Source organism: Macaca fascicularis, chromosome 3 (assembly GCF_037993035.2).
Source record: "Macaca fascicularis isolate 582-1 chromosome 3, T2T-MFA8v1.1".
In the NCBI taxonomy this organism is placed as follows: Eukaryota; Metazoa; Chordata; class Mammalia; order Primates; family Cercopithecidae; genus Macaca; species Macaca fascicularis.
Window position 1 is genome coordinate 59,816,569 of NC_088377.1, and position 52,725 is coordinate 59,869,293.

The 52,725-nt window shown below is 47.3% G+C and overlaps 1 protein-coding gene and 1 pseudogene across 7 annotated transcripts; both read right to left on the reverse strand.

Moving 5' to 3' along the window:
* Positions 1 to 6,782: 6,782 nt before the first annotated feature.
* On the reverse strand, positions 6,783 to 7,892 carry LOC123572220 (translationally-controlled tumor protein-like; annotated as a pseudogene).
* A 4,739-nt stretch (positions 7,893 to 12,631) lies between these two features.
* On the reverse strand, positions 12,632 to 32,792 carry KCTD7 (potassium channel tetramerization domain containing 7). 7 transcript variants are annotated; one of them, XM_074034861.1, is made up of 5 exons: positions 32,643 to 32,792; positions 28,701 to 28,870; positions 23,783 to 23,921; positions 23,250 to 23,323; positions 12,632 to 13,279 (listed from the first exon to the last, which is right to left on the reverse strand). In XM_074034861.1, the coding sequence occupies exons 1-5, from the start codon at positions 32,784 to 32,786 to the stop codon at positions 13,234 to 13,236; spliced, it is 573 nt and encodes a 190-aa protein (XP_073890962.1). In that variant the 5' UTR covers positions 32,787 to 32,792; the 3' UTR covers positions 12,632 to 13,233. The 7 variants fall into 7 exon arrangements, with proteins under 7 accessions (XP_073890962.1, XP_073890961.1, XP_005549487.2 ...); XM_074034860.1 differs by having other exon boundaries at positions 23,743 to 23,921; XM_005549430.5 differs by having other exon boundaries at positions 22,951 to 23,323; positions 23,743 to 23,921.
* Between the last annotated feature and the right edge of the window lie 19,933 nt (positions 32,793 to 52,725).

Genomic DNA, 52,725 nt, shown 5'->3' on the forward strand with positions numbered 1-52,725 from the left:
GCAGCCAGGGCCTGGCACAGCCTTTTCATGTCCAAAGCTGTGTCTTAAGGCCGGGTTCAATGCAGCTTCCCTTTCACCCCAGGGGAAACTGAGACCCAGCGAGATGAGGATTTGGCTCAGGGCATACACCCGTGCAGGGGAGAGCTGGCCTGGAAGTTCAGCCTGGGCTGCAGTTCTCAGGAGGGCTGGCGGTACCCTGAGAATTCCGCCCCTTCCTGCACAGGACTGCAGAACACTTCCCACCTGTGTCCTTAGCTGTCCTGGGAAGGTCTCAGCAGCAGGTTCTGGGGTGGAACCAGCCTCCTGTAAACCCTAATATGCACAGGTACACACACACATGCACATGTGCATATAGACATATGCACACATGCACACTGATGCGCATATGCACACATCCATATAGACATATACACACATGCACACTGATGCGCATATGCACACATCCATATAGACATATACACACATGCATACAGACATATACAGACATGCACACATATATACCTGTGCACATGTGCATGCACACACATGCACATGCTCCCCCTCAGCGTGCAGCAGAAAGAGTGCAGTTTCCCCAGCCAGCTCGCCCACCGAGCCTTCTGTGGGTGTCTGGCCTCCCACCCCCACCGCAGCAAGGCTCCATGAAATGACGGATGAGAAGCCCTAGGCAGGGAGAGAGGCCACAGCAGGATGGCATGGAGGCCGCCTCCAGACTGGGGCATCACCCGGAAATAAATCAAGAGGGTATAAACACAGGCAAACAATAGGGGAGACGGGCCCTGGTGCTTCATAAAGAGCGTGTGGCCAGGACAGAGCTCAGGGCCCGCTTGGCTCAGGGCAGCCAAAGGGACAGCAGAACGGGGGCTGCTCTGGGCTTGGCTGGGACAGATGTCTCAGGCCACAGCTGGCCTGTCTAGCTCAGAGTTGGCTGCGAGGCCTGGTTTCCATACAATAAACAATACAGGAAGATAAATTGAAAATGTGTCTGGAACTGGTAAGGAGTGGGGAGAGGTGGCGGGGGTCACCGGGAAGCCTGTCTCCTTCCCTGGCCACTGGCCCCTCTGGGAAGAGGGCCCAGAGTTCTGGTGTGGGGGCTCAATCTTGGAGCCCACAGGCCTGCTGGGGGCTGGAGGTGGACAACTACAAGATGTCTTGAACATGTAGAATCAGAGAGGGCCTTCGAGGAGAATTTCCACTTGGAAAATTCCAGGGATGTGTGAGGGCTGTGTGTGGAGTCGAAGTGCTGGAGGGCAGAGAGGGGGGCCTCAGGCCAGGGCAGGCAGGACTCAGGGAGCCCATAGGCCTAGGGACACATTCTTAGGACAGCCATGTCACAAACCACATGGTCTGGGGGCGGCAAGAAAGTAAAATTCCAAACTATTTTTTTGTTTTTGAGACAGACTGTCACTCTGTCGCCCAGGCTGGAGTGCCGTGGCGCGATCTCTGCACACTGCAACCACCACCTCTCAGGTTCAAGCGATTCTCCCACCTCAGCCTCCAGAGTAGTTGCTCTCCTCCTTATTTCACCTCTAGGTCGCCCTGACTCAGTCTCAGAATGTCCCGCCTCCCCAGGCGGCCTCACACACACAATGCTATCTGCACTGCCCCAACTTCTCGGCCTCTACCCCCGGTGCATGCTTGCTCTTGCACCAGCACGCTGGACTTCTCGCCTTGCAGGTACAGGCCCTGAATAGCCCCCATCATCTCTCCTGCCAATGTGTCCTCCCAAGAACCCCTTCAGTTGCCTGGGCCAGAAGCCAGGGAGCTGAAGTTGACTCCCACATCCTCATGCCCTCTTTTGCACCCAAGAAATTCTTCCTCTCCACCTGTTCCCCATGCAGTCCAGCACCCCAGGCAGTCCTAAAGCTGTCGCCTCCTCACAAGCCCCCAGCCTGCCCACCAGGCCATCGCAGCCAGGAGGATCTGTGGGAAACACTGGGTTGCCCCCATCAGATGCCAATAACCCACGCCTCTCTTTGCCTCCCAGGTCTGCTCAGCTGCCCCCAGAGCGTGTGGTTTCGGACATGGCTGTCCCGCCTAAGAATGTGTTTAATCTTTAAGGAATACCTCAAAAGTGTGGAATTTGGGCCAGGTGCAGTGGCTCACGCCTATAATCCCAACACTTTGGGGGACCGAGGCGGCAGATCACCTGATGTCAGGAGTTCGAGACCAGCCAGTCCAACGTGGTGAAAACCCATCTCTACTAAAAACACAAAAATTAGCTGGGCGTAGTGGTGTGCTCCTGTACTCCTGGCTACTCAGGAGGCTGAGGCAGGAGAATCGCTTGAACCCAGGAGGCGGGGGTTGTAATAAGCCGAGATTGCGCCACTGCATTCCAGCCTGAGTGACAAAGCAAGACTCTGTCTCAAAAACAAACCAACAAAAGAAGTATGGAATTTTACTTTCTTGCTCCTTCCCCATCTTCTACAATCTTAAGGACCAAGGCTCAGTCTCCTGTCGTCATAGGCCCACCTGGTCTCTAGTTTCTCCTCCACCATTTTCTCTCCTCCACCCCTGGACTTCCCACCCATACAGCACCTGGTGGGGGCCTTGAATTCGCCATGTTTACCCCACAACCGGGAGCTTCTCATGCTAGTTCTTTCCCAAATGTTCTTGCACTCCCTTCCCTAGTCTGAGCAAGAGATGTGGACTGGCCCCCAAAAGTCAGTCAGTCAAGCCTGGGCAACATAGCAACACTCTATCTCTACAAAAAAAAAAACAAAAAAAAGAGAGAAAAAAAAAATGCTCCGGTGTGGTGGTGTGTACCTGTAATCCCGGCACTTTGGGAGACTGAGGTGGGAAGATCACTTCAGGCCAGGCATTTGAGACCAGCCTGGACAACACAGCAAGACCCTGTTTCTACAAAAAATATTTTAAAAATTAGCCAGGCATGGTGTTGATGCATACTTATAGTGCCAGCTATTTAGGAGGCTGAGGGAGGAGAATCACTTGAGCCCAGGAGTTGGAGGATGCAATGAGCTATGACAGAGCCACTGCACTCCAGCCTGGGAGACAGAGTGAGATCCTGTCTTAAAAAAAAAAAAAAAATGGGCCAGGCGAGGCGTGGTGGCTCACGCCTATAATCCCAGCACTTTGGGAGGCCGAGGCAGGCGGATCTCTACCAAAAATATAAAAATATAAAAATCAGCCAGGTGTGGTGGCGGATGCCTGTAATCCCAGCTACTCGGGAGGCTGAGGCAGGAGAATTGCTTGAACTGGGAGGCGCAGGTTACAGTGAGCCGAGATTGCCGCTGCACTCCAGCCTGGATGACACAGTGAGACCCTGCCACCAAAAAAAAAAAAAAGAGAGAAAAAGAAAAGAAAAAGAAACCAAGTGCTATATGCGAATGAATGAGCTCAGGTAATCTGCATAGACTCTACCCCTTAACTTAAGCCCAGGAGGCTGACGCTGCAGTGAGCTATGACTGCAACCCTGCACTCCAGCCTGGGCGACATATTTATATATATATATATATCATATGATATATATATTATCATTATTTAAAAATAACAATAACCGACCGTTTAAGATGCCCTTATGTGGTAGATTGAGTGGTAGAGCCTATTGTTTGTCCCCTGTTGACAGATGAGGAAGCTGGCTCTCGGCAGAAACAGCAAGTGACTTCCTCAGGGTCTCAGGGCTGTTGAGAGGTGGAGGTTGGAAATGCTTCCAGGTGGTCTGAGACGGAAGCCCTGCTGGGAGGTCCTCCCTCAGGGGACAGTAGGCTGTGGACATGCCTTGCACCCTGTTGCACTCTCCTTGGACGTGAGGAAGTGCTGCTCTTTTCATCTTAGAGATGAGAAAGGGAGGCCTGGAGAGGAGGCAGTGACTTTTGGAGGCCACCCTGAGTCTACGGCACAGCTGAAGCACTGACTTCTGCTTTCAGCTCTTCCCTCCTACTGGTATTTCCTGATTTCTTTGAGATCTGAAGTAAGGCGGACAAGGCTCCTGGGCCTCCATGAGCCAGGTGGCCCTGATGGTGAGCCACCCACAGATCCGCAGGCATTGGCTGCAGGTGCCAAGCCAGTCAGCATAGACCTCCACCATCTGCTATCATTACCATGCAAGGAAAGAGTCCCAGTTCACAGGCAGACATGCTCCACAAGGCAGCCAGGACCTGCAGCCTGGCCACACCCATCATCCAGGGTCAATATGTTGGCCAGGCTGGTCTCAAACTCCTGACCTCAAGTGACCCACCCTCCTCAGCCCCCAAGTCCTAGGTTTTCAGGGGTGAGGCACCGCACCTGGCCCTTTACAGTCCTTTTAATGACATTCTGCTAACTTCAATTTGGCAGTGTTTTCTCTTTTTTTAAATTTGATTTTTAAAAATATTTATTTATTTTTCTAAGATGGGGTCTTGCTCTGTCACCCAGGCTGGAATGCAGTGGTACAATCATGGCTCACTGCAGCTTCAACTTCCCAGATCCTTTCACCTCAGCCTCCCAAGTAGCTGCAACCACAGGCGTGTAACACAATACTCAGCTGATTTTTGTATTTTAGGTAGAGATGGGGTTTCACTATGTTGCCCAGGCTGATCTTGAACTCTTGAGCTCAAGTGATCCACCTGCCTTGGCCTCCCTAAGTGCTGAGATTACCAGCATGAGCCACTGCACCCAGCCAGTGTGGCAGTGTTTTCCCAAGAATTTTTTTTATCAATGTTCATAAGCAATATTGGTCAGTTGTTTTCTTGTGCCTTTGTCTGGTCCTAGCATCAAGGTAAAGGTGGCCTCACAGAATGAGTTAGAAAGTACTTCCTCCTCTTCAAGTTTTTGAAAGCGTTTGCAAAGGACTGGCATTAATCTTCGTTAAATGTCTGGTAGAATTCACTGGTAAAGCCACCCAGTAAGGGGTATTTCTTTGTTGAAAAGATTTTAATTAGTAATTTAATGTTCTTACTAGTTATAGGTTTATCCCTACTTTCTTCTTTTTGAGAAGTCTCACTCTTGTTCCCCAGGCTGGAGTGCAATGGAGTGCACTCTGAAAGTGCTGGGATTACAGGCGGGAGCCACCGTGCCCGGCTGGTTTACTCATATTTTTTATTTATTTGTGATTCAGTCTTGGTAGATTTTGTGTTTCTAGAGATTTGCCGTTTGGTTATTCAATTTGCTGGTGTACCTATGTTTATAGTATTCTCTAATAATCACTTTAATTGCTGTAAAGTCACAGTAATGCCCTCGTTTTCTTCTTCTTCTTTTTTTTTTTTTTTTGAGATGGAGTCTCGCTTTGTCACCCAGGCTGGAGTGCAGTGGCAGGATCTCGGCTCATTGCAAGCTCTTCCTCCCTGGTTCACACCATTCTCCTGCCTCAGCCTCCTGAGTATCTGGGACTACAGGCGCCTGCCACCACACCCGACTAAAAATATTTTTTGTAATTTTAGTAGAGATGGGGTTTGACCATGTTAGCCAGGATGGTCTTGATCTCCTGACCTTGTGATTCGCCCACCTCGGCCTCCCAAAGTGCTGGGATTACAGGTGTGAGCCACCGTGCCCGGCTTAATGCCCTCATTTTCATTTCTGATTTTGGCTACTTGAGTCTTCTTTTTTTTTTTTTTCTTTTTTTTTTTTTTTTTGAGACGGAGTCTCGCTCTGTCACCCAGGCTGGAGTGCAGTGGCCAGATCTCAGCTCACTGCAAGCTCTGCCTCCCGGGTTTACGCCATTCTCCTGCCTCAGCCTCCCGAGTAGCTGGGACTACAGGCGCCTGCCACCTCGCCCGGCTAAGTTTTTGTATTTTTAGTAGAGACGGGGTTTCACTGTGTTAGCCAGGATGGTCTCGATCTCCTGACCTCGTGATCCGCCCGTCTCGGCCTCCCAAAGTGCTGGGATTACAGGCTTGAGCCACTGCGCCCGGCCCTTCTTTTTTTTTTTTTTCTTAGTCAATCCACTAAAAAGTTATCAATTTTGCTGACCTGTAAAAAACCTTTTAATTTTACCTATTCTCTTCTTTTCCTATTATTTATTTATTTTTACTCTAATCTTTGTTTCCTGTATTTATCTCTTCTTTTTCTAGATCCTTTAAACTGTATAGTTAGGTGACTGAATTGAGGTCTTTTATTTTTTATTTTTATTTATTTATTTATTATTTTTTTATTTTATTTTTTTCCACTGAATGAGCCTCTTTTTATTCTCTTGGTAATCTCTTCCAGTTAACTACTTCCGTTATAGGTGATGAAATGGGTAAGGCTCCACACTTCAGATGTTGGCACTGCTATGAGCATGGTCTTTCCCTTTATTGCAACTCACAATCAAAACCTTTTATTCTTTTTTATACTCCAGTCCCAGAAGTAGTCTCCACTGTAGAAGTTAATTGATGAGTAGTAGCCTATAACCAGGCTCTAGCTCCTCTAGGAACACTACAGGATGAATTTAACTATGCGTTAAACTAAAAGGCATTCTCTCAAATATTTGAGTTAAAATGCATTTTATTTTTAGACAACCTACATGACATGTTTTTCTTAAAAACAATGCCTCCAACTCCAAATAAATCACAGTCAAAATAAATGAAGAGCTCAAGATGACATCAGTCCCATTTGTCTTAGGTCCTGGTGTTGTGTGGATGACAAGCAGAAGCCAGTTATGATGACAGGTGATCCAAAGTAATTGCCAAATTTGTTAACATTTTTCCATTTCTAAACCATTCTTTTTTTTTTTTTTTTTTTTTTTGAGGCGGAGTCTTCACTCTGTCGCCCAGGCTGGAGTGCAGTGGCACCATCTCGGCTCACTGCAAGCTCCGCCTCCCGGGTTCGCGCCATTCTCCTGCCTCAGCCTCCCGAGTAGCTGGGACTACAGGCGCCCGCCACCGCGCCCGGCTAATTTTTTTTGTATTTTAGTAGAGACGGGGTTTCACCGTGTTAGCCAGGATGGTCTCGATCTCCTGACCTCGTGATCCGCCCACCTCGGCCTCCCAAAGTGCAGGGATTACAGGCGTGAGCCACCGCGCCCGGCCTCTAAACCATTCTTAAAGAAAATCATACATGGAGTCACACCATCCTCGCGGTAGTCCAATAGAGCAACCATGCCATCAGGATTCATGTTTTCACCAATAAAGAACTGGTAGTTTTTGAAATTAGCAAGGATGTTTGAAATTAGCTTGATTTATTCTGCAGCCCCTGTCATAAAAGGTTTTACTCTGTTTTTCAAGTTTGCCTTTGATTGATTTCATGTAATCTTTTATGCACTTCTTTTTTTTTTTTTTTTTTTTTTTTTTTTTTTTTTTTGAGACGGAGTCTTTGCTCTGTAGCCCGGGCTGGAGTGCAGTGGCCGGATCTCAGCTCACTGCAAGCTCCGCCTCCCGGGTTTGCGCCATTCTCCTGCCTCAGCCTCCGGAGTAGCTGGGACTACAGGCGCCTGCCACCTCGCCCGGCTAGTTTTTTGTATTTTTAGTAGAGACGGGGTTTCACCGTGTTAGCCAGGATGGTCTCGATCTCCTGACCTCGTGATCCGCCCGTCTCGGCCTCCCAAAGTGCTGGGATTACAGGCTTGAGCCACCGCGCCCGGCCTTATGCACTTCTTATAGGTTTCTTTTGTGAAACTTGTTTCCTGCAGGTGATGGTTCATGACAGTATGGACACCAGTGATTACTGTGCTTTCGGTACCTTCGCTCTCTGGGCCTTCAGCGGAGGCATTTCCACCAATGAGCGAGTCATCAATGTTACCTTATGTCCTATTGCCCATCTTCCCCTCCACCTCCAGGCACAGTCCGTCCGCGATCTCCCGGATCTTGTAGATGTCGGAGAACAACTCATCGTGGCTGATGTGGCTGATGAGGTCCCGGTAGATAATCATGATGGCTGATGAGGTCCCGGTAGATAATCATGATGGCGACTGAAGGGAGACGACGGAGCGAGCGCCGTGCAGCCGGAGCGGCGCTCGGGGGGAGGGGGGAGCGGGCGGAAAAGCTATTTATTTTTTTTGAGATGGAATCTCACTCTGTCGCGCAGGCTGGTATGCAGTGGTGCAATCTCGGCTCACTGCAGCCTCAACTTCCTGGTTCCAGTGACCCTCCCACTTCAGCCTCACAAGTAGCTGGAACCACAGGCGTGTAACACCATACCCAGATGATTTTTGTATTTTAGGTAGAGGTGGGGTTTCCCTATGTTGCCCAGACTGGTCTTGAACTCTTGAGCTCGAGTGATCCACCTGCCTTGGCCTCCCAAAGAGCTGGGATTACCCGCCTGAGCCACTGCACCTAGCCAGTTTGGCAGTGTTTTCTTATTTCTTTTTCTTTCTTTTCTTTTTTTTTGAGATGGAGTCTCACTCTGTTGCCCAGGCTGGAGTGCAGTGGTGCAATCTCGGCTCACAGTCACCTCCGCCTCCCGGGTTCAAGCGATTTCCCTGTCTCAGCCTCCCTAGTAGCTGGGATTACAGACACCCACCACGACGCCGGGCTAATTTTCTTTATTTTTAGTAGAAACAGGGTTTCACCATCTTGACCAGACTGGTCTCGAACTCCTGACCTCGTGATCCACCCGCCTTGGCCTCCCAAAGTGCTGGGATCACAGGCGTGAGCCACTGCACCCGGCCGGCAGTGTTTTCTTGAGAATTTTTTAAATCAATGTTCATAAGCAATATTGGTCAGCTGTCTTCTTGTCCTGCCTTTGTCTGGCCCTAGTATCAAGGCAATGCTGTTCTCATAGAGTGAGTTGGAAAGTATTTCCTCCTCCGCCGGGCGCGGCGGCTCACGCCTGTAATCCCAGCACTTTGGGAGGCCAAGGCGGGCGGATCACGAGGTCAGGAGATCGAGACCATCCTGGCTAACACGGTGAAACCCTGTCTCTACTAAAAATACGGCAAATTAGCTGGGCATTGTGGCGGGCGCCTGTAGTCCCAGCTACTCGGGAGGCTGAGGCAGGAGAATGGCATGAACCCAGGAGGTGGAGCTTCCAGTGAGCTGAGATCCTGCCACTGCACACTCCAGCCTGGGAGACAGAGTGAGACTCCGTCCGAAAAAAAAATATATATATATTTCCTCCTCTTCAAGTTTTTGAAAGAGTTTGCAAAGGATTGGCATTAATTTTTCCTTTAAATGTCTGGTAGCATTCACTGGTAAAGTCATACAGTCAAGGGTATTTCTTTGTTGGGAAGATTTTAATTAGTAATTTAATCTTCTTACTAGTTATAGGCTTACCCATATTTTCTTTTTCTTTTACTTTTTTTTTTTTTGAGACGAAGTCCCACTCTTTCCCCCCCACCTCCCCCCCACCCCCCCCACCCCCACCCCCCGCTGGAGTGCAATGGTGCTATCCCAGCTCACTACAACTTCTGCCTCCCGGGTTCAAGTGATTCTCCTGCCTCAGCCTCCTGAGTTGCTGAGATTGTAGGCGCCTGCCACCATGCCCAGCTCATTTTTGTATTTTTAGTAGAGATGGGGCTTCACCATGTTGGCCAGGCTAGTCTTGAACTCCTGACCTTGGGTGATCCGCCCACCTCAGACTCCCAAAGTGCTGGGATTACAGGCGTGAGCCACCACACCTGGCCAGTTTAGCCATATTTTTTATTTCTGTGTGATTCAGTCTTGGTAGGTTTGTGTTTCTAGAGATTTGCCATCTCATTTGGTTATTCAATTTGCTGGTGTACATATGTTTATAGTATTCTCTTATAATCACCTTAATTGCTGTAAAGTCACAATAATGCCCTCATTTTCATGTCTGATTTTGGCTATTTGAGTCTTCTTTTGTTTCTTAGTCAATCTAGCTAAAAATTTGTCAATTTAGCTGATCTGTAAAAAAAATTTTAATTTTACCTATTCTCTTATTTTTCTTTATTTCCACTCTAATCTTTCGTTTCTTGTATTCTGCTAGGTTGGGGTTAGCTCTTCTTTTTCTAGATCCTTTAAAATGTATAGTTAGGTGACTGATTTGAGATCTTTCTTACTTTTATTTTTTATTTTTATTTTTTTTTGAGATGGAGTCTCACTCTGTCACCCAGGCTGGAATGCAGTGGTGCAATCTCGGCTCACTGCAACCTCCCTCTCCCAGATTCAAGCGATTCTACTGCCCCAGTCTCCCAAGTAGCTGGGATTACAGGCCTGCACACCATGCCTGGTTAATTTTTGTATTTTAGTAGTGATGCACTTTTGCCATGTTGGTCAGACTGGTCTTGAACTCCTGACCTCAGGTGATCCTCCTGCTTTGGCATCCCAAAATGCTGGGATGTTGGCATGAGCCACCACTCCTGGCTTTCTTATTTTTAAATGTAGATGATTACAGCTATACACTTCCCTCTGAGTGCTGCTTTAACTGCATCCCATAAGTTCTGGTATGCTGTGTTTTCATTTTCATTCATCTCAAAGTGTTTTCTAATTTCCTGTATGATTTCATCTTCAACCACTGATTAAGAGTGTGTTCACTTTCCATATATTTGTGAGTTTTCAAGTTTTCCTTATTACTGATTTCTAGTTTCATTCATTGTGATTATAAAATATTTAGCACTTTGCATACTTGCAAACTTTTAAAACATTAATATTTGTTTTGCAGCCTAATACACTGTATACTCTGGACAATATCCCACATGCTCTTGACAAGAATGTGTATTTTGCTGTTGTTGGGTGGGTGTCTGTAAATGTCCATTAGATCTAATTGGATTATCATGTTGCTCAAGTGCTCTCTTTCCTGTTGATCTGATCTCTGTATTATTAACATTGAGGTAGTGAGGTCTCCAATGATCATTGTGAAACTCTATTTCTCCTTTCAATTCTATCCTTTTTTGCTTCATAGGTTTTGGTGCTCTGTTGTTAGGTGCATATATGTTTTAAATTATTATATCTTCTTGTTGGATTAATCTTTTTATCAGTGTAGAATTCCCTTGTCTCTCATAACCATTTTTGGCTTAAAACCTATCTTGCCTAACATATGGCCACTCCTGGTCTCATTTGGTTACTTTTTATTTTCTTTTTTTTGAGATGGAGTCTTGCTCTGTCGACCAGGCTGGAGCACAGTGGTGCAATCTCTGCTCACTGCAAGCTTCGCCTCCTGAGTTCATGCCATTCTCCTGCCTCAGCCTCCCAAGTAGCTGGGACTACAGGCGGACGCCACCACGCCCAACTAATTTTTTGTATTTTTAGTAGAGACGGGGTTTCACCGTGTTATCCAGGATGGTCTTGATCTCCTGACCTCCTGATCCACCCGCCTTGGCCTCCCAAAGTGCTGTGATTACAGGCGTGAGCCACCGCACCTGCTGCTTTTTTTTTTTTTGAGATAGAGTTTTGCTCTTCTTGCCTAGGCTGGAGTGCAATGGCGTGATCTCAGCTTACCACAACTTCTGCCTCCCAGGTTCAAGCAATTCTCCTGCCTCAGCCTACCGAGTAGCTGGGATTACAGGCAAGCGCCACCATGCTCAGCTAATTTTGTATTTTTAGTAGAGACAGGGTTCCTCCATGTTGTCAGGCTGGTCTCAAACTCCTGACCTCAGGTGATCCATCTGCCTCAGCATCCCAGGCATTAGCCACCAAGCCCGACCTCATTTGGTTACTTTTTGCATGGAATTTATTTTTTCATTCTTTTGTTTTTAATCTCTTTGTGTCTGTGTATCTAAAGTGAGTCTCTTATAGACAGTATATAGATGGATCATGTTGTATTTTATTTTACTTATTTTTTTACATTTCCCAAGGCTCTGTCATCCACCTTTTCATTAAATCATTCTAACAATCTCTCCTGGGCTTAAGTAATCCTCCCACCTCAACTGCCTGAGTAGCTTGGACTGCAGGCACATGCCACCACTCTATCTGGCTTTCTCTCTCTCCCATGCTGATCGCTGGGCCTTGTGAGACAAATGAAAAGCTGATTTATCTGAGTTACTACAACTCATCACAGCTGGTTTTCTCACCTCATCCAAGTCCTCAGTGCTGCTTGGCAGTTATTCTGTTTGTCCTCATACACAGTGTGCACTACCATGACAGCTAATTTTTGCCTTTTTTTTTTTTTTTTTTTGTATTTTTAGTAGAGACGGGGTTTCACCATGTTGGCCAGAGCTGGTCTCGAACTCCTGACCTCAGGTGATCCGTCCACCTCGGCCTCCCAAAGTGCTAAGATTACAGGCGTGAGCCACCTTGCCCAGCCCTGGTGCTGCATTTTTGCTTTGTCCTCTCTCCCACAATGGCTAGCCAAAAATGTCACCATTTTGCTCCAGCCCCTTTCTTGACCTGCCTGTTTCTTTATAGTTACCTTTATTTGTTGATCCCTCACTTCCCTAATTAAAGGTATAAATTATTCAAGTTACTGTGATTTCTGATTTCTTTCTCCTAATATAAATGACCCTAAATACAATACAGGCCAGATGACCCAAGGAGACAATGACAGTGTAGACTTTTTTTTTTTTTTTTGAGACTGGGTCTCACTCTGTTGCCCAGGCTGGAGTGCAGTGGCCTGATTACAACTCACTGCAGCCTCGACCTCCTGGGCACAGGCAATCCTCCCACCTCAGCCTCCTGAGTAGCTGGGACTATAGGCATGTATCACCACACCCAGCCAAATTTTTTTTTTTTAATTGAAGAGAGGATTTCACCATGTTGCTCAGACTGGTCTGGAACTCCTGTGCTTAAGCAATCTGCCCATCTCAGCCTTCCAAAGTGCTAGGATTACAGGTATGAGCCCCTGCACCCAGCCCAATGTGTAGGCTGGTCTTACATGTCAGATATAAGGTTCCAATAATTCCATGTTATTTATTTTGAATGGGTGACGTGAATGCACATGGGATGGCATTTGGGCAGAGCAGCAGCGCCCGAGTTCATCTTCCTCTCTTGGGTGGGACATCAGGAATAGTCCCCACTGGTGTCCACTTTGGGAAGCTCTGGGTTTCAGCTGACCTCTGCTTCTCATGGGTACCTAACTGCAACTTGCAGTGCCTTTTCTCAGTCAGGCATAAGAGCTGGAACTTCTGTTAATCTCTCAATATTTGCATAGGTAATGAAGTGTCTTCTGAAGTCAAAATATTTGAAAAGGAATGGCCCCTCCTTATTGTGTGGGTCAAAATCTCAGGTTCACCTTGGCTGCTCCAGGCTGCTGTGGATAGATATCCCTGAAGGGGTTCTTTCAAAAGGTGCCTCTAGATCTTGAAACTGTTGATTATATTGCAACTGTCACACCTACGAGGACTGCTGGCCTCAGCCAACCCCTCATCATGGAGCTGTAGAAACAAGGGAGAGGCTGCCCCTGCTCATGGCGCTCTGTATAGCCTTACTGAGGGGTTCAAGTGTGTCTTGGGTAAGGCAGGCTGGGAGAAAAGATATCCAGGGTTTTCAGCTATTGGAATGCTGGATCCTTAGCCAGGGATCTGGTAAACCATGTCCTAAAAAGACAGAATGATTAGGTAAAAAACAGAGTCACAAATGGCCAGTACTGCTTATAAACCCCACAAATCCTGGGACACGGTGAGAGCCTTCCACTCTGGAAACATCACTTGATACCTTGGTTGGACTGTCTGGAAATTCTACCTTTGGATCTCAATCCACAAATCCAGGTTGTCCTGGGGGTGTTTTTGCCATAAAAGGGTCAGAATTGCCATGCAAACAGAGAACAGTGCTGACAGGTGTTCAAAATCAAGTCGTAAACTCCATCTCAATGGAATCCTCTAGCCCATGGAAGTGGTGGAATATTCCTGCAGGTAACTGGACAGGGGATTTCCTCTCATTGTTCTGCCTCTCTGGACCAATGGGAGTTTCCAGATACAGCCGCCTTTGAAGAATAAAATTAGATAATTGGGTGGAATATCCCCTGAATATGTCTGGAAGCAATTACATTCTGCCTTGACTCCTGGGAGTGCTGAGTGAATAATGCCACCTTCATTGCATCTAATAGCGATGTGGTCAGCTCATTAGTGAAGTTCATATTTTTGTTAAGAAACTCGTGGTGAACTCAGTTTCCAAGCAAAATATTTACTTATTTTACTTTTTATTTTAGAGACAGGGTCTTGCTCTGTCACTGAGGCTGGACTGCAGCAGTGCAATCATGGCTCACTGCAACCTCAACCTCATGAGCTCAAGTGAACCTCCCACCTCAGGCTCCCAAGTACCTGGGACTGCAGGTGCAGGCCACCATGCCTGGCTTATGTTTTTGAATTTTGCTTTTTTAGACACAGGATCTTGCTATGTCACCCAGGCTGGTCCTGCACTCCTGGCCTCAGGCAATCCTCTTGCCTCTGCCTCTCAAAGTGCTATAGGATTACAGGTGTGAACCACCATGCCTGGCCAGGCGAAATAATTAGATTCTTCCTTTCTGGTACAGAAGGTGAAACTAGTATGTCTGCTCAGTGGGATCCTACAGGCATCCTCTGCAGCTGTTGTGGAGGTAGATGCAGAGCTTCCAGGATGTGTATCCACCTTACCTTAACTTAGGTGGACATAGAGCCTGCAGGATCCTCTGCTGCTGCTGCTGCTGCTGCTGCTGCTGCTGCTGCTGCTGCTGCTGCTGCTATGGAGACTGAAAATGCTCTCCAGTGCCTAGCAGGCCAGGTGTAAAAGCTGACTTGGAAAGCAAGGGACATCAGTGCTGAGAGCACCTATCTGCCTGAGAATAAGAAGCAGACAGTCCTGGGTATGGCATCACTGTCATGGTTGGCTAGCAGGTACCAGATGAGGCATGGCCAGAAGTGGCCAATCAGCTTTTAAATGCCAAAGACAGGACAGTTACAGAGGGGAGAGGTGGAGAGGACATGGTGAGAGGGACAGTAAACACCTGCAACATGTGCACACACACGTGGGCCCTTGGGGCAGAGTCAGCTGAGGTATGGTTGGTGATGAAGATGCTGTGTTGAGACACTGGATACCCAAGGCATTTATAAACATTCATACACATTGGAGGGACTTAAGCCTACTCATGATACCACCCGGACCTCTTTACAAAAATACTGAAGATATAAAGATTTCTTCAATTGGACTCTGAACCTGTAGGTCTCTTTTAATGAGGGTCAAGCTCCAAGTTTTGTGTTGCTATGTGATTCTATTTCTTGATTTTAATAATGACAGAGAAAAGTATGGATACCTCCATTCCGAAAATCTACTGGGGCTGGGCCATCTGAAAGGATCATATGATACGGGGAAGAAATGAGAGTCTGTATTATTAAGAGAATCCTGGCCGAGTGCGGTGGCTCATGCCTGTAATCCCAGCACTTTGGGTGGCTGAGGTGGGTGGATCACAAGGTCAGGAGTTCAAGACCAGCCTGGCCAAGATGGTGAAACTCCGTCTCTACTAAAAATACAAAAATTATCCAAGTGTGGTGGCGAGCGCCTGTAATCCCAGTTATTTAGGAGTCTGAGGCAGGGAATTGCTTGAACCCGGGATGCAGGGGTTGCAGTCAGCCGAGATTGCACCACTGCATTCCAGCCTGGGTGACAGAGCGAGACTCCGTCTCAAAAAAAAGAGATAACCCTCTAGAAGTCATATTTGTTGAGGGGTGAATAAGGTTGACATAGAGGCCAGAAGTGGCTAGAAAAGGTACATCATAATCTGATGACAGACCCCTGTTATGGAGTGTTTCTGGATGGTTCAGTCTTTCCCACAGTTGACTGGATCTTCTCCTGGTGTACAATAGCTCTGTGTCCACCTGGTGTCAAGTGGTTGGAGAAGGGGGACACCTAGGATCTCCAGATCATGTCATTCCTCAGGAGAAACAAGTGTGTGAGGGAAGACATCCTCTGCAGTCCAGGAATTGTACTGCCCTCTTCCTAAGGCTGCTCTGTTTATTTATTTGTGTGTGTGTGTGTGTGTGTGTGTGTGTGTGTGTGTGTGTGTGTGTGTGGTGTGATGGAGAGTCGGGGGTGCATTTTGGAAGAAGACACAAAATTCTGTCCTTTAAATCTACCTAGATAATGCACATCTATGAATTCTATAGTAATACTGTCAGTCTTCCTTTGCATTTAGATATTAGAAACAGGTATTCACCTGAGAAAAAATGAGATACCTAAGTTCACAGCTAATAAATAAGATCACTGTAGACATGACTGGGGAAGGGAAAAGAAAAGCACATAACTATTCTTGCTCAGAACAAAAACTACTAGGCTGGCGTGGGGGCTTATGCCTGTACTCCCAGTACTTTGGGTGGTCAAGGCGGGCAGATCACCTGAGTTCAGGAGTTCGAGACCAGTCTGGCTAATATGGTGAAACCCCATCTCTACTAAAAATACAAAAATTAGCCGGGCGTGGTGGCGCGTCTGTAATCCCAGCTACTTGGGACGCTGACGAAGGAGGATCGCTTGAACCCAGCTGGCGGAGGATGTAGTGAGCTGAGATTGAACCACTGCACTCCAGCCTGGGCAACAGAGCAAGACTGTCTCCAAAATAATAAATAAATAAATAAATAAATTTTAAAATTATGTTTAAAAAACAGGGAAATTAAGCTACAGTACATGATAGGAAAAACAAAATGGTAAGGAATTAAAAGAAAGCTAAAGGTAAGTAAATAAAAGCTAAGGGAATTTGCTGTAAGTTCAACAAACCAAAATTAAGTAAAACTAGTGAAGAGGTCATCTACACAAGAATGATGAAGGGACACTTGGCAGTATAGAGATCTGAGTCCAAGGGCCACGAGTCCCAAGCCAGGCACACGGCATCCCCTGAACTACACTAAGGAGCCTCCCATTCTGTTACGCTTCTGATTTCGGAAGTAGGCTATACAGCTTGTCTATGCAGGGACACCTGCAGGGCTTCAGGAGTCTCATTAACTCAGATGGTTCCAGATCGTCCCACTCCTGGGGTCCAGCCAAGGAGCCATGACTCACCTACTCTGTCATACTCCATTCATCACCCTGTGAGCAGGGCCTCCTTCACCTAGTGGATATGTGTCCCTCACTCAGGTCAGTAAATTGGGAGCCCCATCTACCCCCTTAACACAGGGACTACTTAAGGGCTACACATTTGATATGGTTTGGCTCTGTGTCCCCACCCAAATCTCATGTTGAACTGTAATCCCCACTTGTCAGGGGAGGGACCTGGAGGGAGGTGATTGGATCATGGAGGTAGATTTTCCCTATGCTGTTCTTGTGATAGTGAGTTTTCATGAGCTCTGATGGTTTAAAAGTGCATTTCCCCAATCTCTTTTTTTTTTGAGATGGAGTCTTACTCTGTTTCCAGGTTGGAGTGCAGTAGCGTGATCTCGGCTCATTGCAACCTCTGCCTCCTGAGTTCAAGCAATTCTCCTGCCTCAGCCTCCCGAGTAGCTGGGACTACAGGTGCATGCCACCATGCCCAGCTAATTTTTCTGTATTTTGCTTTTTAGTAGAGATGGGGTTTCACCATGTTGGCCAGGATGGTCTCAATCTCTTGACTTTGTGATCTGCCTGCCTCGGCCTTCCAAAGTACTGGGATTATACAGGCATCAGCCACCACACCTGGCCTCCCCACTTTCTCCTGCTACCATGTAAGACGTGCCTTGCTTCTCCTTCGCCTTCTGCCATGATTATAAGTTTCCCAAGGCCTCCCAGCCATGCAAACTGTGGGTCAATTAAACCTCTTTTCTTCATAAATTATCCAGTCTCAGGTAGTTCTTTACAGCAGTGTGAAAATGGACTAATACAACATCTATGGGAGATTTTTTTTCCTTTCTTCCTAGAATCCTTTCCTGAAGTATGAAGACTTTCTTTTTTCTTTTTTTTTTTTTTGAGACAGAGTCTCGCTCTGTCGCCCAGGCTGGAGTGCAGTGGCCGGATCTCAGCTCACTGCAAGCTCCGCCTCCCGGGTTTAGGCCATTCTCCTGCTTCAGCCTCCTGAGTAGCTGGGACTACAGGCGCCCGCCACCTCGCCTGGTTAGTTTTTTGTATTTTTTAGTAGAGACGGGGTTTCACCGTGTTAGCCAGGATGGTCTCGATCTCCTGACCTCGTGATCCGCCCATCTCGGCCTCCCAAAGTGCTGGGATTACAGGCTTGAGCCACCGTGCCCGGCCGAAGACTTTCTAATACTTGTCCTAGATATGTGCTTTCCAAATCTTCACAGGTCACGCAGAGTCAAGCCCTGAACCTCAGAAGGAGGATACTTATCTTTCAAGAGGAAGGGAGGATCATGCTGTTGAACAACCCTGAGGATTTCAGAAAGGGGCTCTGGGTTTGGATGCTGACTCTTCCACTTACTAGCTCTGCACTCTCGGGGAAACTGTACCTCTATGAGCTTCAGTTTCCAGCCTGTATTGTTAGTGTACTATTACTATGTGACTGTGCTCAGTAATTAGGTCAGGGAATATATTTGGCAGAGATGATGCAGTGTTTTTATTTAAAATCCAGAATAATCAGATTTAGGGGAAGCAATTGGAGGGTATGAAGCTACTCGGAGCTTCAGAACTCACCTTTCTGGGTTAATCCATGATGTGACTCCAAAGGGCATCTTGATGACGATGCTCATTAGCCAGGAAGGTGTCAAGCTCCGCTTTCAAAGGAAGGGCAACTTATGTCCATTTTCTTTAAGGAAGGGTTTTTGTGTTTTTTTTTTTTTTTTTTTTTTTTTGAGATGGAGTCTTGCTCTGTCGCCCAGGCTGGAGTGTAGTGGCGCGATCTCGGCTCACTGCAAGCTCCGCCTCCTGGGTTCACACCATTCTCCTGCCTCAGTCTCCCAAGTAACCAGGATTACAGGGGCCCACCACCACGCCCGGCTAATTTTTTGTATTTTTTTTAGTAGAGACGGGGTTTCACTGTGTTAGCCAGGATGGTCTCAATCTCCTGACCCTGTGATCCGCCCACCTCAGCCTCCCAAAGTGCTGGGATCACAGGCATGAGCTACCACGCCCAGCCAAGGAAGGGTCTTAACTACTGAGGCTCACATAAATTTAGAGCACTTATTTCCCTGTTGAAAAGGAAGTGGTGATATGACAGGAAGAATTTATTTTAGAACTACCTGACATGGTTGTGAGCCACACACGTGACTGCACCTATAGTCTCTTCTTTCCTTGGAGAACTCCCAACAGAAGAGGACAGAGATTTTGCCTAGGCTGAGGTGGGCGCTTGCCTACCTGAAACAGAGACAAGTCTAGAGTAACTCCAGAAGGGTCCTCAAGAGGCCCACCTCCCTTTCAGGGCAGAAGTTCAGTTGCTGGTCTCAGGGAAAAGCCTGTCTTGTTGTGTGGAGCATCCCCAAACATACCACATTTTAAGCAGAAATAAAAAATATTTGCTGACAAAGTGGGGGTCAGAGAAGGGATGAGCGCACATCTCTAAAAAAGAAAGGCGCAGCACGCAGGTTCTAGTTCTTGACTTTAATGCCCTTGGAGTGTACTGAGGCTCCATACACCAAAGCACTCACAGACAGGTACATGAACTCACACAGGAAGTGTTATACTGTGTACATAAACCCAACACCGTACAGAAGGACGACGACGGACCCAGGTGACTCGAGGTGACTGCCTGTTCCCATACCCACTGTTTGTTCCCACCTCCCTCAACCCCTGCCAACCCCCATCCTTCCCCACTCAATACGTATATACACAGACATGATTCCCTCAGAATTCCAAAAAGTGCCTCTCCCACCCCAGTTCCCAACACTCCAGCTTTGGATGAAAAAAGCCTCTCTCTTTTAAGGATCATGAGACAGGCACCACCTTCATGCAAGAGCCCCAGAAAAATAGTACCCAAGAAAGCTTAATAATGTATATTGGAATCAAATATGGATAGAACATATGCAGAAGGACAATATTTGAAATATTACTGGGATCAAAATGCTCAGTGTGGGTAGTTTTTGTTTTGTTATTGCTGTTTGCTTTAACCTGTTCAAGAGCTGGTTTAGACCAAGACCACACATGGATGCTCACGCCGCCTGTGTCTTATAAATGTCACTTCCTAGTCCTCCAGCAAGCAACCCAGAACAGGAAGATTATATCACCTGATAAGCCTGAAGCACAAGGCTCAGACAGTTCCCAGAATATCCTAAGCCCCAGGAAAGAACAGAAACTTCCAGAGTACAGCTGACTGCTTTCTGCATGGTAAGCACTGGGCAGCCTGGTGAACAAGGCAGAGGTAGAATAAGGAAGGTGACAATTCCTTCCTTTGATTTAGAGTGTTACGCAAAGAATTCCTCCCCTGGAATGGGATGTGTTTCAGTGTGGTTTTGCTTCAGTCTTTTTCATTGCTATAACATTAGCTTTTTTATCTTTAAGGAATTTTATTATGGCGAGCATTTCACCATGTGGTCCCATCTCCTGAAACTTTCACTTTGGTTTGACTCACTGATAACTACTGGCCTGTCTCAAGGCAAGATGAATCCAGTTCCTTGTCAAGCGAGAGGGATTTACTGACATTACACACAACAATTCTATAAAGATGCACTTCCTTCTGATCAGGGAGAAGCTTTCAACCTTTGGAGCCTTCCTTCCAGACCCAACCCTTCTTCTGCTCTGGGCCTGGCCATTCAGAGTTGAAAAGGGATCAAATGGGGAGAAATCACTTCCACAGGGATAACCCCTTTATTTGGAGGCCATTAGCACAATCCACCACATCTAATTCACTTTTTAGCCTGGCCTCGGTTTCTCATCAGAGAATGGAGAAACTAGACCACTGAATTCGTTCACTCTATTTAGAAAGAGCTCTCAGCTTGCTGCCCAGTGTCACCTCTCTGTCTTCTCTACTGGCCAGAGCCTTGTGTCCTACAGTGGCACAGAAGACATTATTGTGAGGATCACAAAGGGAGTCAGAGAAACAGGGGTTTCTCCAGCGAGAGCCACAAGAAGTGTTCTTACCCAGCATCCCTGTAACCCTAAGCCAGCCTTCAGGACCTGTTTTTGAGCAAACCTGCATTTGAGCAAACAAGTTTCTCCCTGGCTTGCATGTATGGACTCTAAATAACCAAGCCCTGCGATGCTCCGTGGGATGGCGGGTAGCAGAAAGGGTCAAGGCCACATTACTGAAAGCACTGGGCTTAATGAACTGCTCTCTGTTCACACAGACTTTATCAATAGTCTGCCTCTCTGTCAAAAAATGAACACATATTAGGCAGCAGGTAACACCAATCAGAAGAACCGAAATCAAAGACTTTTCTCTTAGAACAATTCAAGAGCCATGTTTTTGGGCTAACCTCCAAGCAGGGACATCAGCTCCAAAAAAGCGACTATCCCTTTGTATATGAGAACAATAGAGAGAGCCCATATCTCAGAACATGAATGACTGTTCTTTCCTCTTAGATCTCAGTATTCACCTCTTTTCCACCTCTAAAAGAGAACAACAGGAGTGCACAACCATGCCCTGGAATCTTTGTTTACACAGAGGGAACAGGAGGTCACTGCCTTCCAGCCCCACGGAGGAATTCAACCGAAGTCCCAGGGCTTGGTCTTCTTTTCCTCATATGAACACAGACTTCAGCTCCCTCTATAGCCATCTCATCTATCTGGTCCTGTAAGTCTGAGACCAGGGAGGTTGTCCTCCCCAATTCCTTTATTTATTTATTTTAACGATGGTGTTGCCCAGGCTGGAGCATAGTGGCTAGCCATAGGCATGATCATAGTACACTACAGTCTTCATCTCCTGGGCTCAAGTGATCCTCCTGCCTCAGCCTCTGGAGTAGCGGGTACTACAGGTGTGTGCCTGAGTAGCCTGGACTACAGGCGTGTGCCCAAGTAGCTGGGACTACAGACATGTTCCTGGCTCACATCAATTCTTCACACATTAAAAAAAAAAAATCTCCCTTCAGGAATAACCAGGAAGAGACAAGTACGGTCATGATTACAGAGAGACGCCCTTAATGCAGCATGGAAATGTTACATTGTGATCAGTGGTGCTACACAGTTCTTCCTTTAGGAGATGCATGTCCAGACCCTGACTAGTTGGCCCAGGCTGTAGACAGAGCAAGAAGGAAATGCAGTAGTAACAGATCCTTGGGGATCTTTTTCAATTTCTGAAATAGAGGAGTAAGTAAAACAAAATATAGAGGAGTGAGGAGTAAAACAAAATATAGAGAAGTAAGACAAAAATAGAGGAGTGAGGAATAAAACAAAAGGGAAGTTTTCTCTGTCTTCCTACGGCTCCTAGGATAGCTGTGTGTCTCACCCAGCCCTTCCTTTACCTTCTCAGAAGACATGCTCTCCTAGGAGAATGTTACCAGGACAGAGCAACAAGGTTTAAAGAGGGGGCCCCTTCCAAAGAGGTTCACCACAAATTGGATTCTAACACATGAGATAGCAGCCAAGGAGGTGTTCTGAGCCTCTAAAAAGGATGTTACATGTCAAACATAACAGAAGATCTAGGCATCTTGCCTGCTTGACTTGGGGAATCTTCAAAAGAAGCCTCTGAAATTTGCATTCCAGCCCTGTGAGAAGACAACCCTGCAAGCAAGGAGGGTGGTGGAAGATAGGAGAAGCTGTGGCCCTAAGACAGGGCTGTAAACATTGTGGTTTTCTAAGGCCAACTGGGTGCATAGCTTTGGCAGCTATGGTTAAATCTCCAAAAGGTGGTGAATAACATGTTCCAGAAGGAAAAGAGAAGTCTTTCCACATTTTAGGAAAGTGGGCAACTATTCTTGGAGGAGAAGGGGTGCAGTGGGACAGAAGATGCTCTTTCTTCTTCAGCCAGGGGCTACGGGGTGGCTGGTCAGGTAAATCCCCCATCATGTTCCGTGTTCACACAATACACTAAGCACAAGGGAGGGACGCTTGAACAGGGTCGAGGAAGTGATTAGGCCTCATCGATTTGATAATGTGGCTCTAAAATGGGCAGAAACTCTCTTGCAAGGTCAAGAAGGTGACGAAACTTCTTGGGACTTCCTGCTCAAGCCCTAGCTATCAGCCTCAAGGAAAGACTACCATGCCTTGAGGAAAGGCCAGGTGAGCGCTGGCCGGAGTGCCTGCAGGCTGCAAGCCCTGAGCCCAACCCTGAGGTGCAGTCAGGGAGAGTGGGGCTACATCTCTGTCCCCTGGGAGCTGTGCCTCAGGACTCGGTCCTCACCTCGGCAGATTCTGGGGCAGTCAGCAGCCCCTTCAGGGATCTTACTCCCACAGCCACCAAGTGTGGTGGACATCCTCCCTGATGGGACTCTTGCCTACCAAGGCTACTCACCACCATGTGATCTTGAACTCATAGATGGGGCGCTTGCAGTAGTAGTGGTTCACGAGGTGCTTGTCACACACCCCGATGCACTGGTGGTCCACGGTGAGGCCCTGGGCCGAGAGGTCCGTGACCAGGCAGTGCAACAGGTCATAAACATCAGCCACAGCCTCCCAGGGCCCAAAAGACACATCCACTTCACAGTGGTGCTCAAAAAGCTGCCCGTCACTCTCACTCCGCTCAAAGCGCAGGGAGTTGAGGAGCGGACACTCATACGGGGTGATGGGCATCTCCTCCTTGAAGACACAGACCTTGAGCTTGGCAAAGCGGGCCTTCCGCTGGACCGCACGCAGCCGGGCGATCTCCACAATCCGCTCCAAGTGGTCTATGAGGATGAACACAACACCTATCACTGGGGTGAAGGGGCAGGACAGGGCGGCAGAGATGCACAGAGAAACAGTCCTGAAGATGGAGGATGCAGGAGGGGACAGATTTCTCGGGGAAAGGATTCAGGGGCCCAACGAAGGGCACAAACTGAAACAAGGGTCATGGTTCTCTACAGCAAAGGAGAGCCAATGGGACGAGGGTTGTCCTTCTGAAACACAATTTGCTGACTGTCACAGGCCAGGTAGGACCACCTTAACTGGAATCTCCCCAGTGTGACTGGGAGGGGACGACACTCCCTCCCATCTTGAGAAATCTGGATGAACGCTGCCCCTGGTGTCGTGATGGAGACCTAAACACTCACAGATGCCTTGCAGACCGCCTCCCACATACCCACCATCCTGGGCAGCTGACCCTCACCTTTGTAATAGGGCATGAGTCCCAGAAACGCTTGGCGCACCTTCTCGCCCTTCAGTGGCTGCATGTTCTCCAGCTGCTCCAGGAGGGGCCCGATGGCATAGTACTGGGCCTCTTTGTACACAGCTCGAACACGCTCCCTGGGTGGGAGGTCCCCTGAGCGCAGGAAATTCAGCACATCTCTGAGCAGGAAGGAAAGAGGGTCGGTGACAAGGAGCTCATGCTCCTGGGCAGTGCCATACAGTGCATTGGACAAAGTCTAAAACTAGACTGCCAGCTGTGTTACACTGGGTAAATGAACCTAACCTCTCCATGCTTCAGTTTCCCTGTCTGTAAAATTGGAGAAAACAATAAAACCTCATGATGTATTAGGAATTAAGTGATTAGAAAATTCCTGGCACAGAGTAGAGCCTCAATAAGTGTTACCAGTTGTTCTTATCAGTAAGCAACTATAATTACTATTATTAGGTATAATATTAGGTATTATTAGGCATATGTAAGTATAATGGGAAGATATGACATCTAGCCCTTTATATACATTTGTTTTAGAATTGAGGTGAAATATTCAATAAATGTACAAATATTAACTGTACAGTTCAATTTTTTTTAAGTATGAATATACCCATCCAACCACACCTAGATCAAGATGAAACATTTCCATTCCTTAAGGTTTCTCATGCCACTTCCCAGTTAATCCCTACGGAAGGAACCACTCTAACTTCTCCTTCGATCAGTAAAGATGAGTTTTGCCTTTTCTTGAAATACATACAAATAGAATTATGCAGTATGTTCTCTTTTGTACCTGGCTTCTTTCCTTTAACATAATGTTTTTGAAATTTATCCACCAAATAAATAAAAACAAACCGGTAGTTTGTTATTAATATTATTTATTATGTAAGTATACCCTTGCATGAATATGGTATAATTTATTTACCCTGTTGTCTCTTTGATGGACATTTGGGTTGTTCCCAGTTTTTGGCTATTATGAGTAAAGCTGGGATAAACATTCCTATATTAGACCTTTAGGCCAGGCACGGTGGCTCACACCTGTGATCCCAGCACTTTGGGAGGCCGAGGTGGGTGGATCACCTGAGCTCAGGAGTTTGAGACCAGCCTGGCCAAAATGGTGAAACTCCATCTCTACTAAAAATACAAAAATTAGCCAGGTATGGTGGTGGGCGTCTGTAATCCCAGCTACTCAGGAGGCTGAGGCAGGGGAACTGCTTGAACCTGGGAAGCGGAGGTTGCAGTGAGCTGAGATCATGCTACCGCACTCCAGTCTGGGTTACAGAGTGAGACTCCATCTCAAAATAAAAAAACCTTTAGTGGACACAAGCACAAATTTCTTTTGAGTAAGTATCAGGAGTAGAATTGTTCGGTCATAGGGTAAGCACGTGGTTAACAAAGTGGTTGCAGCATTTTACATTCCCACCAGCAATGCAGAAGAGTTCTAGGTGTTCCCCATCCTTGCCACTAGTATTATTCTGTAGCTATGCAGAGCAGGTAAAATGCCTAAACATAATGTCTGAAAGAACAGTTCCAGGGCTGAATAAAATCACATATTGTATTTTCTTAAAATAAAAATTCTGTCCTTCTAATTCACTTTTCAGATTTTCTTCTCTTCTTTTTTAAGAGATAGGGTCTTGTTCTGTCACCCAGGCTGGAGGGCAGTGGTGCAATCGTAGCTCAAGGCAGCCTCTAACTCCTAGGCTCAAGCAGTCCTCTTGCCTCAGCCTCCCGAATAGCTGGGACCACAGGTGCAAGCCACCAACTTTTCAGATTATTTAGTGCTAAGAGTAATCAGATACATCACTGGTACGTGTGGAAGAGAGTAAGTAAACCCCAAGATTATGCTACTACCTCAATAATAGCTTAGTCTATGACCTAATACAACACCAGCTAACACTCGCTAAGTATTACTCGGTGCCAGCCACTATTCATGGGTTATCCCATGTAATCCTCTCAATGACATTGGGGGTGTGTGCTATCTTATCCCTATGTCATAAATGAGGCTCAAGTGGGGCCCAGCCAGGTTCAGGAACATGCTTGCTCAAGTAGCCACCGCTGCCAGAGGCTCAGATCCAGCCATGGCTGACTCTACACCCACATCCACCATGGTCCAGCTTCAGCAGAAGCATTTGGACCAGAGTGTGGCAAGCTGATGACAATGGGGAACAACCCCAGGTGGAGGCCCAAGCGGCCTTCATGGTGGATGCTAGGGGTGCATAAGCTGTATAGCAAGAAATGCACCCTACGAAATGCCCTGAACCCCCTATTTTATCTGAGTCATTCAACAACTTCATCTGCTGCTGATGAATCATAGGTCACAGGAACTCATCAGCCAAAGTATGAATGTCGCCATCTCCTGCTTTCTGCCATGCCCTTGCCTGGCGCTGTCACTCTCTAACTGTGGCCACCTGGGCATGGGCACATCCACCTCAAGTCAAACCCAGACCCCCCTCCCCAAAATCCCTTCTAAATCTTCAGCAAACCTTGGTGAGCTCTGAAAAACAAAACCCTGGGGTAAGGCCCAGCTAAGGGTGTTGTGGGAGCTGCCAGCTGGAGCCAGCACTTTCCTTCCCCAAACAGCCTGCAAACAAAAATCTTTTTATAGTTCTGCAGAGCGATGTGACACTTTGTTTTCTCAGCATTGGAGGCAGCTGATAACCCACTGGGGAAACCCAGATGCTTCCAAGCAAGTTATCTGACCAAGGGCTCCTTTCTGAGAATAAAAATGATCTTTCCCACAGTGTGGGCAATCCTACTTGGAGGCCAGCACAGAGATGCAGTGGTTGGAGAGTTTCTGCCTCCCGGACACTTGGTTCAAGGTCTCTAGTCATCTCCAATGTCAGACTGAAAGAGCTAAGAGTTCCAGTCACGTACTCTGAAAAGGACATGGCTAGGGGTCATACCAAGGCTCTTTATATAATCCTCATTGACAAGCCTGTGCAGCAGCTATAATTATTTCTCATTTCACAAACATGGAACCTGAGATATAAAGTCTTTAAATTGTTTATGTGTAAGACTGTCAGAACTCCTTTCTTGGGAAAGGTTTTGTTTTCTTTTTTCAGAGACAGAGTCTCGGCCGGGCACGGCCTGTAATCCCAGCACTTTGGGAGTCTGAGGCAGGAGGATCACTTGAGTTCAGGAGTTCGAGAACATCCTGGCCAACATAGTGAAACCTCATCTATACAAAAAATCAAAACTCAGCCAGGCGTGGTGGTGTGCACCTCTAGTCCCAGCTACTTGGGAAACTGAGACAGGAGAACTGCTTGCACCTGGGAGGTCAAGGCTGTAGTGAGCCATGCTCACGCCACTGCACTCAGCTAGGGCAACAGAGCAAGACGCTGACTCAAAAAAAAAAAAAAAAAAAGACAGTCTCACTCTATTGCCCTGGCTGGAGCACAGTGGTGGGATCACGACTCGCCGCAGCCTCCAACTCCTGGGCTCAACCAATCCTCCCAACTCTGCCTCACAAGTAGCTGTGACTACAGGCAAGCGCCACCGCACCTGGCTGCTATTTTGCTGTTGTTGAGATTGTGTTTTGTCACGTTTTAGTGTTACCTCACAGGAACAACAGAGGTTTTTTTCTTTTTTTTTTTTTTAAAGACTTTCCTTGTCAAAATTAAAGGAGAACAACACTAGGTTAGTCTTTCATCTTTTTTTACTGTTTTAAACTACTGAAGAAGTCTGGTAACCATTGCTACACACGTACACACGTTTCCTTCCCATGGCAAGGCTGAGCCCCAAAATCCAGATCTAAAGGTATTCTCCAAGTTGTTTTAGACTACCCCCCGACATGGGATTACACTTATTCCTCTCCACACAGATGACAACTTCCTGGTCTCATATTGCGTAGGATAGCCAGGTGTGGCGGCGCATGCCTGTAGTCCCAGCTATTCAGGAGGCTGAGGTGAGAAGACTGCTTGAGCTAGGAGTTTAAGGATGCAGTGAGCTACGATGGCACTGGTGAACAGCCACTACATTCCACCCTGGGCAATATAGCAAGACCCTATCTCCAAAAAAAACAGCCCCCTCAAAAAACAAAAAAGCACCTAAAATTAAATAAATACTGTAATACCAGCATTTTGGGGGGCCAAGGTAGGAGGATTGCCTAAGGCCAGGAGCTTGAGACCGCTCTGGGCAACACAACAAGATCCCATCTCTATTTATATATATATATATAAAGATGATAGTATATATCATCATTTATTATATCATTTATCTATCTATATATATATAAAATGATGATAGTATCACACACATTAAGACCAGTGGAAGCCCCAGTGCATCAGAGCACACATATATATACATATATGTGTGTGTGTGTGTATGTGTATGTCTGTGTGTGCATGTGTATATAATTAGATAAATAAATAAAAATGAAATTTTGTTTTGTTTTGTTTTTTTGAGATGGAATCTCGGTCTGTCGCCCAGGCTGGGGTGCAAAGGTGCGATCTCGGGTCACTGCAACCTCTGCCTCCTGGGTTCAAGCGATTCTTCTACCTCAGCTTCCTAAGTAGCTGGGATTACAGGTATGAGCCACCACACCCAGTTAATTTTTGTATTTTTAGTAGAGATGGGGTTTCACCATGCTGTAGTGAACTGGTCTCGAACTCCTGGCCTCAAGTGATCAACCTACCTCAGCCTCCCAAAGTGCTGGGATTACAGGCAAGAGCCACCACGCCCAGCTGAAAATAAAAATTGTTTAACTGTCTAGGATGGAAGCAATTTCATCCAGCCAGTGTGTGTTATTTGGAATTTCTCTGGCTGTCTTTGTCTCCTTTGGCAAAAAAAAAAAAAAAAAAAAATTTGATCTCTTTCAAGAAGCCAATTTATTAAATTTCATCAATATGTTATCTCCTCTTCTAGGTACTATGGAAGATACCAATGTCCCATACTTAAGCCCAGGCTAATCACTTGCTAGCACTACAAAGTTGATTGTACAGGGAGAGACATACCCAAAGTGTGTGCCATCTCGGTCGATGAAGTAGCGGCCCTCGGAGTCCGTGGGGATGTAGTGCCGCCCACTGAACATGGCTGCCAACATGGTGTCTTCGTAGCACCGCAGTGTGGACAGGCGTGTAGTAAAGTGAGCCCCTCCGATGTTAAGCGGAACAACCTCAGGAAACTGGAAAGAAATCACCAGGGCTCTCAGGCAGGCAGCGGGGATTGAGAGCTGGGGTTGCTCCATCTTCACTCCCTCGGGTCTGATTGGTGCCACACCATTCATTCAGTCACTCAAGCCCAGGGGTCCATCTGAATACTTTCTTTTCTCTCTTCCCTCTGCCCCACCCTCATCACCTGCCAAGTCTTACCCATTCAAACCCTGATAGCTCTTCTGTTTTTTTTATTTGAGATGGAGTTTCGCTCTCGTATCCCAGGCTGGAGTGCAGTGGTGTGATCTCGGCTCACTGCAAGCTCTACCTCCAGGGTTCACGCCATTCTCCTGCCTCAGCCTCCCCAAGTAGCTGGGACTACAGGCTCCTGCCACCATGTTAATTTTTTGTATTTGTTTTTTTTTTGTACTTTTTTTTAGTACAGACGGGGTTTCACGGTGTTAGCTAGGATGGTCTCGATCTGCTGACCTCATGATCCACCCGCCTTGGCCTCCCAAAGTGCTGGGATTACAGGTGTGAGCCACTGCACCCGGCCCCCTGATAGCTCTTAAATCAGGTCTCTTCACCTCAACTCCATTATCACTGCTCTAGAGCTCAAAGCCTTCAGTGTCCTCTCACTTCCTGAATTTACCATCTTAGTGTTCTTGCTCACAGTGTCTTCTGTGCCCAAAACGCTCTTACCACTCTCCTTCTTCTTCTGTCTATATGGCAAGGTAAATGGCCCCATATAGTGTTACAGGTTGTTCACTGCATAAAAGCTGGATGAGAGTGATCTGCTATGTGCCCTTTTTCTAATTCACACCAATGTACCATACAGGTTAGTGGCATCTACTCATTCCAGAAATTTCTATTCAAGTTCCCCTCATCTGTGAGCATTTCTGCTCTACTGTCCCTCACCTGCCCCCAGGACAGAGTTGACACATTCTTCGACTGTGCTTTCATCGTGTGCCACATTCTCCTCTATAATAGCACCTAGCACAATACATTGCCAATTATTTTCCTCCGTCAATTCACTCCACTAGACCTCAAGCTTCCCAAAGACAAGGAAAGCATCTTGGTCACCAACCACGGGCTGCCCACAGCAGAGCTCAGTAGTTGTGTGTTGAATACTTCCAGGTACCTACTCCTCTCCTAATCTGTTAAGTGAGACGGTCTCCAGTCCAGCTAAGGTTCTGGAGGCAAGGGCTGAGTGAGGAACGTGAAAATGATGGCATAAATGTACCCTAAGAAGCTCGAGGTTTCTCTTAAAATGCAAGGTTGTTTTTTTTGTTTGTTTTTGTTTTTCCTGTTTTGCACTGCTTGTGGTTTCTACCAAACTGCATTTGAAAGAAGTGAGGTCATTTTAAGTTCTCTTTAATCTTCCCACAAACTTCCTCCAGATCAATTCAAATTTTATCCCTATGCATCTTTTTTTTTGAAACGGAATCTCACTGCAATGCCCAGGCTGGAGTGCAATGGCATGATCTCGGTTCCCTGCAACCTCTGCCTCCTGAGTTCAAGAGATTCTGCTGCCCCAGCCTCCAAAGTAGCTGGGACTACAGGTGGGCATGGCCACACCCAACTAATTTTTATATTTGTGGTAGAGATGGGGTTTCACCATGTTGGCCAAGCTGGTCTCAAACTCCTAACCTCAAGTGATCTGCCTGCCTTGGCCTCCCAAAGTGCTGGGATTATAGCCATGCGTCCTTTTTAATATTACGTCTCTCCTGCTCCAGTGAAAGTCTGCTTGTCTACACAGTCCCCTTCCCAGCTTTCAAATCCTTTGTGAAATAAAATAGGGTACAAATACATGAAATAAAGCTGACCCAGGGCCTTGGGCAGTGCCTGGCTCACGTAAAGACCCAAAATTCACTGAATGAACGAACAAAATAGACAGGGAGTTACACCTCTGTGTGTATGCACTGTTACTCTTCTGTACCCGTAGGACATGAAAATGCCTTGTGCTTACTCTGTAGGTCCTCTAAAACCATTTTATGTGTGTATCAAGGGCTCAGATAACATTTTGGAATAATAATACTGAACATTTCTGGAGCTCTTTAAACCTTTTCCAAAGATACTTCATACCAATCCAAGTGTTTGCTCCATATTAGAGACGAGAGGATTGAAGCAGAGAGGACAAAAGCCATCGGAAACAGTTTTGGAGCTCACATGGGACAATGTCATCAGCGGGGGGAGCTGGCGGTGGGGCCCTAGTCTGCAGTCGGTGCTCTTGTGCTCTTTCCCTCAAACCACATCATTTTCCCAACGACAGTGAACAAAAAAAATAGCACCACTGTGACTAATGACTTTTTTCCAATTGCAGAGATTACTTCCAGATTTTTGCTCATTTTCCCATGACATTGTGTGTATGGAGCTTGCAATCCCAGCACAACACTATCTGCTTCCCAAGAGCATCATCACCTAGCCCAGCCTGTTGAGGGCCTCTATCCATTGTCCTGGGACTCCACATACCACATGCTCCTGGATTTGGCACTATCTTAGTCCCTGCCTCCTAGAAGCCATCTTCGGTGTCCAGTAACACTTCACCTTCCCTCCTCTTTATTTTTTATTTGTAGAGATGGAGTCTGTGTTGCCCAAGCCGGTCCCAGACTCCTGGCCTCAAGCAATCCTCCTGCCTTGGCCTCCCAAAATGCTGGGATTACAAGTGTAAGCCACCACACCTGGCATCGTTTCCCCTCTCTTGCTTTTTTTGTTTTTGCTTGTAGGTAGGGTCTTATTGTGTCACACCCAGGCTGGACTACAGCGGCACAATCACGGCTCACTGCAGCCTCAACCACCAGGGCTCAAGCGATTCTCCCAACTCACCTTCCTGAGCACCTGAGAGTACAGGCACACACCACCAAGCCTGGCTAATTTTTATTTTTGTAGGGGCAAGATCTCACTGTTGCCCTGGCTAGTCTCTAACTCCTGGCCTCAAGCAATCCTCCCACCTCAGCATCCCAAAGTGCTGAGATTACAGATGTGAGCCACCATGCCTGGTATATTTTCCTGTCTCGAGCATCATTTCAGGTGTTGACATGATAGTATCACACACATTAAGACCCGTGGAAGCCCCAGTGCATCAGAGCACAGCAGCCTGTGAGTGCAAGCCATGGGATGCCAGGTGACTGTAGCTACATCTATGAACTGGCCTGCTCCTTATCTGCAGACAGCTCCTTGCCTTGTTCCTTGGGCAGCTGGAGACTAGGTGCGGGCAACCACTACAGCATCCTGTTGGATTCTCTAGAAGACATCTTTTTCTTTTCTTTTCTAAAATTCATCCAACCCAAAATGCCTTTTTTTGTGTTTCCAGTCGTAGTAGGGCCGGGGCCCCTGCTATGTTGCCCAGGCTGGCCTCCAACTCCTCCCCTCAAGCGATCCTCCCTCTCAATGTGTTGGGATTACAGGCTTGAGCCACCGTGCCTGGTCAGACACCATCGGCTCTCGGGGCTCCAGGGTCCCCCTCCCACGGCCCACCCTCCCTCCTATCTTCAGTAAACGTGGGACATGGGGATGGGAGTAAATCACCCCAAAGAGTACTGGGCGGAGGGGGTAGGGAATGGGGAAGCACATCTAGTGGGTGCAATTGACGGGTTGAACGTGGGTGGGGAGGGGTGCAGGTGGTCGGGGGAGGGGCGTAGGTGGGCGAGGGAGGTGCAGGTGGGTGGGGGGAGGGGGGCGCAGGTCCGCGGGCCCCGCCCCCAACCGCGGCACCGCCCACCTGCCAAGGTCAGCTATGCCCGGCGCCCGCTTCTTCCCCGCGCCCCTCCCCACGCCCCCACGGCCCGCCGCCCGCCCGGGTACCTCCTGGGGCAGCAGGGGCAATGCGTGCCCCGCCTGCGTGGCCGTCGGCGTGGCAGGCTCCAGAAAGTCGTCTTCGGCGTCGGAGCTGGACATGGCACCGTCCTGGCGACGGCTGTCTGGCTCCCGCCCCGTGACTACCACCATCCCTCTGGCTCTGGGCAGTGGGCGCGGCTTGGGGCGGGCGGGCGGAGGCGGTGGCCCCGGGCACTCCCTACCGCCTAGCAGCGCCTGGCATGACGCGGCCGGCTGCGGGCGGGCCTGAGGGGGCCGAGAGGCAGTGCGCAGGCGGGAAGGCGGCGGCTCAGTCAACGCCGACCCGCTTGCTCCCAGCCGCTGGCCTGACGCCACCGCCTCCCGCTACTGGCCGACGCCGCTCTGATTCCGCCATGACTGGCAGGAAGCTCGCCCAGTCGAAGAGCAGGCAGCGCCAGCGGCCTGCGCCTGAGTGGTCCCTGGGGGGCGGCCTGCGAGCCTGCCGTGCTCTGATTGGTCCTCTGGCCAGCGGGCGCGCCCTCTCCGGGAGACCCGGCGGTGGTGGGCAGCTACGCTCTCATAACTGCGCCTCCGCTTGTGCGGTGAGGACGGTTCCTGCCCACGTCAGGGTAGATCCCTGATCGCTTACACACAAGGGCTCACGACTTACTCGAGTGTCTGTCCCCAGGGCAGCGGGTCCTTGTCTCCTCAATGGAAGGCCTGAGCACCCTTTCCTGGAGGATGTGGCGGGAGGAGGGCTGAGGTGGCTGCGCCCCGCGACCGCGGCTGGCTCCGCCCGGAGCCGCAGGGCACCGCCCGGGTGTCCAGTCCTTCCCCACTCACTGACGCAGGAATCCGAACGAGAAGACCCCAAATCGGAGCACTTGAGTTCAGTGAATAATGACAGTGACTCCCCACCGTTACCGTTTTTCCACCGTGACATAGAGATGGAGATAGGCCCTTCCGCAAGATGCTCCTGGGCTGGGAGGCGGAGTCCAGCCCCAGAGGTCCGTTCAGCGCAGGGACTCTCCTGGGGATCAAGGTTCTTAGCCCGTTCAAGCCATTTTCTCTCTTTTTTTTAAAGACAGGGTCTCGCTCTTGCCCGGGCTGAAGTGCAGTGGCGCCACCATAGCTCATTGCAAACCCTGGGCTCAAGCGATCCTCCCGCCCCAGCCTCCCGAGTACCTGGGACCACAGGCTCGCTCCACCACACTCAGCTGATTTTTTTACATTTTGGCCGGCCCAGTGGCTCACGCCTGTAATCCCGGCTCTTTGGTAGGCGATGCTGGTGGATCACCTCTGGTCAGGAGGCTGAGACCAGCCTGGCCAACATGGTGAAACCTCATCTCTACTAAAAATACAAAATTAGCCAGGCGTGGTGACACACTTGTAATCCCAGCTAGTGGGGAGGCTGAGGCAGGAGAATCGCTTGAACCCAGGAGATGGAGATTGCAGTGAGTCGAGATCACAACCACTGCACTCCAGCCTGAGCAGCAAGAGCAAAATTCCGTCTCAAAAAAAAAATTTTTTTTTTTCTTCTAAGAAATGGGGTCTTGTCATGTTGCCCAGGCTGGTCTCAAACTCCTTGCCTCAAGCTATCCTCCCTCATCAGCCTCCCAAAGTGCTGGGATCACAGGCGTGCACCACAACCATGCTTCTCCTTTTCAAACCGTTTTCACACCCAGTTCCTCATCTCCTTCTCACTGTGTAGTGACAGAAAAGAAAACTGAGTCGTAGATTAGACAGCTGTAGGAGTGTCCTAGGTCTGTGTTTTCTCCAACTTCAGTTGCATCAAAATCCCTGGAGGGAGACCTTGTTTAAGCACAGATGAAAAGGAATGAAATCACGTCATTTGCCGCAACGTTGATGGACGTCATTATGTTAAGTGAAATAAGCCAGGCACAGAAAGACATAAATATTGCATGTTCTCATCTGTGGCAGCTAAAAAACAATCGATCTCATAAATTTAGAGAGTAGAAAGAAACCAGAGGCTGAGAATGGTTGGATGAGAAATGAAGAGATTTAGGTTAATGAAGGGCATACATTTAGATAAAAAGGTTTACGTTCTATGGTTCAAAAGCAGAGTAGTGACTATAATTAACAACAATGGATTGTATATTTCAAAATAGCTGGAAGGCACTTTGTGAAGCCAGGGTGGGAGGATAACTTGAGACCAGCCTGGACAACATAGTTAGACCCTACCTCTACAAAAAGTAAAAAAAAAAAAAAAATATATCGCAGAGTGTGGTGGTTCACATCTGTGTCCCAGCTACTCGGAGGCTAAAGCAAGGAGGATCGCTGGAGCCACAGAGGTCGAAGCTGCAGTGAGCTGTGATTGCACCACTGCATTCCAGAGCCTAGGTGACAGAGACCCTGTTTCAACAACAACAATAACAAAAATCTAGAAGAGAGGAGTTGAATTGTTTCCAAAACATGGGTAAATTCCCAAAGTGATGGATACCACTAATGCTCTGACTTGATCATTACACATCCTGTGCACGTAACAAAATATCACAGATACCCCATAAATATGTAAAATACTATGTAATCTTAAAAAGTAAAAATAAGGCCGGGCGCGGTGGCTCACGCCTGTAATCCCAGCACTTTGGGAGGCCGAGGCGGGCGGATCACAAGGTCAGGAGATCGAGACCACGGTGAAACCCCGTCTCTACTAAAAATACAAAAAATTAGCCGGGCGCGGTTGTGGGCGCCTGTAGTCCCAGCTACTCGGGAGGCTGAGGCAGGAGAATGGCGTGAACCCGGGAGGCGGAGCTTGCAGTGAGCCGAGATCGCGCCACTGCACTCCAGCCTGGGCGACAGAGCGAGACTCCGTCTCAAAAAAAAAAAAAAAAAAAAAAAAAAAAGTAAAAATAAAAAAACAAACAGAGTCCCAGTCCCACCGCCAGAAAATCTGAGTTGACCAGTCTAGGATGAAGCCCTTGGTAATTTGCATTCCTAACAAATACCAGGATAATTATGATGCTGCCGGTCCATGAACCACACTTTGAGTAACACTGCCCTAAAGGAGACCCCATGAGGCCCTCTCTTGTCTTCCATTGTACTCTCGTCTTTCTCAAAAATACCTGTAACAAAATTTCCTCTTTCAATCCTTATGCCAGTTGGGATGTTTCACCTGTACCAAGAAACTGCAACTAAAAGTAGTTTAAGCAGTCAGGGAATTTTATTTTAATTTTATTTTTTTATTTATTTCTGAGACAGAGTCTCGCTGTGTCACCCTGGCTGGAGTGCAGTGGCACGATCTCGGCTCACTGCAACCTTCACCTCCTGGGTTCACGCCATTCTCCTGCCTCAGCCTCCCGAGTAGCTGGGACAACAGGCACCCACCACCACGCTCGGCTAATTTCTTTTTGTATTTTTACTAGAGACATGGTTTCACCGTGTTAGCCAGGATGGTCTCGATCTCCTGACCTCATGATCCACCCGCCTTGGCCTCCCAAAGTGCTGGGATTACAGGCGTGAACCACTGAGCCCGGCCAAGGAATTTTATTATCTTACATAACAGGAAGTCTGAGCAGACCTAGAGGTTGGTTTATTAAGTAACGCACAGTGGCTCACGCCTATAATCCCAGCACTATGGGAGGCCGAAGTGGTCGATTACATGAGGTCAGGAGTTCGAAACCAACCTGGCCAAGATGGTGAAACTCCATCTCTACTAAAAATACAAAAATTAGCTGGGTGTGGTGGCAGGCGCCTGTTATCTCAGCTACTAGGGAGGCTGAGGCATGAGAATCACTTGAACCTGGGAGGCGGAGGTTACAGTGAGCCAAGGTCATGCCACTGCACTCCAGCCTGCACAACAGGAGCAAAACTCTGTCTAAAACAAAACAAAACAAAACAAAAAACAATTACCAGGACTCAAATTTTTGATTTATTACTGCAGTCTGGGCAACATAGTGAGACCACATCTCTAGAGAAAGAGAAAAAAAGATAAATTAGCCATGTGTTGTGGGGAGTGGCTGTACTCCTAGCCATTCAGGAGGCTGAGGCAGTAGGATCTCTGAGCCCAGGAGATGAAGACTGCAGTGAATTATGATCAGTTATGCCACTGCACTTCAGCCTCAGTGACAGAGCAAGGCCCTACCTCTAAAAAACCAAAACCAAAAAACAAGAAAAACGAAAGCTGGGCATAGTGGCAGTGGCCCACACCTGTAGTCCCAACTATATAGGAGGCTGAGGCAAGAGGATTGCTTGAGCCCAGCCTGGACAACATAGCAAGACCCTGTCTTTAAAAAAAATTTTTTTTTTTTTTTTGAGACAGAGTCTCACTCATTCTGTTGCCCAGGTTGGAGTGCAGTGGCGTGATCTCAGCTCACTGCAACCTCCACCTTCTGGGTTCAAGCTATTCTCCTGCCTCAGCCTCCTGAGTAGCTGGGATTACAGGTGCATCCCACAATGCCTGACTAATTTGTGTAATTTTAGTAGAGACAGGGTTTCACCATGTTGCCCAGGCTGGTCTCAAACTCCTGACCTCAGGTGATCCACCTGCCTCAGCCTCCCAGAGTGCTGGGATTACAGGAATGAGCCACCACACCTGGCTTACACAGCAACTTTTATTGACGCAGCAGCATACAGCAGCAGCAGAGATACTGCTCCTTACAGAGCAGGGCTACCCCATAAGCAGTGTGCCCAGAGTAGCAGCTCAGAGGCAGTTCTGCATTCATATTTATACCAACTTTTAATTATATGCAAATGGAGGGGCAGTTTATATTATAAATTTCTAGGATGAGGGTGGTAACTTGCGGGTCGTTGGGTTGCTGCTGTGGAAAGGGGCAGTGTTGCCATGGCAATGGTAAACTGACAATGCACACTTGTGGGTGTATCTTATGGCAAGTTGCTTCCACCCCAGACCTGTTTTAGCTAGTCTACAATTTTTTGTGGTGTCTGAGTTCCACCTCCAGAGTCCAATCCTGCCTCCTATCTCACTCCTTTATTTTTTTATGTTGTTGTTGGTTTTTATTTTTTGAGATGGGGTCTCACTCTGTTGCCCAGGCTGGAGTACAGTGGCGTGACCTTGGCTCACTGAAACTCCACCCCCTGAGTTCAAGAGATCCTCCATCCTCAGCCTCCCAAGTAGCTGGACCACCAATGTGTGCCACTATGCCTGGCTAAGTTTTTGTAGTTTTGGAAGAGATGGGGTTTCACTATGTTGTCCAGGCTGGTCTTGAACTCTTGACCTCCGGTGATCTGCCCTTCTCAGCCTCCCAAAGTTCTGGGATTACAGGCATGAGCCACCTCACCTAGCCCTATTTCACTTTACTCCTTTGAATTTCACAACCCTCTTCTGGCTCTCCTTTGATCTCCATCTCTTTTCCATCTTTTTTGCAGGTCCCATTCTCCCCTCTCATCAATTTTTTTTTTTTTGAGACAGCGTCTCATTCTGTCACCCAGGCTAGAGTGCAGTGGTATAGTCTCAGCTCACTGCAACCTCTGCCTGATGGGCTCAAGGAATCCTACCACCTCAGCCCCCAGGTAGCTGGGAGTACAGTCACCTGCCTAGGCCTCCCAAAGTGCTGGGATTACAGGCATGAGCCACCTTGCCTGGCCAAAAAAACTTTAAGGATGCCAGAGCAAGGGAAGGCCAACCTTCTGACTCCACCTTCTCAACTGATATTTCTCCCTTCATTCCCCATGGATAAGGGACAAAGAATTGAAAGAATTGAGGGAACTAGCCGAGTGTGGTAGCTCACGCCTGTAATCCCAGCACTTTGGGAGGCCAAGGCAGGTGGATCACCTGAGGTCAGGAGTTTGAGACCACCCTGGCCAACATGGTGAAACCCCGTCTCCACTAAAATACAAAAGTTAGCCAGGCTTGGTGGCAGGCACCTGTAATCCTAGCTACTCAGGAGGCTGGGGCATGAGAATCAGTTGAACCCGGGAGGCGGAGGTTGCAGTGAGCCAAGATCACACCACTGCACTCCAGGCTAGGTGACAGAGTGAGACTTTGTCAAAAAAAAAAAAAAAAAAAAAAAAAGGAATTGAGGGAAATAAAGACAGATGAAAATATTTGGTGGGAAGATGATGTTAGATTTGAACATAGTAAGTTTGAGGTATCCCTGGGGACATCCGTGGGAGCTGTTGGTTTTACATAGGATAAAAATTTGAAGTTCAAGAGAAAACTCTGGGTTGGAAATTTATATTTAGGAATCTTTACTGTATACAGGTGGTAGCTGAAACCAAGAAAGCAGATGAAATCACTTTGAGAGAATATGCAGAATGGGAAAGGAAGCAAGTCAGTGACTAATTCTAGAATCCAACACTACAGAATCCATGAGGAGGGGCTAAGCATGGTGCCTCACGCCTGTAATCCCAGCACTTTGGGAGGCAGAGGCGGGTGGATCACCTGAGGTCAGAAGTTAGAGACCAACCTGGCCAACATGGTGAAACCTGGTCTCTACTAAAAATACAAAAATCAAAAATTAGCCAGATGTGGTGGCAAGTGCCTGTAGTTCCAGCTACTCAAGAGGCTGAGGCAGGAGAATCACTTGAACCAGGAAGGTGGCGGTTACAGTGAGCTGAGATCGTGCCATTGCACTCCAGACTGGGGAACAGAGCGAGACCCTGTCTCAAGAAAAAAAATAAAAGAAAAAAGTTTTTTTTTTTTTTTTTTTTTTTTTTTTTTTTTTTTTTTTTTTTTGCCAGCAGCCTCCCCTGGCATAAAAGCTTGGCTAAGGGCCCACTGCTTTCAATTCCCCTTCAGTCTCTGATACACCCCCATTCATTACCCACTGTTATTCCTTAGCTTGGACTTTTCTTCCCATGGTCCACTTCGTAAATGTGGCTAATAGTTCAGACTGGCTTTCTCATGGTTTTTTTTATTTTTTATTTTTTGAGACAGAGTGTCACTTTGTTGCCCATGCTGGAGTGCAGTGTGGTAATCTCAGCTCACTGCAACCTCCGCCTCCCTGGTTCAGGGGATTCTCCTGCCTCAGCCTCCCAAATAGCTGGAATTACATGTGCACACCACCACACCCGGCTAAATTTTTTTTTTTTTTTTTTTTAATGGAGACGGAGTTTTACCATGTTGGCTGGGCTGGTCTCAAACTTCTGATCTCAAGTGATCCACCTGCCTCGGCCTTCCAAAGTACTGGGATTACAGGTGTGAGCCACCTCTCCCAGCCCTCTCATCTCTTTTCTGGACTCCCTGAAGTGTGTCTCACTTGAATGCTGGAAGCTTGAAATCTAAAATTACTTTTTCCCACAGTACCGTGTGTCCTGGGTTCTGCAGGTGACTTAGCGTTCACCAAGCGGATCAATGTCCTGGAGATTTGGGGGGCAAACGTGAACACCGGATTGAAGACCGTATACTTTTTGCTCTTTCTGCAGGCAAGCTTGGACACAAATATGTTAAGACTTTTCTTTTTTGCTGTGGCTGTAGCAGAGGTCCCAGTGTTGGTCTCCAGCTTTCTAGATGTCAAAAGACTGGATGGATGAATGGGTGCTGTGTGGCTCACGTCTGTAACCCCAGCACTTTGGGAGGCCGAGGCAGGCGGATCACCTGAGGTCAGGAGTTCGAGACCAGTCTGGCCAACTTGGTGAAACCTTGTCCCTACTAAAAATACAAAAATTACCAGAGCGTGGTGGGTGCCTGTAATCCTAACTACTCAGGAGGCTGAAGCTGGAGAATTGCTTGAACCTGAGAGGCAGAGGTTGCAGTGAGCAGAGATCGCACCACTGCACTTCCTGGGTGACAAAGCAAGACTCTGTCTCTTTTTTTTTTTTTTTTTTTCTTTTGAGATGGAGTCTCGCTCTGTCACCCAGGCTGGAGTGCAGTGGTCGGATCTCGCCTCACTGCAAGCTCCGCCTCCTGGGTTTACGCCATTCTCCTGCCTCAGCCTCCCGAGTAGCTGGGACCACAGGTGCCCGCCACCTCGCCCGGCTAGTTTTTTCGTATTTTTTAGTAGAGACGAGGTTTCACCGTGTTAGCCAGGATGGTCTTGATCTCCTGACCTTGTGATCTTCCTGTCTCGGCCTCCCAAAGTGCTGGGATTACAGGCTTGAGCCACTGCGCCCAGCCAAGACTCTGTCTCAAAAAAAAAAAAAAAAAAAAAAAAAGACAGGATGGAAGCATCCATTTTGCTGTTCTATTCATCTCTGTAATATCTCTGAGTTCTAGTACAATGCCTGGCACATAGTAGAAACTCAATAAATTGATATGTGAAAGAAGTTTGTGCTATGATCAAGCTCAAATAATTACCACTGACCATAGACTTTTTTCTCACCTATTTCATTGGTGTTATTAGCATACAGAGGAATAAATTGCTGTTATTAATATCATAGAGGTAGGGAATCCCAGGATACTATAATGCTGGGCTGGTGGGAAGGGGCTTCCCCCAAGTAGTGACAATCCCTGGGAGTATTAACCAGAGCAAAGCATTCAGGGAGGGCTCTTTGGTTTGGGATGCACGTTAGTCACCATAGGATCTTCACTGTGCACGATGACACAGGTCCTGAAGTGCTCTCATTCCAAGCTCTTTACATGTAGGCTTCTTTTTCTTTTTGTTGTTGTTTTTTTAAACAGAGTCTCACTCTGTTGCCAAGGCTGGAGTGCAGTGGTGTGATCATAGCTCGCTGCAGCCTCAAACTCCTGGGCTCAAGTGATCCTCCCATTTTAGCCTCCCGAGGAGTTAGGTCTACAGGTATGCACCACCATGCCCAGACAATTTTTAAAGTTTGAAAATTTTGTGTAGAGACAGGGTCCCACTATGTTGCTGAGGCTGGTCTCGAACTTCTGGCCTCAAGTGATCCTTTCATCCTAACCTTCCAAAGTGCTGGGATACAGGCATAAGCCACCGTGCCCAGCCTACATGTAAGCTTTTGATGAATTCTGTTTTACATTTTTATTTATTTATTTAATATAATTATTAATATAATTATATTGCAGTGGCTCACGCCTGTAATCCCAACACTTTGGGAGGCCAAGGCAGGCAGATCGTGAGGTCACTAGTTCGAGACCAGCCTGGCCAATATGGTGAAACCCCGTCTCTACTAAAAAAAAACACAAAAAATTAGCCAGGCGTGGTGGCATGCACCTGTAGTCCCAGGTACTCAGGAGGCTGAGGCAGGAGAATCGCTTGAACCCGGGAGACGGAGGTTGCAATGAGCTGAGATCGCACCACTGCACTCTGGCCTGGGTGACAGAGTGAGACTTCATAATAAAAAATAAAAATAAAAATAAATAAAAAAGAAAAGAGTGTTCCTTGAAGTTAATTTGAGAATCCATAGTTGTCTTACATAATATTGCATGTTACTTTTTAATCATTATGTTTCTTTCTCATTTATTTATTTATTTGTTTATTTTTGGAGACTGGATCTCCCACTATCCCCCAGGTTGGAGTACAGTGGCACCATCATAGCTTACTGCAGCCTCAAACTCCTGGGCTCAAGGGATCCTCCCACCTCAGCCTTCCAAGTAGCTGGGACTAAGGCATGAGCCACTCCGCATGGGTAGTTTTTAAAATTTTTTGTAGAGATGAGGGTCTTGCTAGGTTGCCCAGGCTTGTCCTGAGCTTCTGGCTTCAAGCCATCCTCCTGCGTCAGCTTCCCAAAGTGCTAAGATTATAGGTGTGAGCCACTGGACCTAGCTTAGTCCTTACGTCTCTAAGTGAGCTCTTGTTCTAGCCACCTCTGTGGTCACATCCCACTGGTGGGTATAAGTATATTGGAGCCACTTCTTCAGTTCTTCAGTTCTCTTCCCACCCTATGGCCAATTTCTGTGTCATTTCCACTGGCTCATCATTTCAGATTTAAGCACCACACAGCTTCAATATCTGTTACCTCAGTATGATTCCATTAAGTGGAAAAAGAATTTCGCTGGAAATATAATCCCCGACACCCAGATAAAATGAATCCTTTCTCCTAACGTCCCCATCTTCTAGGGTTCTCCACTCTGCAGGCTTCCTTCTCCCAGCCCTCCCCACCCTCTTATGAACAGCTTTGGATTCGAGGCTGGGATGCACCTGCTTCTCTCAGAGGCAGGAGCAGAGTACCAGGGAAAAACAACTTGCCGTTAGGTGGCTTCTAGCTCTGGAGTTCTGACATTTGTTGGGAACTGCCAGCTGAGAGTTCTTTTGGTTGGCTAGAAACATTAAGGCATAGTGAAATATTAAAATATCCCAAGGCAGTATAGGATTTAAATAATTTATAAGAGCAGGGGGGACGGGCACGGTGGCTCACGCCTGTAATCCTGACACTTTGGGAGGCTGAGGTGGGTAGATCACTTGAGTTCAGGAGTTTGAGACCAGCCTGGCCAACATGGTGAAACCTCGTCTCTACTAAAAAAACAAAAATTAGCTGGGTGTGGTGGTGGGTGCCTGTAATCCCAGCTACTTGGGAGCTGAGGCAGGAGAATCACTTGAACCATGGAGGCAGAGGTTACAATGAGCCGAGATTGCACCACTGCACTCCAGCCTAGGCGACAGAGTGAGACTCCGTCTCAAAACAAAAAGAGCAGGGGTCTGCAAAACTTTTATTTTTTTAAAAGACAGGGTCTGAGAGTGCAGTATTGCGATCACAGCTCACTGCAGCCCCGAATTCTCGGGTTCAAGCTACTCTCCCGCCTTAGCCTCCCAAGTAGCTGGAACTACAGGCATGCACCACCATGGTCAGCTAAGTTTTAAATTTTTTGTAGGGACAAGGTCTTGCTACCTTGCCTAGGCTAGTCTCTAACTGCTGGGCTCAAGCAATGCTCCCACATTGGCCTCCCAAAGCATTGGGATTAGAGGCGTGAGTTACCATGTTCAGCCTGCAAACTTTTTCCGTAAAGAACCTGGTAGTAAATATTTTCAGTTTACCAGACCATATGGTTTCTGTCTCAGCTACTCAACTCTGCCCTTGTTGTGGGAAAGGAGCCATGGACAGACAAGACATAGATGAACAGGCGTGACGAGACTGGGCTCACTCACTGTACTTGCCAATCCCTGCACAAGAGAACGAAATAAATCCTAACCGCACTGTGATCTTTTCAAGTGTACCCAGTCTAATGTCCTAATAGCTGACACCCTGCTTCATTTCTGATTCAAGTTTCAGTTATTCGGGCCGGGCACGGTGGTTCACACCTATAATTCCAGCACTTTGGGAGGCCGAGGTGGATGAATCACTTGAGGTCAGGAGTTCAAGACCAGCCTGGCCAACATGGTGAAAGTCCCTCTCTACTAAAAATATAAAAATTAGCTGGGCATGGTGGCACATGCCTGTACTTGGGAGGCTGAGGCAGGAGAATCATTTGAACCCAGAGGCGGAGGTTGCAGTGAGCCGAGATCGTGCCACTGCACTCCAGCCTGAACGACAGAGCAAGACTTCATATCAAAGAAAAACAAAAAAAACTTTCATTGTTTTTGTAATTTTTTTTACAAAAGTAATTAATATTCATCATAGCACATTTAGAAAACAGCATTAGGGTGAGGTGTGGTGGCTCATGCCTGTTATTCCAGCACTTTGGGAGGCCAAGATGAGAGGATTACTTGAGCCCAGGAGATTGAGGCAAGCCTGACCAACACAGCAAGACTCCTGCCTCTATTTAAAGAAAAGAGAGAAGAAGAATAGAAAACAGAGTTAATTAGTTAACAGCTATCAGGGTCTGTTAATTTATGATTAACAAGGTTAATCAAAAATCCTCACAGCAGGCTGGGCACAGTGGCTCACACCTGTAATCCCAGCACTTTGGGAGGCCGATTTATAAATTTTTCGTAGAGTTGAAGTCTCACTATGTTGCCCAGGCTGGTCTTTTTTTCTTTGAGACAGGGTCTCACTCTGTCACCCAGGCTGCAGTGCAGTGGTGTGATCTCGGCTCACTGCAGTCTCGATCTCCCCAAGCTCAGGTGATCCTGCTGCTTCAATTTTTGTATTTTTAGAAGAGATGGGGTTTCACCATGTTTCCCAGGCTGGTCTAGAACTCCTGGGCTCAAACAATCCTCCTGCCTTGGCCTCTGAAAGTACTGGGATTGCAGGTGTGAGCTACTGTGCTTAGCTTCTATTTACTTTTCTGTCTATCCTTTACATAACAAAAATGGAGAGCTAGGAACAGTGGCTTGCATCTGTAATCTCAGCGATGCTTGAGACCAGAAGTTTGAGACCAGCCTGGGCAACAGAGTGAGATCCCATTTCTACCAAAAAAAAAAAAAAAAAAGTCATGCAGGTGTCATGGAGCACCTATAGTACCAGCTACTCAGGAGGCTGAGGTGGGAGGATCTCTTCAATCCAGGAGTTCTGGGCTGCAGGGAGCTATGATTGCACCACTGTGCTCCAGCCTGGGTGACACAGTAAGAACCTGCCTCTAAAAATGAAAATAATAATAATTATAATAATAATAGATTCATACTAAACAGCTTTGTGACTTCAAATTTTCACTTAATATAATATAATATGAATTTTTTTGTGTTAGTAAATATATTTTTACATCTTATATCTGAGGGTTTGTTTTTTGAGATGGAGTCTTGCTCGGTCACTCAGGCTGGAGTGTAGTGGCATGATCTCAACTCACTGCAATCTCTGCTATCCGGTTCAAGCAATTCTCCCTACCTCAGCCTCTTGAGTAGCTGGGACTACAGGCATCCACCACCATGCCCGGCTAATTTTTGTATTTTTTAGTAGAGGTGGGGTTTCACCGTGTTGGGCAGGCTGGTCTTGAACTCCAGCCTCGGCCTCCCAAAGTGCTGGGATTACAGGTAGCCTTGAGTAGTATTTTATGATGTGAATGTGCCATTATTCATTTAACCAATCCCTCTATTACTAGATTGTTTCAGATGTTTTGCTTTTATAAACTGCATTGCCATGGACACGTTTGTAGAGAAAGTTTTCAAGACGTTCATGATCTATTTCCTTATTTCTTTTAACTTTTAAACTTTTTCATAGGTTTAGCAGTCATTCCAGATATGGCCATCAGACGGCATCATAGGCTTTCCTTCGCACGACAGGGCCATGGTATATAATTTCTATGGTATATAATTTTTAAAAGTGGGCGGGCGCAGTGGTTCACGCCTCTAATCCCAGCCCTTTGGAAGGCTGAAGCGGGCGGATCACCTGAGGTCGGGAGTTCTTGACCAGCCTAACCCACATGGAGAAACTCCGTCTCTATTAAATATACAAAATTAGCGGGGGGTCGGCCGGGCACGGTGGCTCACGCTTATAATCCCAGCACTTCGGGAGGTTGAGGCGGGTGGATCAGGAGGTCAGGAGCTCGAGACCAGTCTGGCCAAGGTGGTGAAACCCCGTCTCTACTAAAAATACAAAAATTAGCTGGGTGTGGTGGCGGGTGCCTGTAATCCCAGCTACTCGGGAGGCTGAGGCAGGAGAATCACTTGACCCTGGGAGGCAGGCCGAGGTTGCAGTGAGCCGAGATGGCGCCACGGTACTCAAGCCTAGGTGACAGAGTGAGACTCCATCTCAAAAAAAAAAAAAAAAAAAAAAAAAAAAAAATTAGCCGGGGGTGGTGGCTCATGCCTGTCTGTAATCCCAGCAACTCGTGAAGGCTAAGGCAGGAGAATCGCTTGAACCCGGGAGGCGGAGGTTGCAGTGAGCTGAGATTGCGCCATTGCACTGGAGACAAGAACGAAACTCTGTCTCAAACAAACAAAAAACAAATAAAAAGTGGTTTCATTATGAAACTTATTCAATTTTGGATTTTCAGTTATTATTATTATTGTTATTATTATTATTATTATTTTGAGACAGAGTCTTGCTCTGTCGCCAGGCTGGAGTGCAGTGGCCTGATCTCCGCTCAGTGAAACCTCTGCCTCCCGGGTTCAAGCGATTCTCCTGCCTCAGCCTCTCGAGTAGCTGGGATTACAGACACGTGCCACTACTCCCAGCTAATTTTTGTATTTTTAGTAGACACGGGGTTTCACCATATTGACCAGGCTGGTCTTCAACTCCTCACTTCAAGTGATCTGCCCACCTCGGCCTCCCAAAGTGCTGGGATTACAGGTGTGAGCCAACAAGCTCGGCCGATTTTCAGTAATTACTAACTCCGAGGGGAGAACAACAGTCATTTATTTGTCTAACAAGATTAAACACCCCCTCCCCAATACTCAAAAAAATAATGAGCTGCTTTGTTAGGCCTTAACCCCCGCCCCCCACAAAATAAAGATGACTTTTTTTTGAGACAGAGTCTCCTTCTGTCACCCAGGCTGGAGAGCAGTGGTGTGATCTTGGTTCACTGCAAACTCTGCCTCCAGGGTTCAAATGATTCTTCTGCCCTAGTCTTCCATGTAGCTGGGATTACAGGCACGCACCACCGTGCCTGGTTAATTTTTGTATTTTTAGTAGAGCTGGGGTTTCACCATGTTGGCCAGGCTAGTCTTGAACTCCTGGGCTAAAGTGATTCACCTGCCTTGGCCTCCCAAAGTGCTGGGATTACAGGTGTGATCCACTGCACCCAGCCAAAAATGACCTCTTTTGCTTATTTCGGAATTACTAAAGGAGCATTCTGGTTTATGAAAAGACATGAGGTCTCTGTAGAAGACTGTGGTTAATACTGACTGGCAGTAAATGCAACTCAATCCTGAAAATTCCTCCCTCCCTCGCTTCCTTCCTTCTTCCCCAAAACACTGAATTTGCCAAAGAAAAACCCAAAGATCCCAAGATTTTTAGCTCCGTAGAAATACAGATTTGGGGTTAACATTGAATTGAGTCTTACCTACACCATTTCTTACCCATTACTTACCAGACAGTTTTCACTAGGTAATACTATACATTTGTTTGATAGAGCTTGAAATAAAGATTTTATTTATATTTTTCTTGATTTTCACCAAAATCATAAAGTCCTAAGGGCAGCGATCTGCCTTGGCACACACAATTATACCTATCAATTTACTAAGTACACGGCAGTTACTTAAAAGTTGTCACCCAGTGGTGAGGCACAGTGGCTCACACCTATAATCCCAGCATTTTGGAAAGCTGAAGCGGGTGGATCACCTGAGGTCAGGAGTTTGAGACCAGCCTGGCCAAGATGGTGAAACCCCATCTCTCCTAAAAATACAAAAAAATTAGCCGGGCAGGGTGATGGGTGCCTGTAATCCCAGTTACTCAGGAGGCTGAGGCCGGGAGAATCACTTGAACACTGGAGGCAGAGGTTGCAGTGAGCCGAGATCGCACCATTGCACTCCAGCCTGGGTGACAAAAGTGAAACTCCATCTCAAAAATAAAATAAAATAAAATAATTAAAAAGTTAAAAAAAATACAAAAATTAGCTGGGCATAGTGGTGCATGCCTGTAATCCCAGCTACTTGGGAGGCTGAGGCAGGAGAATCACTTGAATCCAGGAGGTGGAGGTTGCAGTGAGCTGAGGTCATATCATTACACTCCAGCCTGTGCAACAAGAGGGAAATTCTGTCTTGAAAAAAAAAAAAAAAAGAGCAAAAGCGTAAGTTTACCTTTACTTGATGAGCCAAGTCTCTACTCAGTGTGTGAAAAATAAATGCTTTTTTTTTTCTGCCACCCCAGACTTCTGGGAAAGGAGCCTGGAGTGGTGCCCAAGCATCCCAGCCTTTGCCCTCAATTGCAAACAGAGTGAAGTGTCTCTTAGCTCAGGAGTTTGTGCTGCTCAAGAGTTTGCATAAACACAAAGTTGAGAAATACTCCTTGCTGAAAGGAGTGTAAAAGGCAAAGGACAAACCGGTTGTCCTCTGAAGTGGAGACATTTCTATCCTATGTTGGGATATGATCTTGGAGAATGCAGGCAGGGGACGAGTTTTGCTGGGTTTTCAATAAGAGACCCCTTGTGGTAAGAGAGGCTCTTCTCTCTCTACCTGGTGAGTCTCTTTGGTACCCAGTTCCCTCATGTTTAAATTTAGGAAGTGAAACTACACATCCGCTAAGATCCTTTTCTCTTAGCCATCTATGAGTTAATTAATGAGATTTGTTTTCCCGTTAGCATACATCCAAAAAGGTACTAAAGCTAGGTTTTCCATGTTTCCTGGAATCTTGTAATTGCCCCAAATGAAGTGGGAGTATTTGGAAGAGAAGCCCTTCCTTGTTCCCTTTATTTCCTTTTTGGAGACAAAATCTCTCCCTGTCACCCAGACTGGAGAGCAGTGGCGCAATTCTGGCTCACTGCAACCTCCAATTCCTAGCTTCAAGTGATCCTCCCATCCCAGCCTCCGGAGTAGCTGGGACAACAGGCTCACACCACCATGCCCAGATAATTTTTAGAATTATTTTGTAGAGACAGGGTCTCACTATATTGCCCAGGCTAGTCTCAAACTCCTGGCCTCAAGTGATCATTCTGCCTCAGCCTCCTGAGTAGCTGGGGTTACAGGCACCCGCCACCACGCCCAGCTAATTTTTGTATTTTTAGTAGAGATGGGGTTTCACCAGGGTGGCCAGGCTGGTCTCGAACTACTGACCTCAGGCAATCCATCCGCCTCAGCCTCCCAAAGTGCTGAGATTACATGCGTGAGCCACTGTGCCCAGCCTGGAATGTTTGACTGCTGACTTCGATTCCTGATTTTAGTTGTACTAGACACTCCCACTACTTTTTTCTTTAAAAATTACTGTTTTGTTAAGCTCCTTAAAAAGATCTTAGGGGCTGGGCCCATCTCTACTAAAAATACAAAAAAGTTAGCTGGGCATGGTGGCACGCACCTGCAGTCTCAGCTACTCTGGAGGCTGATTTAGGAGAATTGCTTGAACCCAGGAGGCAGAGGTTGCAGTGAGTGAAGATCGCGGCACTGCACTCCAGCCTGGGTGACAGGGTGAGACTCTGTCTCAAAAAAAAAAAAGCTGGGTATGGTGGTGCGTACCTGTAGTCCCAGCTACTTGGGAGGTTGAGGCAGGAGAATCGCTTGAACCTGGGAGGTAGAGGTTGCAGTGAGCAGAAATACTGCCAGTGCACTGCAGCCTGGGAAACAGAGTGAGACTCTGTCTCAAAAAGAAAATGAATAAATTTATTAAAAAAAAAAAAAAAACTGGATGAGGTGGCTGACGCCTGTAATCCCAACACTTTGGGAGGCCAAGGTGGGCAGATCACGAGGTCAGGAGACAGGAGATCGAGACCATCCTGGCTTACATGGTGAAACCCTGTCTCTACTAAAGAATACAAAAAATTAGCCGGGTGTGTTGGCGGGCACCTGTAGTCCCAGCTACTCGGGAGGTTGAGGCAGGAGAATGGCGTGAACCCAGGAGGCAGAGCTTGCAGTGAGCGGAGATCATGCCACTGCACTCCAGCCTGAGGGACAGAGCGAGACTCCGTCCCAAAAAAAAAAAAAAAAAAGGCCGAATCTTGGCTGGGCCTGGTGGCTTGTGCCTGTAATCCTAGTACTTTAGGAGGCTGAGGCAGGTGGATCGCTTGAGATCAGGAGTTTGAGACCAGCCTGGCCAACGTGGTAAAAGCCTGTCTCTACTAAAAATATTAAAAATTAGCCAGGAATAGTGGCAGGCACCTGTAATCCCAGTTACTTGGGAGGCTGAGGCATGAGAATCACTTAAACCTCGAAGGTCAAACTCTTGACCTCATGATCTGCCCGCCTCAGGCTCCCAAAGTGCTGGGATTACAGATGTGAGCCACCGTGCCCGCTCCATCAAAGCAGTTAACTAGCATTTAGAGACTAGATGGCCAGGCATGGTGGCTCAGGCCTATAATCCCATCCATTTGAGAGGCCAAGGTGGGATGATTACTCTAGGCCAAGAGTTTGAGACCAGACTGGCTATCATGGTGAGAACCCCATTTCCACAAAAAAAGAAAAGAAAAGAAAAGAAAAGAAAAAGCCGGTGTGGTGGCGCAAATCTGTAGTCCTTGCTACTCGGGCGGCTGAGGCAGAACTGCTTGAGCCCAAGAGTTTGAGCTCAAGCAGTTCTGGCCTATCATTACTTTTTAGAGATACTGGGTATCCCTATGTTGCCCAGTCTGATCTTGAACTCCTGGGTGATCCTCCCACCTCAGCCTCCCAAAGTGCTGATGTTACAAATGTGAGTCATCACAACCCCAACAGTGTTTTTTTAAAAACCAAATTGAGATTTTATTTAAAAATGTAAACAAAATTTTAAAATGTTTAAATTAGGCCGGCACAGTGGCTCACACCTGTAATCCAGCACTTTGGGAGGCCAAGGTGGGCGGATTACCCGAGGTCAGGAGTTCAAGACCAGCCTGGCCAACATGGTGAAACCCCATCTCTACAAAATACAAAATACAAAAAATACAAAAATTAGGCTGGGTGCCATGGCTCATGCCTGTAATCCCAGCACTTTGGGAGGCCGAGGCGGGTGGATCAAAAGGTCAGGAGATCGAGACCATCCTGGCTAATATGGTGAAACCCTGTCTCTACTGAAAATATAAAAAATTAGCCGGGTGTGGTGGCAGGCGCCTGTAGTCCCAGCTACTCCAGAGGCTGAGGCACGAGAACGGCATGAACCCAGGAGGCGGAGCTTTCAGTGAGCCAGGATTGCACCACTGCACTCCAGCCTGGGTGGCAGAGTGAGACTCTATCTCGAAATAAATAAATAAACAAATAAATAAATAAATAAATAAATAAATAAGCTGGTCATGGTGGCGGGCGCCTATAATGCCAGCTACTCGGGAGGCTGAGGCAGAATCACTTGAACTGAGGAGACGGAGGTTGCAGTGAGCTGAGATCCTGCCACTTCACTCCAACCTAGGTGACAGAGTGGGACTTCATCTCAATAAATAAATAAATAAATGAATGAATAAAATGTTTAAATTATTTTCTTAGCTGGGTGTGGTGGTGTGCGCCTGTGGTCCTGGCTACTTGGGGTCTGAGGCAGGAGGATGGCTTGAACCTGGGAGACAGGCTGCAGTGAGCTATGATCACACCACTGCACTCCAGCCTGGGTGACAGAACAAGACCTTGTCTCAAAAATAATAATAATAAAAAAAATTTTCCTCTGAGTCCCAGTTATTCTAACAAGCCTTGGTGGCCCCCATTTTGAGATTACAGCCTGTGGCAAGGGCCTGGCAAACAGGTTCTGTGTGTATCACTGAGGTCGTCGTGGAGTAACATTTCCTTGAGTGCGTCAGCCTGTGGATGAAAGTAAAGTTGGGTGCATCAGTCTGTGGGTGAAAGTAAAGTTGGGTGCGGTGGCTCTCCCCTGGATGCCTTGATGCTTTTAATACCCTGAGTCCTCTACCCCACTCCAAACCACATTGACACTTGTGCACCAAGGTGCATGGTGTGGCCCCAGTGCCCACAGGATCACTTGTGAGAACTGCTCCTTCAGCCCCCACCTGTGGCCTCTCCTTCTCTAAGGTGAAGTCTGGTTTCTGATGTTCATGCCATGCTCCTTCTCACCAGGGTACACAGGCATCACTGCTTCTAAAACACCTCATTGAAACCTGTTCCTGGTTGGGCCAACCCACCTGTCCAGGATGGTTTTCTCTGAAGACAGTTCTCCCACTATAGTGGAAGTAAAGAAAATTATGAAAACTGGCCAGGTGTGACGACTCATGCCTGTAATCCCAGCACTTTGAGAGGCCAACTGGGGTGGATCACTCAAGGTCAGGAGTTTGAGACCAGCCTGACCAATATGGCAAAAACCCATCTCTACTAAAAATACAAAAAATTAGCCGGGTGTGATGGTGTGCACCTGTAATCCCAGCTACTGAGGAGGCTGAGGCATGAGAATCTCTTGAGCCTGGGAGGTGGAGGTTGCAGTGAGCTGAGATCATGTCACTGCACTCCAGCCAGGGTGACAGAGCAAGACTCTGTCTAAAAAAAAGAAAAAAAAGAAAGTTATGAAAACTCTTTCTTGAATATATGGGCACCTCCTGAACAGAGAGGTGGTTGAGGGGAGCTCCTAGCAGGGGGGACAGGGTATCCTGGCAGAGCAGGAGGTGGGACCTCAGTGTATTCAGTATCTAGACCTCAATGGTGCCCTTTCTCACAAGTATCCATCTGCATCCCCTGACTTAGGTGGGGGAACCTGGGGAAAGACCAGTGATATGGTCTGGCTGTGTCCTCACCCAAATCTTGAATTTTAACTCCCATAATCCCCACGTGTTTTGGCAAGGACCCAGTAGGAGGTAATGGAATCATGGGAGCAGGTTTTTCCCGTGCTGTTCTCATGATAGTGAGTAAGTCTCAAAGATCCAATGGTTTTATAAAAGGGCAGTTCCCCTGCACATGCTTTCTTGCCTGCTGCC

Bases quoted from the DNA above. Each gene is read 5' to 3' on its own strand.
- KCTD7 (XM_045387950.3), bottom strand. From the start codon at position 32,786: ATGGTGGTAGTCACGGGGCGGGAGCCAGACAGCCGTCGCCAGGACGGT. The intron at 28,871-32,642 runs GTACCCGGGCGG...ATTTCTTTCCAG, and splicing joins TGCCCCTGCTGCCCCAGGAG to TTTCCTGAGGTTGTTCCGCT. The intron at 23,922-28,700 runs GTATGTCTCTCC...CTTCCTGCTCAG, and splicing joins CGAGATGGCACACACTTTGG to AGATGTGCTGAATTTCCTGC.